Genomic DNA, 72,089 nt, shown 5'->3' with positions numbered 1-72,089 from the left:
TCCCAATTCTCTATGGGTAAACAGACCAAAGTCAAAACTAAAGTTCTCACAAAAAATATAATTTATTTTAGGTAAATAAATCTCACTATATTTTTGACAAAGTAACTACTCTCAGTGATGTATATATTTGACAAACCCCATGGTCCATATATATAGAGAAATATCACTAGAGTTCTACTAGGATAAGAAGAGACAAAACAATAATATTTTGATAAAATTCATTGAGTCTCTCTACGATTGCTTATAGTGGGTGGCACACACATTAGGAATACCTAGTGTGCCACCAACCCTTTATTCAAGTGGGCATTTTGCACCTTTCTTTTGTTGGGTAAAATTATGTGTTATTTAGTCTTTAAATAAACTAATATAATTTATTCAATTCAATAACACGTTTTTTGTTCCCAAAAAATTATTTATTTAATTAATTAAAATAAATTTAAATCCATTAAAATTATGATGACTTTACTGTACAAGAATTCATGAGTAAATTAATTTAATTGTCTCGTTCTATAAAACTGCGATGGCTAATTAATTTAAATTTCATTTTAAACCCAATTATAGAATTACAATAAATTTAAATAATAATTAAATTAAATTAATTTCAAGTCATCTCTTGTCCCTTGCGAGAAAATACATTTACTGCAGATAGTAATGTATGTAATCTATTTAACTTTTCATCGTTGTCATTCAAATCAATATATTAGTTCTAGTTGCAACCTATAAAGGGTTGTGTTGAGCTAAAAAAGGGATCAACTGAACATATATAATTAGGGCTAACATAATTTGTAATTAATTTTTGACTCTTCGTCTAGTAATTACAACATTATTTGATCATGGAGTCAATCCACTAAAAGTACCATGATTGAGCTTTCACTTGGTATATATCATTACAAAATCAACTTATAGTTTTGCTTGTTTAGTGACCTTATCATTATTATGTTACCCTTATAAGAAATCATTAATCTCTTTTTATGAATCAACACTAAACAATCAAATATAATGCAGTACCTACAAGTGTGACAGGTCCGTTGTAATATTTTTAGTGTCAATGGAACACCCGAGTATTCCAAGTATCAAACCCAATAAAGTCAACAATTTAATGATTCCTACTCAAAATTGTAAATCAGACAAAATTACAAAATTAACTAGTTAATAACAAAAAATGGTTGGTTGACATCCATGTTGCTAGTTAACCTTCGAATTTGGGAACTAAATCACTATTCCTAAAATGGCTCAATTTTACCTCTTGGTCACAATTTTACCTCTCCTCCACAATTTTACCAAATTAGACAAATTAGTTCAGTTAATCTCTTGACCTCACTCAACTAACCTTGGACTATCAAATTGGTGCCCAATAAGATATTCTCCCGGTCACTTTTATCTCGGTTTTCCATTAAAGGTGTCAATATTAAGTTTTGAAGTTTATTCGATTTAGTCTAATTTTTGCAATTTAGTCCCTAACCCAAAAATTAACTAGCTAACATTTCCATCAACCTATCACTTCAGATTTAGTTACCCATAACTAGATTCAAGCAAACAAAAACCCAATAATCACACAATGTATGCATGAATGGTAAACTCAATAAAAATAGGAAAAGCTTAAAAGCAATGAAAATGGCAATAAAGGAAATGTAAAAGAACACTTAAAAATAATATTTTTAATGATGAAACTAAAAGGAAATTGGGTTATATTAATATTAAGTAATAAACTAAAAATACAAGGATTTTAAGGTATTAAACAAGCAAATAAATCCTAACTACAATGATAACTAACTTAACTAACTACCATTAACACTCAGAAAAAACAGGAAAAGCTCTAACTAAAACCCTAAAATTATGGAGAAGGAAACAACTCTAAACCTAAGCTAAAAAGATGAAAGAAAACCTAAAACCTAAATCACCCCCTTTAGTTCTTAGCCAAAAGTGTCTTTTAATCTGAATACAACTTAATTTTTGTGACCAAAATGCCCCTCGGCATCTAAATTTGATTGGTGTTAAAGTTGGACAAGGACTACCCTTGTAGCCATTTTTTGTCTCCTCTCGTCAGGGGCATCATGATACCCATGGTTTGGTATTGTGATACTCACGTCAGTCTTGAAATGAGGGAGCCTTGGGAGGTTAGGTACCGCAATACCCATGGCTGGTATCGAGATACCACTGTAGATGGCCTCAATCCTTTTTGTTTCAGCACTGTTAGGGGTATCACGACTTCGATGCTTTGATATCGCGATACTCCCTTCTAGGTGATGTTTTCATTCACGTCTGGGCCATTGTCGACTCCCTACAACACTTAATTAACTATTAGGATCCCTATGGCGCATTTGGGCAATTTAGGTCTCAAAAGTAGCATAAACACACTAATTCACATATTAAAGCAAATAACTAAAACTAAGTAAAAACATGTAAAATACCTTCACATTGCTCGAGAATAAGCTCGTAAAGTGTAATGGAGAGCCTAATTTGATCTATCAAATTATGACAGATCAAACTCATCCACACTAATTCTTTGCTTATCGTTAAGCAAACACACAAAATGTAACACCCCTCACCCGTCTCCATAGCCAAAACCAGATTATAGGATACTATAGTAATTAACAGAACAGGAACATGTGAATTTAATTCAAAGATCCAATAGATCATACATCATATCTTAAATATTCAAACAAACATGATTATCATAAAAATTCAAACTTAAATCGAGCTTATGGAAGCTCTTAAATTGAACAAGGATCAAATAGGATCTTAATGTAAAATTAACAAAAAAAGTGGGGACAAATCATAAAACAGGGTAACACAGTCGTGTGACAGGCTGAGGCCATGTAGAGATGAACCACATAGTCGTGTATTCATACTATATCACAGACTGAAGCCATGCAAAACAAAGTTAGATGGTTGTGTAACAAATTGAGCCCATGTGGACCTAAATATAAAATCTTACAAACATTTATACAATCATGTAGCCATGCCATGTGAGAGAATGTGACACACAGTTGTGTCACGTGCCTGTGTGTGACACACGGCTATATGTTAGCCCGTCTGTGCCAAAATATGCCTTTTAAATCAATTCACATAATCAATTCTTACTTGTGTCAAAAACAAGCCTTTAACCATTTATTAGACATGTTCATAATGCATCAAAATAGACCCAAAATACAACTTATAAAACCACCCTAAGTGCCTAACTAGTATACCAAATTGGCACATCAATTCAACAATTCACAAGCAAACCATTCATCATCAAACATACCAAATATTCATACCTAACTACCACCACATAATCATCATTCCAAATTCAAAGATTTCATCAAGAAAAGTTCACCAAAATGACCATAAGCATAAGTACCAATTCATGCCACAACAAGTCATTACACATTAAGGCTTAACATTACACATAAATTCACATCAAAATGGCACAAAACATAATTTTCAACTTCATATTATATAACCATTTACACCTATTTACATGCCACTTATAACCGGGCCAAATTGAGAAAAAGTCTACCAAAAGAGTTGGTGGATAGTGTTAGCTCCGAAGACAGTCCAATCAACAACACATTTTTCGACAATCTACAAAGAAGAAAAACGAAACGAAACGTAAGCTTACTTAAAGATTAGTAAGTTCGTATGAAATTAAACACAACGTACCTAACAGTTCATATTTTAACTAATAAAAATAACATAGAGACATATTATTCCATTGTCACCTTACACATTTCATGACATAACAAAATTGGTTTGTATATCATTCCTTACATATAAATAACATAATATGCATAACAACCATATTCAATTCATAGCTAACATTTCCATTCAAATAAATCTTTTATCTCGACTCAATTTCATACTTAGTTTTGCCCGAGAAACTATAGTAAATTAACTTCAGATACTAGGGATAACTTTGCTCACATAAGCTGTAAATAGGGAAATTAACCATTACTCGATGCTGCTCACACGAGTTGTGGAGAACCTGTAACAAATGTTGGATTTCAACCATCAATATGGTATCCACCATTGGTACATAATACCTGATAAAATATAAACATCAGCACATAAGTCTGATACAACATGAACACTGGTACAAAGTACTTGATAATATAGTCACTGATACATAGTACCTAATATAATGAAATCACAAGTACAAATTACCTAATACATTAAACCCTAATGACATTTCATTTGTATCCTAATCATTCACTAAGTTCGTACGGGCCTTTAACTAATTTCCATATACTTTTTATATATACAACATCGTCTCATATAACAATATGGTCCAATTACCATTCCATATCATCTCTCTATTCATTCCAAACACATATAAATATCATATTGTCCAATTCAATCCTTCAATCTAAACATCAATATTTATTTCAAACCAATCATACAAATACATATATACATAATACAAACATGAATAGGTATTAATCAAAATGAACCTAATATGAATATCCAAAACAACAATGAATACAACATTGAGGGTTGTTCAACAATTTTTCTTTTTCCACATTTATTGACCGGAAGATCCGTTTCTTGATCTATATAATAATTTAATTCAGTTATCAATTCCAAGCACCTTATAATGTCTAAACATATGCATATGAGCTTTTAATAACATTTCACAACATTTCCTAAACTTTTACCTCTTATTCAATTTAGTCACAATTACCAAAACTATTATATCTTTCGCAATTAGACATCATTTTATGATTCAATTTCACACACTTCCTTCTAAGACTCTCTACGAATCATATTTATCAAAAATTCATGACATTTTCATCAAATTTTCATTTTAGTCCTTAAATGCAAAGTAACAAAAATAAATTTACAATATAGTTTTATTTCATGGTAAAGCTTCAACTTAACCATTTAACATAAAAAAACCATAAAAATCAACTATGGTAAATTTTCAAACTTTGAACTTATTAAAAATAGTCCTTGGGCTAGCTATGTTAAGCTAGAACGATATCAAAAACATAAAATTTATCAAAAATGACTTGAAAAACATACCATGCATGAAGAAAGAAGCTTGGTTGATTCTCTCCTACCTTAACAATGGTGTTTTCGGTTCAAGAAAGAAAAAAAGAAAAAGATGATGGCTTGGTTTCTTTTGTTTATGTTTATTATTTACTTAATTACTAAATTACCCTTTAATTTAACTTGAAATTTCATTAATATTCATCCCACGGTCGTCCACTATAAGCTAATATATCTTAATTTCCACTTAAAACCTTTCAATCATGATTTTTTACTCATTTAGCACATATAATTTAATAGAAATTAACTTTTGTAGTTTTATGATTTAGTCCTTATACCATAATTAGCTATTCAAACATCAAAATTTTTGGACCAAAATTTAATATGACACTCTAATGAACTCATAAATATTAAATAAATAATATTTACTAACTCACTTATCAAATTTTTTGTCTCGAAACCACTATTTCTGACACCACCAAAAAATGGATTATTACACAAAACATGAAAAATGTGACCCTTGAACTAAATCGATAAAAAAGGAAACATGGTATTTAATTATTAAATTTATACAATGACTATCTCACATGCAACCTAAGATTGATATTTAGCTAACTCAGATACTCCTAAAGCAAACGGGCTTAGTTCAACAAATTAAAATGCTAACAAATCTAAAGGATTCAAATGGATATATATACAATCGTGTTATCCATCGAAATAGACTATATAGATACATTATAGATACAAAAAAAATTGAACTGAAAGTGTTCATCAGAGCAAACATAAGCAAGTTAAGGGAATTAGGCAAGTGAAATGTTTGGGTCACTTAAGTTTTCTAAGCTTGTAACATTTAGAGGTTTAGGACAGGTTGGAGTTCAAACGAAAGGTAAATCAAAATAGTTTCAAGCACTAGAAACAGTGAAGTATATGACATTGTTCCCTATTCGCCCTCAAATTGATCATTAAGCTCACCTCCTTATTTCTCATTCTCTCGCATTCCTTATCTCTCCAAAATTTTAAAAGGTGTTGTTTGATATTGGTGCATACAAAAAGCTAGAAAGTACTAATACATTATGAATCGAAAGATTTGTTTCTAAGCTCAAATTTGATCTTTTTTTTAGCTCTTTTTCCTACATTTCTTATTCCTTCACTCATAATACATTTAACACTCGCCATGCTTTTAACTCTCACAATATTTTGATTTTCTCGATTTCTTTTTTTAAGTACACTTAGCAAGAGTCTATATACATTATATCAAACAATCTTTTTTATTCTCTCTCAAGAACACACTGAAGCCACCAAAATGTCTCTACCTACCCCCAATATCCATGGCTCAATGTCCATTTCATAGTGCATTCTAATATTAGGGACAAAGAGGGATTGAGTTTTTCAACTCGATTTAGGCTAAAGGCTTCGAAATTAAGGGTCATTAAGGAAGGGATACTTGAGGATCAAAGTATGAGAACTAAGGGCATATAACATATGGGTTAGGCATTTAGGCTCTAGGCTAAGGAAGTAAACAATGCCTTAGGTCCTTTCTAAAACATTTCACAATAAACAAATTCTATCATGCATACATTTATTCGAATGAACAACTATCAATTCAATATTTATTTATCTATAACCATCTATACAATTCATCTACCCTATGGCACAATTTATGCATTTTTCATAAAGAGTAACTGCCTTTAGTATATTGTGCAAATTAATTTGTTGAACTAACTAGTCTACTTTTAATAATAATAAATTATCTAATATAAATCGAAAATTACATGTTTCACAGTCCAGTATACTTACTAAATATTCACTACCAGTGGCCAATTGCGCAATTATTGTCCAAGCACCATGCAAAACACTAACAATAAAATGACATAAGAAAAATTTTTTTGAAATTTTTGTTAAAAATGACATAAAACAAAAAAAAAACTGCAAAGCACACGTAAAAAAAAAGCAAAATAAAATGTACAATCCCCCCACACTTAAACTACATATTGTCCCTAATGTGTAAGCCCAAAACAAGTAAAGAAGGTTACTAGACTTCCCTAATAGTGTGGTAGCTTATCGTGCTATGATCGGGTTGTCCACCTTCGCATTATCACTCAAAACTGTAGTATAATCTTCGGGTGAATGGCTGTATAGAAAAAAGCAAACACACGAAAAACAAATACAAATAATAAAATAAAATAAAAAGCAAATCCAAAAATCTATCCAAATTTTAGTAGTTATTTAGTTACATGCCACATAAAAATAAAATAAAATACAAATACATGCACTAGTAATCAGGATTGGAGTTGATCTCGGGCTTCACCACCATCTTTCATTTCCCTTTCTCTCGGCCCTCTTGTATTGTTGCATCGACGTTTGGCGATGCGACTCATGAAACAACTTATTTTTAGTCGAAACAGTGGTTTTGGGACCACAATTCTAATGTGTGTGCCCATAAATATTAATTATTTAATATTTACGAGTTCCTTAAGGTCGTATTAAAATTTTGGTTAGGCAATTTTAACGTTTAGATAGTTAATTAAAAAAAGGACTAATTCGTAATAGATGTAAAAACTTAATGGTTATTGAATTACTTGATTAAATGGATTATTAAACTAAGGTGGCAGGACTTATGAAGTAATTATACCATGTTCTTATATTAGAGGACGGTTAAAGCTTTCATTTATAGTTTTTATATGTTCTTTTAAAACTTAAATAATAAAGTAAATAAAATAAGTAAAAACATTAAAATAAAAAAAAGTATCATCTTCCTAAACTTGTTTCTACCGAAAAACAAAAGGGAAGCCATCGTTTTTTAGTTCTAAGGTTCATCCATAGCTTATTGCTTGCATGTAAGTGTTTTCCCTACCTGTTTCTTGTCATTTTTATGTTTTTGAGATCGGTACAATTAGCTCCAGCTAAGTAGTACCTCCATTTTTGAAACTGTTAAATATTTTAGAATGTGTCATGGATAAGTTTGAGGTGTTTTTGAAAGTTTGTGATAGATTACTAAGCTTGGTTTTTAAATATGACTATTTTGTAAAGTATTTTTTGTTGATTTTAATGTTAAAAGACTAAATTATTTAAACGATAAAATTTCATAGTATTGTTGTGAAATCATGTTAAATAGAGGGTTGTATAGAGACCCTAACTATTTGGCTGGTATGGGTTGTGCCCAAATAAGGTTTTTTTTTTTGATTTTAGGGGTTAAATTGAATAAAGTGTAAAAGTTTGGAGCAATTGTGAAAAATTGTAAATAGAAAGGAATATGTATCAACTAGAATTATACATGAAATTAAAGCTAATAAAGTGAAATAAACTATTTTATAGATCAAGAACAAGTAGATAAGCAAGGAAAAGGGAAAGTTGTTAAGTAGTCCCTAAACTTTTACAAATTCTGCAGTTTAGCCATGGTAAGTTAGTTCAATTTAGTTTAATATATTTTGAAATGTATTAAATGAGAAATTGGTTTTTGAAAGTTCAACTGATTGTTCAATGTTAAATTAGTGTGAATAAAATTGTTTGGAACATTGTCTAGCGATGATATCTCATGAGCCGGATAAACGTAGGTAGGATCAAGTACGATTAGCATGCCAATAGGTTGTAGTGCGCGCTGTACAGGATTGACTTGTGATGAGGCGATGATTCCTGATTTGTGTTTATACAGTGAGTATACTGAGGTTCAGCATTTGTTGTGAACTATCTTGTTATTTTACGATGATTCTGGCGTGTTACTGAGGGCAGATGTAAAGCCTTCAAGCTTGGCACTTAGTGCCCAGGCGTCTTTCGAAGGGATCTTAGCCTACTGGCTAGGTAGTTGGTGCCAAGGCGTGTTTTTGATTGGATTGGCTTGTTTAATTGTGTACTCATATTCGTATATCGTTCATCGGGCAATATCTCTAGTGTTAAATAAGTGGTTATTGACTTGTTTGAAGGTTCTTCATGAATTTCCTGATAGCATTGCGGTTTATTATTAAATGATCTCGTATGATTATATTAAAATGTAACTCATACATGATTGTGCATATACTCACCTGTTAATGATTGTCGTTGACAGGAAACACTATCCATTAGTCTTGTTACTATAATTGCTACGTTTACTTCGGTAAGCTTTATCATTTTAATCGTCAAACTTACTAAGATCTATAAAGGCTTACTCGTGTTATTTTCTTGTTTCCTTGTATATAGCGTTTTGTGGAATAGGGCAATTGGATCAACTTGAAGACCACATTATCCAGTCACATTTTGGTAGTTTTTGAAGTTAACTTTTGTGTTATATGGCATGTAATAGATGAAATTTGTAGATGTTTGATTGTAAATTATATAGTAATTATGAAAGTGATGAATGATGCCTATGTTTAGTATTAACTTGTATGCGTTTATGATCATGCCATGTTATTTGGTCATTTGTTATAAGTCTTATATAGGTATTTGAAATTATGGTATGATTGTATATGTTTGAATGAGAAAAGAAAGGGAAAGTTTTAGTACAAGATGATTTATGATTTGAGAGTTTGAATGAAAATTTGTTAATGTGATTAGTGTATGAATGTGATATGGAGTATAGCCTTGAATTTGGTTAGTTTTAGAATGAGAATTGAGGTACCAATTGATGGCATATTGGTTAGATATAGGTTGAGTGAATTTGACATGTTTTTTAGTGTGTTTAAATGTGGTTTAGTCATATGAATGCATATGGGATTGGGTTGGCTTGGTGTGTAAGTGAATAGGTTGAAAATGGCTTTTTTTAGGGATAATTTTGAAGCACACAGCTTGAGATACAGGCTGTCACATGGTCGTGTGTCATTATTATTTTAGGTGCAAGTTTCATATGGCCTGCAACACGACTATGTGACCATATTTCGAATATATATACGGGCTACGACATGGCCATATGGCCCTATTTTGTATACTCACATAGGCAGACACACAAGCTAGGACACGGCCATGTGTCCCATGCTTTGAATGCTCACACGATCTGGGCTATGTGTCACAGCCTAGCCGTTGTGTGACCCCTGTTTTAAAAAATTTTCAAGTTTTTTCAAACTTTTATGATTTGTTTTAAAATGATCCCAAAATGTTCCCAAACCATTTTTAGGGCCTTGTAAGCTCCATTTAAGGCCCGTAAGTGCATTTTTACTTTTGTTAAAATAAATTATTTAAACGATATCAATTAATTTGTTTAATTGTTTTTGTTTGAAATTAAATGTTCCAATTCGTATCGTAATGTTATGTAACCCTAATCTAGCGACCGAGACGGGTTAGAGGTGTTACAATTCATCCTCGCTAGGGTCATGGAAGACTACCTCCTTCGTGGAGGGACATTCGAAAGTGAACATCACCTCACATTCGTCCCAGTATGACTCGGGGTCATTATCTTCAATTTCTTCCTCCTCATCCTACTTTTCTTCTTCTCTTCCTTCTTTTTTTTTTGTTCTTCTCTGGCAGATACAGATCTTGGTTTCACCAGCCACTGTGAATCCAACAACCCGTGTTAAGTCGCGTAATGATCAATATACGGCTTCATTGTCTGAAACATGTGAGTGTTATAGCATAGTTGCTCAAGAAACTCTAGTTGCATCTGTGCACCTCCAATGGCCTTCTTTGGAGCAGCTTTATTCTTGAGTGTCGAAGGCATCTCCATTTTATGCTTGTGGCACTAGTTCCACTCCTGAGTCTATTTTCTCTACAGCTCTCAAAACTAAAGGAGCATGGAGTCTCCAATAATGCTTCGCGTGATGCGGTGGAATTGCTCAGTTGGATCCATCTTCAATCCCACCTTATGGCATAAATCTGTAATTAGCTGAGGGAGTAGATGTCGACCTTGCTCCCCCTACACACACTTGTAACGCCCCAATAATCTTAAGTTGGATTTGTTAAATTTTTTCATAGTTGAGTGCTTGGTTCGGTGGCTGGAGGAGTTGGGTGTAAGGTGTGGGTCGCAAGTTCGAGTTTTGGTGAAGGTCGTTGTGTAGTTTTTGTTAATTGTGGTTTCAGGTGTAATGTTTGAGTCAAACTCTAAGAGGTGGTTGGATAGATAGAGGAGTTAGGGGGTTAGTGGTTAGTTAGGATTATATTTTTATATTTTTATTTATTTATTTTATAATGACTTTTATTTGAAAAATAATAATAATCTGATATACCCAAAAATCCTTATCATTTTTCCTCACGTTCTTTTTGTTTCCTCACATTTTTTATTTTCTTTTTCTTATTCCATTCTACACGTGAAATCTTGGAAAGAAATTTCTTTTTTTCTTGGTCTTAAGTGCCTTATTTCTCTTGTTCTTGTTATTCAAATCGGTAGAGGGTTCAATTCTAATGATTGCTATTTGGTTGGTGTAAGTCTCGTTCTCCTCCTCTTGTAATATAGAATTTTGTTCATTGTTTTTCGATGGTGTTGAGGTGTGGTGCGTTTTGTATGAATGTTAATCAATTGGTTGCTTTTAGGTAAAGCTCACGAAGCAAATAATCTGCCAGTGAATCAGGAGTTGTGTGAGTGCTGTCCGCGATCAATGGTAATTGTTTCGTGTTTTTTGGGGGGATTGTTAATGATTGTCATTTGGATTTGTTGAGATTTTGGTTAATAACTCATGTGAATCGTCAATTTAGGTACCAGAATACTCGATTGTTGATTCTAAATCAGATTTTACCATGTGTGTAACGAGAAACCTAAGAAACAGTAAACGGTAAAAGTTGAAATTGGGACCTGTTGACACCATACGACCGTGTGCTAGGCCATGTGCGAGACACGGCTGTGTGACAACCCGTGTGTGACACACGGTCTAGGCCATTTTGGGCCGTGTGGGCCACACAAGCATGTGCACCCAAATTTTATAATTTTTCCCTAGGGTCGTACACGTTGTCCTGATTGACTGTGGGCCTTCCGTGGGGTCGGTATGTGTTTATATAAGCTATTAAGCATGAAATCTGTTAGTTTGATAGTGTGAATCTTGACGTAAATAACGTTTAACATGTATGATCTGTTATGTACAATGCATGTTCTACTTCTGTTATACGAGTATGTATGATATGTATATTCAAAAATCTATTATATTCTATTTATGTATGATTATGGGGTGGGATATGTATTATGTGGAGGAAGTGTTCTGTGTCAGGCGATATCTCACCATTATACCGGCAGCACATCTGTGATTATTCTGAAAAGTGTAGTATGGACACTAAGCGATGCGTAGGGATGGGTGGGTGTTTTATACCCCACGTGGTATGTTGGGATGGTCGAAGCTGGTGTAGAGGATGGGGGTAGGATTATATATGTATATGTATTATTCTGATATGATTCTTATTCTGTTTATGAAATAAGTCTATTTCTAATATGCCATGTAACTGGATTTGAGATTCTATTTCTTGCGAGTTACACATTGAGTTATAAAAACTCACTTTATGTTTGTCTGATAATTTCAGGTAACCCTCAGACTTAGGCGGGTCGGTGCGACAGGAGCTCGGCTACGTCCAATCTTCCGTAAACCACTTTTGCTTAAATTAAACTTATTTACAATTCTGGATTAAGAGTTTTGTAAATTATGGACTCTTTGGACTGTTGGGTTTCATTTTGAATTTGAATTTTAATTTCGATTTTCTAGCATGATGTTTGATAAAATGACTTCACGAAAACAACTATTTTATATAATCAACCATTTTCGAGAAAACAAACTCGATTTTCCAAAATATATCGTATTAAGAACTTCCACTACAAATTATTCGATTTGTTATGTAAACGCAAAAAATTGACGGATTTAAATAATAAGAATAACAACTCGTTTATCTAAACAAGTGGACTCTTTTAGTAACAAAGATCTACGATGATTTTAGAAAAAGAAAGTTCAAATTTATAACTCTTCTTCGTAACATTTCCAAATTCGGCTATAAAGTTTAGGCCAGGTTTGGGGTGTTAATATACTTCTCGATTAATCCATATCCTGAGATAAATTTGTTGACGCTGCAAAATCGAAAACAACAGTACAACTCGAAAGCGTTAACCGTGTTAGTGTTAAGCACAAGACTAACACGAGTGCAAATAAACTAAATCCACATCTTGGCAAGTGGGAACATTATAGGTTGATTAAAAGATAGAGGAAAATTTTTATATTGTTCCCGTTTTCATTCCTTCTCTTTTTAGTCAGATATGCGAGAATGATGTTCATATCAACATTATGATAAAATTGTAAATCCATTAGTTCAGTGTCGTCTATATCATAAAAATGCAACACCATAATATTCTCTAATAGCGTAAGGTAGATGTCTATCTCTTGTTTCTGAACTGTCACCCAGTTATCGTCGGTAAACTTTAAATTTGTGTAAAATTCTAAAACAATCGAGATAACTGCAGTGGATTTCGGGACAAGGCAAAAATCTTGTCACCTATGATAGCGAATTAAGTCCTAAATTTCTTCGCAAAGTGAAGAGGTTGGGTCAAAGTCACGTTCAAGTATGAACATTCACCCTTGAATCAATAAAAAGAAGTTTTCAGCCTTTTTATGTAAATATATTCGGAACAATCTCCAGCGGTGGAGGAGGTTCCGGTTGATAAGAGGTCGGCTCAAACTCACGTTAAAGGATGAGCGTCCTCCTAAAATTGATAACAAGAAGTTTTCAGCCTCTTTTGATGTAAATCTATTCGGAACAATCTCAAGTAGCGGAGGAGGTTTTGGTTGGGATCTAGTCCATTTTGATTGTCTAGGTGGCATTGAAATGAGAATTTTCTCTAGCTTTAATCAAGTAGGAAATCAAAGTACTAACCAACTAGTCTTAATTAATCAACAATTTCAACAACAAAAAATCAACACTAACTAAGTTCTTAACAACTCACACATACAACAACCAAACATGCAAAGTAACCAAAAAATAATTTAACAACAAGAGTAAGTTGGAACTTTTAACCTCAAAGGATTGTTGATAATGAAAACTAACCAGGTCGTTCCTTTTCCAAAGTAAGCAAAAAAAAATCTGGAAAAGAACAAAGAAAACACCAAAAACACAAAGCAACCACTAAAAGATTAAGAGATTAAGAAGAAACTTTAGAGAAAAATGAAAAGTAAATGGGTTTTGGGGATTTAGGATTTGAGAAATGAGGAAATTTGGGTGTGTTAAGGTGTTTGGGGAGCTTTAATATGAGAAACACGTGGGTCGCAATACCCAAACAAGGTATTTTGCAAAATCTGATAGGGGTATCGCGATATCTAGGGTAGGTATCGCGATATCCTTGAAATTTTTGGCCCCCAAATTTTGAAACTATCCCAGGGATCGCGATACCAAGGGTTTAGTATCACGATACCACTAGGAGTTTTGCTAAAATTTTAATTATTTTTAACTGCTTAGGATATCGCAATACCAAGGGTCGATGTCGTGATATCCAAAGGTTTTTTGGCATCCCCTTAAAATTTCTTGGGGTATCGCGATACCGCTATACATTTCTCAAAACTTCCCAAATTTTTTATCCTAACTCCCTCTAAACATAAAATCTAACCCCCTAAAGTCAAAAAATCCAAAATGCAACAAATTTAAACCTAAAACTAAGTAGGAAAATTAAATGGAGTCTATGCTTAAAAAGTTAATTATTTACAAAAGAAGTGCCAACTGCATAAAGGTAAATCTAAGGAATGGTTTTTTGGGCGATCCGTCACACCCTTGAAATGAAACTTTCGCGATGACCTAGAAACTTTGACTATTCATTTGTTTATCAACGAATTGATAAGGGCCTCTTTTCGCAAGTGAACATACCAATCTTGTCTCGACTTAGACCATTTTCATATGTACATTGGGAGCCACTTCTCACTAAAATCAAATCCACTCCATTGCACTTTCCAAGGAACCATCAATTTCGAAATCACAAACTCAATTTCATTTGAAAAATAAGGTACCCCAACCTCATCTTCCACTCTCATTTGAATATTCCTTTGTTAAGGCACATCCTCAGTTGGTTCATGGTGTGGGATTTCTTCTAAAATGTTCGTAAAGTATGACGGCTCTTCCACAATCGTGTTAATAGAATCAGATATTTCACCAATAATGCTTAACACTTCACTCAATTATTCGACTTCTATCTCTTGTTGACAATCAACCCTCAAGTCTTGTTGTTCAGATTTAGTTACCCATAACTAGATTCAAGCAAACAAAACCTAATAATCACACAATATATGTAAAATAAGGGATGTTAGAGAAAAATAAAAATAATAAGTATGTTGTAAAATATTAATTTGAGTTAGGGACTAAATCATAGAAATATGAAAAGTTGTGTGGTCTAAGTGTAAATATTTAACATGTGAGGGCTTAAAGTATAAATATGGAAAAGTTGAAAGGTCAATAGTGTAAATATTTTAAGGTTGAAAGGGTCTAGAAAATAAGGAAATGGATTAATAAAGGCCAAATTGAATAAGTGGAAGAAATAGGAGGACTAAATTGTAATTTTACCCAATTAAGTGATGATTCAAGGATGAAATTTTGAAAGATCATAAAGGGTAAAATGGTCAATTAGAAAAGAGATAATTCTAGAATGTAATGATTATGTTGGTGATATTTTGTGATTTTTTTAAATAAAAAATATTATATTAATATAATTTAATTAGATATTTATTAATATTTTAATTAAAAAAATTGATATAAAAGGGAGGAAAGATGAAGAAAACCTCTTTATCTTTCCAACCTGACGAAGAATGGAGGAAGAGATAAACTTTGATTTCTTTACAATTTAGTCCTTTGTTATGAAATCTATTTCACCCAAAATTCTTGGAAATTTCCATAGGCAACAAAGAAGAAAGATAAAGTAGAGATCCTAAAGAGTAAGTTCCATAATTTAGAAGCAAGAAACTAGTAAATTTAAGTGAAGAAAATTAAAAGAGAAGAGAAGGATAGTGATGAAGTTGAGAAAGAAATGGAAGAAAAGCATAAGAGAAGGCATTCTTGCCAAAAGAGGCAAGTTTTCATATTAACTTTACTTTTATTTTTATGAGTTGTGTTAAAATGTTATAACCAAAATGCATGATATGTGAAATTTTAATTGAAATGGTAGAGGTGGAAAGTAATTTATGAAGTATGATGTATAGGAACATCAAATTTCAAATGAAAGAGAAAAATATGATTTGTATTATGAGAAGCTTCAAGGTACGAAATGAATATGAAATTAATATATAAATATAAATGACTAAATTGAATAATAATCAAAACTATAATGACTATGTATGGTTAAATGAAAGTTAATGCAAAGAATAAATAAATAAATAACATTATCACTAAAACAAATAAAAGCAGGTTTATGGATAGAACAATGGTTCAATTTTAAAATTCACCAAAATTTGTAGAAATTGAATTATAAGTTGAATCAAATATGTAATTAAGGCTTATTGAGTCTAGTTTGGCATAGAAGAAACTGTGTAAACAATGGAATTTTATATTATGAGATATAATAACTTTTGTAAGACTAGGTCGAATGATTTGGGATCCCTAGTCTAACTTTGAAAAATCATAATAAATTTTCAAAAAATTTAGGTGATGAAATTTTATGAATAAAAGCTTAATGAGTCTATTTTCAAGGAAAACAAACTAAAATATATTATGAGACATTTACTAAAAGATAATTAATTTTTAGTGAAAAGGATCATTCTTTGCTAGAAGTAGAATAGAGGAAGATTTGAGGAATAAACTTAAATAGAGCTAACAAAAACTCGATTAGAGCTTGGAATGTAATTTATAAACTTAATACTAACTACAAATTTTTCTATTAACTTGATTAGCAAGAGTATTTGAACTGAATTTCTATAAAGTTGCTTTGGCAACGAATGTAACATTCCAGTGCTCGGTCCCGACGAGCGGATCAGGTGTAGACGTGTTGCAATATATGCATAGATGGTAAACTCAATAAAAATAAGAAAGCTTGGGCTTTTACTGGGAAAACTTAAAGTAATGAAAATGGCAGCAAAGGAAATGTAAAAGAACACTTAAAAATCATATTTTTAATGATGAAACTAAAATAAAACTTAGTTCTACTAATACTAAGGATTAAACTGAAAATACAATGAGTTTAAGGTACTAAACAAGCAAATAAATCCTAGCTACAGTGGTAACTAACTTAATTAACTACCATTAACACTAGGAAAAACCAGGAAAAACTCTAACTAAAACCCTAAAAATATGGTGAAGAAAACTACTTTAAACCTAAGCTAAAAATATGAAAGAAAACCTAAAAGCTAAAGCACCCCTTTTAGTTCTCAACCAAAAGTGGCTTTTAATCTTATTACAACCCAATTTTTGTGACCAAAATGCCCCTCAACGTCTAAATTTGATTGGTGTTAAAGTTGGACAAGGACTACCCTTGTAATCATTTTTTGTCTCCTCTCGTCAGGTATCGTTATACCCATGGTTTAGTATTGTGATACTCACATCAGTCTTGAAATGAGGGAGTCTTAGAAGGTTAGGTATCACGATACCTATAGCTGGTATCGCGATACCACTGTAGATGGCCTCAATCCTCTTCATTTCAGCACTATTTAGGGTATCACGACTTTCATGCTTCGATATCATGATACCCCCTTTTAAGTGATATTTTTGTTCATGTCCGAACCACTATTAACTCCCTACAACACTCAATCAACCATTAAGATCCTTATGGCGCATTTGGCCAATTCGGGTCTCAAAAGTAACATAAAACACACTAATTCACTTATTAAAGAAAGGAACTAAAACTAAGTAAAAACACGTAAAATACCTTCAAATTGCTCGAGAATAAGCTCATCAAGTGTAATGGAGAGCCTAATTTGACATATCAAATTACGGCAGATCAATATGATCCTATTTTATCTCATAGTAATCATTACATTTTTTACCATGAAAAAGTTTATTACTAACAAATAGTAATAAAATCATTTGTTTTAGAAAAATGACTCGTTGTCACATTTCTTTTTCATAAACCATGTAATGCCAATGAGATGATATTATTACCCTTTATCAGGCTATAAATTTCACCATTGTAAGTAAAGTTATGTCATACATAAGTCGTATATCAAACATACCAACTTTCAACTCTATTACCAATTTAACTCAAGCTTTTAATATATCAAAGTATACGAGTTACATAAACATAGTCAATTACTTACTCAAAATTGAGATAAGTCACACCATGAATGTCACAAGTGAATAAATCCGTAAACGGATTCAGGATGAACTCAATCTTTTAATATATATCAAAGTATATGAGTTATATAAACATAGTCAATTACTTATTCAAAATTGAGATAAGTCACATCATGAATGTCACAAGTGAATAGATCCATTGAGGATGAATTCAACTCGGGTCCTATCCAATGCATTGTCAATCTAGACAATCGCATATATGTCTCTATTTTTCTTGGAGTCATCCGCTTTGATACCCAAAATAAAGTATCTCCCGAATTGGACTTGATAGACAACATAATAGTCTCTTGAATCAATTTGCTCAGTTTTGATTCTTCATATTAAGGTTTATTTAGATTACCTACTAATATAAGTTGTCTTTTCAAATCATGATCTGGTCACACAATGTAACTTAATATTAATTAAGAGTTAGGTCTTCAATGAGTCAATATTTACTTATACATTTTGCTTTTCATACAAAAAAAATTATTAAGGAAAAATATACAAAAGATAATAATTTTAACTATGGGATTTTATTAATTAAACTGTTCAAAAAATTACAAGCATAATGACGAAACAACTATACTAAAGGCACCAAATTCCAACAAAAGACTAGTTCGACCTTGAAATAGACTCTAGGCATCCATCCCCCATTCTATATTTACCGCACATTATCCTTACTCACAGAGCATCTCCATTATTCAACAAGTTAAATCCCACTTTCAAAGGAAAAGAGGTGTTCTGATCACATAACCTTCTTAAGATGAATCCCCATCGATCAATTAGTTGGCAACATAACCTCCAATTAACAAGGGATATTTTCTATCCATACTTGTAGTACCCCATATGAACTGTTGAACTAACCTTTCAATCACCAGAAAAATATTTAAACAGATTTAAGCAGTTTGAATAAAATAATTTTGAATCAAAAGTAAATCTGCTCTCGCCAGAGTAACTCTCCTTACCATCGAAAGTAGCTTCACGTCCTAACTAGACCTGTCCATGGGCCGGGCGGCCCGGCCTGGCCCGACGGCCCGCCCGAAATATGGGAGGGTTTGGGTAAAAATATAAGCCCGAAATATGGGCTTGGGTAAAATTTTAGGCCCATTTAAAAATGGGCAGACCTCGCAAGATTTTTTTGGCAGACTACTGCCCGAAAAATTTTAAATATATATATTTTATTTTAAAATATAATAGTTTTTATTTTAAGTTTATTTACTTTCATTTCCTTGACTAGTGTTACAAAATAATAATAATAAAACATCAAGTTTGTTTTACTAATCAAATGTTAGATTTTGTTACAACAATTAATACAATTAATAATTTGATAAATTTACTAATCAAATGTTAGATTTTATTACAACAATTAATACAATTAATAATTTGATAAATTTACTAATCAAATGTTAGATTTTATTACAACAATTAATACAATTAACAATTAATAATTTGATAATTTTACTAACAATTAATTTTAATAACAATTAGTTTTAATTTTATTAAAAAAATAATTTTAATTTTAATTAAAAACGGGCCGGTAAGGTAGCTCTCAGCCCCATATTTTTCTTCGGGCGGGCTCAGGCAAAATCTCGTGCCCATATTTTGGGCGGGTAGGCCCGGGCCTAGTGAATGGGCTGAAATTTTTTTGTGGGCCCGGCCCGAACCCGGCCCGGCCCGGCCCATGGATAGGTCTAGTCCTAACCACTTAGATGCTCTCAAACCTTCTTTAGGATAAAATCAATAGTACTGTGCTTGACATGACTATGAAAGAGGGGAACTCTAAGATACTTAAAAAGATTGGGCACTATTTATAAACCAAGAGAATTACAAATTAAATCATATTTTAATTAAGGTTGTGTTTGCTTCACTGAAAACAACTTCCAAAAAATGATTTCTGAAAAAGAATTGATTTTCGGAAAACCGATATTTTCTAGTGTTTAGATGATTATGTGTAAGATATTTTCGTTGTTTGGTAAATTTTCTTGAAATCATATTTTTAAAGTTTTTTCATTGAAATAAACACAACATAAATGTAGTTGTTACAAAATATTTTAGTAGCATTTCCTTTTGACAATCAAAATTTATTTTATAATACATTAATATTCTATAATAATTAATATCATATATAAACTTAATAATAAACAATGCATAACTAAAACTTAATTTAAATTATATATATTACATAAATGAGAGTGAATTGTGACACATTTGAATTGGAAGGAAAAATAAAGTTAAGCATGATTTAAACAAATAACTATATTTATTTAATTAAAATATTCATATTTTATACTATAAACATTTATTATTAAAAAATTATAAACTGTAATATATATTTATTATTAAAATATTGATATAAATATTTTTTCAATAATGTATTAAGAATATTATTTAAAATATAATTTTTTATTTTCTAAAATTTATAATTAAAATAAAACTTTAATATTAAATAATTTATTAAAATAATTAATTTTATTAATAATAAATTATATTATTAAATATAAATAATTTAACATGTATTTTAAATAATATTGAATATTATAATATTTGATATTAATATTTTAATATTTTAAAAATCAAATAAAAATTATTACCAATATAAAAATATTAGACTTGATTCAATTTAATTTTATATAAAAATAAAATTACTCATAAAAGAGTTATTTTTGAAAAATGACTTACGTTTCTCAAAAGGGTAAGTAAATTTACAAGAAAAGAGACTTATTTTTATTGACTTCTAAATCATTTTCCTTTAAACAAGCTATTTTTCATGAAACAAACACAAAAATGCAAAAACATTTTTCAGTAAAACAAATGCACCCTAAATTAATATCAATTGATCATTCATCAAATTCAAAGGTGAATATGTTGGACCTACAATTCAGTTTTTCAGTATTATAACAATCGAATTATTTGTCAAACCCTAATTTTATAAACACAAATAAATAATAATATAAAATTTCATTTATGTTATGAATATCTTATTAAGTGGATGTCCATCATGATCAAGATAAAGTTTTAATGTACTTTAAATTCTAATAATTATTAGAATTAGATCTCTACTTCTTTTATACTTCTTATGCCTATAAATAGAGACTCTGATGAAGCATTGTAATCACCCCTTTTGATAAATAAAGTACATTCTCTATTGCTTTCATATTTTCTTTGTTCTTTATTCTCTCCATCTTTCTTTATTTTGTAACACGTCATTAGCACGATGATTCTCTATTTTTTTTTTCTTTTAAAATCTTTCGAAGTCATCCCCCAAATCCAATTCCTCTTTCATTTTAAACTTTCACCCTTACAACTTCATCTTCAGGATGTTGAAAGATTCAATCTCATAATGGATCATGGTGATGACGATGATGTTAAAGATCTTCAGATATATTTTATTTATTATATCATGTTTATTATAATTGGAGACTAATCATGACAATATGAATGGATAGATTCTGATTTAAAATCCACGTATGTTTACGATGGTGATTATGAAATAAAAAATCAATAGAGGTGTTTAGAAGTCTGCCCTACTAGATTTGTTACATTCCTTGAAGTGAATGCAAACATAAAAAAATAAAAGATATAATCATGGAGCACTAAAAGTGGGAACATAGTAATAAATAAGAGAACAATGAGAGTTCTCAAGATAACTCTTTAAAAGGTAAAGATAACTTATGTTATCAATGTGATATGAAAGATTATTGGTCATATATGTGGTGTTTGCCCAAATATTTTGTTTCTATTAATATTCTTTGAGGAAGGATATGAGAGTGTAGTAATGAATTCTATCATTACATATAGAAAATATTTATCTTATTTGGTATTAAAACAAATAAATATTATTCCAATAGTTGGTAGTACAAAATTAGGTAAAGCTCGGAAGAGCTAATATATTAATGTATTTTGATGATTAATCCATTGGTTTTAAAATATATTTATAATTGTTCTTATATTGAGATTGTGAATGAGGAAAATATTATATTTCATATGAATCACTATTGCTATAAATATCTATTTTGAAAGGATGAAAAGAGAGGATTGGGTTATTAATTTATATTTATTTTATAATATTTGTGATATGATTTTGTCATCATCCCCATTAAAGGGTTGGAAGCAAATTTTTTACTATGAAAGATCTATTTATGAGCAGTAAAATATGATAATTCTATCTAAAGTTTGTTATGGTTGGATGCACTGAAGTTGCAAAAAAATTACATATTTGAAGATTTTGGCGTATTCCACAGGCGAATATTGCATATAATTGTTTGGAAATTATATTTATTTTGTTGACTTAGTGAGATTATAATATCCACATTGATTTAGACATTTCTACTAGTAAATGTCATAATAGCACTTATATGTGGATACAAAGTAAAAGGAATGATAGTAAAATTATTAATTTATTACAATTTAGTACAATTGAAACACAAGTTAAAGTAAACCAGAAGTTTATTTATACAAATACATTTACTACTTGGCGTGATCAGTTAGACCATCTTGGATCATGTATGATGCTAAAATTAATTAAGAATTCATATGGACAATTATTAAAGAACTAGAAGATTCTTTAATTTAAAAGAATTCTCATATGTTGTTTGTTCTCAATGAAAATTGATTATTAGAAACTCACTAGCTAAAGTTGAGATTTAATGTCTCGCATTTCTGAAACGAATATGGGTCCATTCATCCACCATGTGGATGGTTTGATATTATATGATTTTGGTAGATACATCTACAAAATAATCACATTTGTATTATCAATTTGCAACCTGCCGTTTGCAAGATTGCTTGTTTAAATAATTAATTTCAGATCATGCAATTTAGACAGTTCATCTTGCTAATACTGATAAGTCTATATCTCAATCTTTTATTGATTGAGTTTGAAAAACTTTTGTAAAAGTTTGCGCATAATGGTTTAGAGAAATTATTGATTGAACGCCTCTGATAATGTCTAAACCATTACTTATGAGAACTAAACTTCCTATTTCAGCATGAGGTTATATTGATTTACGTGTTGTACGCATCGAGCCAATAAGTTATAAATACTCCCCATGACAATTGGTTTTTGATCAATAGTTAAATATTTCTTATCTTTGAATTTTTGTATGTGCGTATATGTTCCAATTGCTCCACCACAATGCACAAAGATGGGCGAATCCTCAAAGAAAGTTGGGAATATATACTAATTACAAGTTTCTTTATATTATTAGATGTTTTGAATGTATTCGAGATTCAATTATGGCATTATTTGTGATTATAATTTTGATTCTATAGTTTTCCCGATATTAGGGGGAGAGAAATAATAACTTGTAATGAGTTAGGGGGAGAATAATTTGAACCAGAAGTTCAGTAAGGATAACTCATTACAAGTTAACTGTTAGATGTATTTACAAACTTAATGAGAATAACCAAGTGTTATATATCATCTAATATTTTAATTTGAATCAAAGTCTCAGTAGGACAATCAGTTAGAATAAATAATAGATTGATTGGTTCCAAAGATAAAAATTCTTCTAGATGGTCATATAGTGGAGGCGGGTGCTCCAGAAAAGGCTCAAGACATAACTAATAAGTAAAACTTCAGAAGAGGTTCAGGTACCTGAAACTAAATTTTGAAATAATGAAAATAAGAGATCTCGATAAGTTATGCCAATTAGAGAAAATGTGGAACCGAATAATAAAAATGGTCTACAATGATTTTGCATGCAATATTATTATTGAAATAATGAAATAAAAGGAGGATCTTGAATAAATCTATTGAGAAATATAGATATGGAATAAATTGATCAAAATAGAAAGACACAACTCAAGTTAAATTCGTGGAGTTTTTGGACCAGTAGTCTAAATATCTAAAGGTATAAAGCCAATAAGGGTGCAATTGAAGTAGTTTTGCAAAAGCAAAATAAAAATATAAAATTTTTCGCTAAGTCCTGGCATTGATTATGAAAAGATATAATATTCTTTTGTGGTGGATGCAATAACCTTTAGATATATTATTAAATTGACAATTCATAAAAGATTTAACTTGCGTCTAATGGTTATTGTTACAACCTTTTATGAATTACTACATAATAAAGTTTATATTAAAATCCTTGAAGGATTTAGGATGCTAGAAGGATATTGAAATTCTTGAGAAATTGTTCATTTACATGAATTGAAATAATTTGAACATATGTGGTAAATTTGAGTAATTGAAGGAGGATTATAAAATGATCCAAAATACCTATTTGTGTTTTTATAGAAGGATCATGATTAAAGTTTGCTATGATTATTATTGAAACTCCTAAAGAGATCAAAATATATTTCCCCAAATTTCCCTCACTCATGACTTTTATAAGAATGGTAATATAAATGCTTATCGAATACATTAAAATAGTCATTTGAAAAACTAGTATTCAAGATTGAATACGTAGAATATAAGAAAATATGTGATGTTTTCATGAGAGGGAATAAATACGTGTTGCACTTTTTTTCTCTTAACTGAGGTTTTGTCCCATTGGTTTTCCTGGTAAGGTTTTTAATGAGGCAGCATATTTTGCGTATTATAGATTGTGTACTCTTTTTCTTTCATTAAGTTTTTATCCCACAAGGTTTTTCCTAATAAGGTTTTAACGATGCACGTTATTTACCAATGGACATCCAATGGGGAGTGTTATATCTTATTAAGTGGATGTCTATCATAATCAATATAAAGTTTTAATATACTTTAAATTCTAATAGTTATTAGAGTTAGATCTCTATTTCTTTTATACTTCTTATGCCTAAAATAGAGACTCTGATGAAGCATTGTAATCACCCATTTTGATTAATAAAGTATATTCTCTATTACTTTCATTTTTTCTTAGTTCTTTATTCTCCACTCTCTCCTTATTTTATAACAATTTAATAAATTTAAATATTTATTCTAACTTAAATCTGATTTTTATCAATTAATTTTTTTAATATCGATTAAATTCTCAAACTCATGTAATGATTCTGAAAAACATTTTTTTTTTCAAGTGGATTAAACTTGACTCAATCAAAGTAGCCTCTCGACTTTGCCAATGCGTGGTGTGTAATCACAAGCGAAGCAAGCGTCAAAGGGTTGACCGTGTCACCCAGCCCGGCCACGGGAACCAAAGTCAGGGTGTTTCCGTAAATAAAGAAAAGTACAGGGGTAAACTATTAAGGTGGGTGGATAATTATGCCACCGAGTTGTTCCAAACCCACGTCAGATACCAACCGAGGTCTTTGTGGGCTCTCTCCTCCATCTACTACTGTCTACGCGCCTTCTAATCCGTGAATAACACGCCCCAAAAAATCTTGAATAGTTTAATTTTGCCTTTATTATAAAACGCCTTATTGGTCATGCCCATTACCACTTACTAGCTAAATTCCAAAACAAAATCTTAAAATTGTGCCAAACATTTTAATGCACAATTAATTTTTTTTATGATAAGTGAGAATAAAGTGAATAAATAATCCACAATTATTTTTATTTAGAATTTTCGTGAAAAGTAATTAATGCTATAATTTATTTTGGTCAAGGGATTTTGATTAATGTACTCGTTTCCATCGATTTCGATTGTATCAATCGGTACGTATTATTTTAATAATAATTTGAAATAGATATTTTTTTGTATCGGTAAAAATTTTGGTCTATGCCGGTTTTACTTGTTTGTTATATTTAATTACGATTACACCAACTAAAATATTATATGCCAACTAATGCATGAATAATATTAAAATTATATAAAAATATTATTTTATCGATTTTATTTATTTTATTATACTAACTTTAAAATTTAAACTTCAACTAAAGTAAAGTAGAAAATTAATAAATAATAAAAGATTAAAGAATTTATCGAACAAACAAAATAAATAAATAAAATGAGAAATCTCTAAAAGTTTTGCTCAACGTTACATATATGTTTTAATTAAATGTCCATTTTATATATTAAGGGATGATCTTTCTGTAGATTTTTGAATTATATTGTAGATAATTTTGTTGTTTAATGTGTGAGATAATTTTTTCTTATTTAATTTATATTTATTGAATGAATAAATTTTATTGGTGAAGTTTATTGATAATTAATATAATTGATTAATATTTCTATATTTGAAATTATTTCATTTATTTCATTTTATATATTAAATATTTTTCCTAAATATTGATAAACTTGAAACGATATACCAAAACAGACCAGTACTTGTACAAAACAGTTCCAGTAGAAAAATGGCATGCCTACTAGTGCGGTACTAACTACCTTTTGATCTCTTGAAGCCGTCAAACTCTCTGAATAAGTAGGTATTGTTTTTGGAACAAATAGGGGTTTTGTCTCCAAACTCTATAGAGAGTCTAAGTGTCTTGAGAGATGATGAGTTCACAAAGACGGACACACCTCATCAAGATGGACCATACTTAGATCAAGTGGTACCATGCCTCCCACCCAACGACCTACATGTTATAGATTGAGGTGGCAAATTACAATCATCTTCTTGGTAGGTGATTGCAAATTCTAACAAGGTGCTCCAACTTAATCAACCCATCACCTCTCAAAACTCAAATTATATGCAAGTTAGAAAACAAAGCCTATACTCAATTTGACGATAATATAAACTTGTAGAGGAGTCTGGTAGCCCGAAGGATCAAAGTAACGAGTTTTTCAATTTAATTTTTTTCTTCAAAATAGAATTATGATATGATCACAAATAATACATATTTAAGCAACTATAATTATAATTAATTTTCTATAAAAAAACTATAATTAATTTAGTGTAGAGCACAAACCATATAGAAAATTGAAATATATCTCACCATAAACCAAAAAAAAAAAAAAAAAAAATCTAAGAAATAACTTACACATGACATGATATTTTCGCATTACGAGACTCAAACATGGACACTCAAGATTTCAGTACTTCAATTTTTGCGAACAATCTGATGCTCATTGGCTATATTTGTTGCATAAAGATTTGTATCCTAAAAGCAAAACTCTAAAAAATTTATATGATATGTAAACTTTAATTTTATACCATTATTTAATATGAAATTTTGGTTTTAGTTACATTTGGAAATATAAATGAATGGAGTTATTTTTATCTCGACTAAATTTAATTATTTGTGCATTGTATAATTAATAGTGTTAGCTATTTTGAAAATTTTAATTAAAATAAAATTTTAATATATAATATTGCATTAAAATCAAAATACATATATCACATTATGCATTTAAAACATAAATTATATATTTTAAGAATTAAAACACGAGCATTTTAATTAAAGAAATAATAAAATAAATATATACTAATGTATTAAGTTGAATAGTAAAAATTCAATACCTTTTGTTGAAATCTTATAAATTGCTCAGTTTTGAATTTAATTAGAGTTTCAAGAAGAAAAATTAATATATATTAAAAAACTATAAATCCTATTACACATATATGAATGTGGAAATTACATATTTAAAATATAGAAATGTGTTTGAAAATAACGTACAATAAATAATGAAATATATGGTTTGAAACTAATTAATCATAACAAAATATTAAATATTTACAATATTAAAATAGAAAAAATTAGATTAAATTGTGAGTAAATTAGATATACGACCGATGAAAGTAATAAATTGTGTATATTAAAATAAAAACATTAAAATGAATTTCGGTAGACCGATAATTTTAAGGTTTTACTAATCTTATTAGTGTGAGTTCAAACCTCAATGTAGGTGCATTTTATTATTTTTAATTACAAAAGATATTTCCATAATTTACCTAATAGTATAGTTACAAAGAGACAATCAATGTATGTGTTAAAAAATAGGCATAATGATCTATCTGCCTCCGATTTTACAAAAGGACATTTTAGCCATTAATTTAATTATTACCTCCGTTATCCCTTAAACTTATTTTATTTGTCAAATCACCCCAAATATAAATGAAAAAATTAATCATTAACTTTCTTGAAATGACATCTACGTTAGCACTTAATTAATTTTTAAAAATTAGAAAATATTTTTGCTACATTTTTATAATTTTATTTTTTGAAAATAAATTTTACATATTATTTTTGTTATAAAATAAATAGTGAGAGTAAAGAATAAAGAAAATGAGTGAGTAAAAGAGAGCATATTTTATTGATTAATCGGAATAATCTACAATGCTTCTCCAAAGTCTATATTTATAGACATAAAAAGTATAAATGAAATAGAACTCTACTCCTAATGACTATTAGAATTTAAAGTATATAAAGAACTTATCTATATCTTGGTGGATACAGTATCAGGAAATACTACTTGTGGAACCTCAATATCCTCAAGTTTATTCGTTAAATGGCAATTAGCATATACAATACACCCAGTTGCTTCTCATGGATTTTCATATCCTTGTTGCACAAAAATGGGATATGGATTTGAAAAGGAAGCCTCGTTTATTATATAGATCATGAGCAATACGTAAATGGATCAAGTAATCTCCTTTTTTATCCAAGAAAAATTATTTCTAATTTGCATGGTCTAATCATTGATCTCGAAATTTTCTAAAATAAAATTGGGTAGGTCAATAGTATAGTTCCCTAGCCACGATTGTGCTATTTACTTATACTGAAAACTGAAAAAAAAAGATTGAAACATAGAGTAAAAATTGTAATCTCCTGATAGATAAAAAGAGTAAAGTAAATACAACTTTGTATGCTTTACTTATCTTAAAAGTAAAAATTCATTTAATAAGATATTTACGACAATTTGAAAATTTTAAAGTAAAAATAATTAATGGTTGACATGATTGTCTTAACAAAATTAATAAATGATAAATTCTTATTATTTTACAGTGATTAAAGTTTTTAAAAAAAATAGGGTAATGATTAAAAGGGACTGAAATAATTGTTTTTAATAAAGTTGGAAGATTTTATAGATTATATTATTAAAAAAAAGTTGCAACACCGCCATGATGAGAGTGGCTTTTAAACCGCCATTAAAAGCAAATAATTTAATTTTAATTTTGCTTCTCCTATAAAAATCCCTCTTTCCTTCTAACCCTAATCGCATTACATGTTTCATTTCCTTTTATCTCATGAAATGCAAGATTTTCTCCTCTTATTGATAAATATTTAATTTCGCTTTATTTGAGTCTTCTTTCTTAAATTTCGTCTAAAAATCCTCTCCCAATTTCATTTCCAAAGCTTTTCAATTCTCTTGATTGTTCATATAATATAAATTTCTTCTTTTTCAGCTATGGGTGTTGCAGTTCTAAAACCAGACGATTGTTTAAAGCTACCAAATCCCATGAAACAACGAAATAGTCTTTGCCTTAACCCGAACCGATCGAATCGGTCACACCCAAACCGTAAAACTCGGTCTCCTACCACCTCCCCTCCTTCCCAGTCCGCCGGCCCCAAGGTACCGCCTAAAGATCTCGTGATGGGTCAAGTTAAGATCCTCAAACGCGGTGAGGTTCTAAAAAAACCGACGCCGGAGAAGTCCGTCAGGTTCGAAAAGGAAAACATTGACGTTGTAGATCTGGGTTCCACTAACCGTTTGGGTCCTGATCCCGGTTCCGTTCCGACCCAGATCCGACTGACCAAGTCAAACAACAATAAGAAGGTCGTCCCAGCCTCTTTTTATGCTGGGTCGGCCTTTATAACCTCGCCGCCTCCGAGTTCCGTCCCGATGCCGGTGTTTTGCACCAAGAAGATCAGCGTTACCGTAAAGAACGACGACGCCACGAGCGACTTAAGGAGGATATTAAGGCTCGATTTGTAGTCATACCCAGAAATTAATTCGTGTCAGTTTCTCGTTTTCATCGTTTGGGTTCTCTCTTATATTTCGATCATCCCTTATTTTTTCAAGGGGAAAGATCGAAACAGGAGTAGGTTTTAGCTTTTCAAATCATGTTCTTTATGCTGTATAGCGTAACTTGGGTCTTAGATTTGTTGATTTGCTTGGTTTAGAATGCAAAGGTGTGTCTGGGTTTTCGTCTATCAACTCTTTTCAGTTTTTTTTTTTAATTTCCTTATAGAAGAATGTAATTTCTAGTTTGGGAAAAAGGATATATTTGGTGGGTTATCATTTGAATTAGGGTTAGTCTAAATTTCGTTTGATTGATATATGTATCATCGGTTATTGATTTATTAGTGAAGTTGCGTTTGATTTCTGTGTTAATTATTGCTGTTGTTTCGGGGGAGTTTCGATACCCTAAGATTACTGCTTCGAGAGAGTATTTAGAGTGATCACAATTCGGAATTTTATACGATCTCTGGAAATGCTGAGGGAAGAAGTCTGAAAACCAAATCAAAAGATGATAGATTGATCCCCCATCAAAGCTACCCAAACTGTATTTTTGATCTTTTGTTCTTTGTTTCAATGGTACAGCAGGAGATGAAGCTTTGGAAGACTCTTGGTGCTTAATTGGTAGACAAGTCATTATAATGACCCTTAATTTGCAAGATTCTTAAATCCAGGTTCTATGACTATCCAACCTATTTCGATTTGGACCTACCTAATGATCCCTCTCCGAGTCATGTGGCAAAGAGATTGGCATACTACTTGCTGCTTTGTTCGATTTTAAATTTAAATATTTAACCTGGATTCACCAATTCCCTTTTAGTAGCTAAACAAATTAAGGGTGCAGGATACATCTTCAAAACTCATTTATGTGCTCTCATGAGGGTATTTCCCCTAAAAGCCTGACGTCAGCTCATTACCATTCGTGATGTGACCCTCACCAATAAGTCCATACAGTCAATACCCCATGGCTGTTTTTCACTATCTTTAGGCCTTTACCAACACTAGTTGCCCAAAAGAAATATCTTGTCCTTTTTTGTTGGATTTTAGCTATTTAACTTTAATTTAATAAAATAAATTTTCTAAAAAATAATTTAAAATAAATTTGAATAATTTATCATTATCATCATTTTCGATCTTGATATTTTTTAAGGATGAGTTTGGACGGACGGTGCGTTTACCTGCGGTTAATGTAAAAACAACGGTGGCGGTGAGATTAGATACTGTAACGATAGTGTAGCGTGAGACAAAAAGTAAACGCACCGCACCGCAACCAATCGTCCATCCAAACTTATCCTAAATCTATTATCCTCATTATCATTTTCAATAAACATTGGCTTGCTCAACTTTATCCTTCACAACTTAAATTTTAATTTTCTAAAATTCAAAATAAATGTTAAAAATTGAATAAAATTTATTTTAGAATATAAATATATAAAATTACTTCATCATTGTTTCAATTGATCTTCCGTCTCTTCAATATATAATTTTAAATTATAAATTGTAGTAAATAATATTAAATTTTGATTTTTAAGATGTTACATGAAAGTGTTGGATGGTAATGCATCGCTGAATTTAGTTTTAATTGGTATATAAGTATAAATTAATTAAAATAAAATCAAATTTATTACTAATAAAGAATGGCTCGCTATAAGAGTTGGAATTTGTTTTATTATTATTGTTTGATTAATATTATCATAAAATTACAAAATTAATATATTATGATTTCATTTAAAAGTTATTTTTAAATGTTAATGTTGTAATATAATAAATAATAAAATTTAATTTTGTTTGTTCAAAATTTCTTTAAATCCATGCTTTTATATAGATTATAAATAAAATGCTAAAACTATTTCTTTTCTTTTTTACTATCAACCTATTTACTAAATGGTATAAAGAAACATTTTGTATTTAGATGAAGAATTTTTAAATTTTTGAGATTTTTAAAATGTTAGCATTTGTATTTGCTTTATTTGGATAAATGTTTGTCTTGAGTATGGAGCAGTTTTAAAATTTGTGGCCAGCAACTATCCCTTAATAGGCTTACAAAATGTAGAGGATTAGTTATTGGACTCGTTCTGGTAGATATCTTGAAAAAAAAAGGAGTTATAAAAAAGAATAATTATATTAAAATAAAAAACTTAAAAATATTCAACGTGACATCATCATATTTGTAAAAAAATATGAATTATTAGAATTAAATAAAAATGAAATTTGAAGTTTAAGTTGTTTTATCTCATAGAGGTAATGTGTATTAAACCAAATAAAATTCTATGGAATTTTGAAAAGGAATTGAGCTATTGAAATCTCTTTTAAAATTACTTACAATGTTGGAAAATATCCAATATATTCACTTAAAATAAGTAAATTTATTTTTGGAAATTTAAAAACCTTGATACAAGTGAAATCCCTCCCAAACACGCCCTTAGTCTCTAAACTTGACAACTTTTCTCATTTTGATCCCTGAATTTTTTTTTAGCTCACATTAATCATATATCTTGACAATTTTTCTCAATTTTGATCCTTGTGATGATATGGCATTCTAAGGTTATGGCTTATCACCATCTATTTTTAATAAAAAATATTTTTAGGCCACGTCATTACATGGACTGAAATTGAAAAAAGTTGTCTAATTTCAAGATTAATGTGAAAAGAAAAAGTTCAAGGCCTAAGATGAGAAAAATTACAAGTTCATAAACTAAATGTTGAGAATATATTAATTCTCAACTTTGTCGTGAAGGATCAATTTTACTTATAATATCAAAATGGTTTTATAGATATCATTCTTAATTAAATTTGACATTAATTTAAATTTAGAATAGTAAAAAGCAGTTGAGAAAAAAAAGTAAAATCGATGAATCTTATTATAAGTTTTGATTAAATTTTTTCAAAATAATATTTAGAATTACCAGTAGTTCTTCTCACCTATAAATGAAAAGATAATGTATTTTAACACACTCAATTAAGACTAAATTGATATTTATATAGATGGTTTGTACAATATTTAGTTGAACATTTCAATTAATTAGTGACAGCGGGAAATTTAAAATGGAGGTAGATATTAATCATAGGCTGGTGATGTAATTAGGGATCATTGTCCTCCCCTTTATTTAATTATTTATTTAATTTGTATATTAAAATATATTCAGTTTTTAAAAAAATTATAGATACTTTCCCGGGTTTTTTACAAAAATATTATAAAAAAATAAAAATTTACCAAAATATTATAACTTTTTTTATTTACCAAAATATATTTTTTTATTTACCAAAATATATCAAAAAAACAAAAAAACCTGCAAAAAAAATATGACCGATGTGACGGTACCTTGGTCAAGGTGCCAAAACCATTGGCGGTACCAATGGTGCCAATGCCATTGGCGGCACCAATGGTGCCATATTGATTGGCGGCACTATTCGTATTATAAATCCGAGATCTGTCCAGCTGAAGGGAGAAAAATCAAAAAAAAAATAAGAATAAGAGTTGCTGCGGAAAAGAAGAGAAAAGGAGAGAAAAAGAAGGTATTTTTTTAAAATTTTTTTGATTATATTGTTGTTATTATTTTGTATATTTTGTAATATTTTTTGTTTTAGTTTAGTTATTAAGATTAATAAAACTCAAAATAATAGTATTAGTTAGCATAATGTATTAAGATGTAACTTAGTAATATTATTGTTAGCAAAAACTAGTATTATTATTATGGTTACTTATTATTTTTATTTACCAAATTAATAATTTTAGTGTGTATTATTTTTCGTATAAAATTATTAATATTATTAGTGTGTTAGTTATAAGGATTAGTGGTTAAACATTAACATTTTTTAAGTAATTTAGTTACCGTTCGAGAATTTTTATGAGATTTTATTTTTTTGACAGATTAAATATTGAAGATGGATGCTAAGTTTCTTGTATGCATTTATTTCGACGGAGTCATCTTGACAACAAGTGTTGGATGTGTATTTGAATGTCGGCAACAAATACCAATGAGATTTAATAGAAATGTATCGTTCGATGAAATGAAGGCAATGATTAATGCAAAAATTCATAGACGTTGTGGGAGAAGGGTATCAAAATTTTTTTACAAGTTTCTAGTTTCGACAAATCCGGTCAAATTCGTCGAAATGGAACTTGTAGACGACAAAGACGTGGAGACAATGGTCAGCTCTACTGTGGGAATGGGAGTGAGAAGAATGCACCGATTCACTTATTTGCTGAGTTAGTCGGTATGGAGCAAAATGAAGATGTTAATGCATCTGATGAAGAAAGAAATTTGAAGAACCGCGGATGGTGGCTCCAATATCATACGTTGATAGTGAATCAACTATGGGTAGGATGGGTATCGACCTGAATATTACACCCGATGTTGACATGGTTGGTGGTGAAGAAGAAGGTGCCAGCGAAGAAGAAGGTGGTGGCGATCATTGGGATGAAGAAGTCGATAGTGACGCTGATCCCGATGTGGACGACGTACCTGATGATATTGACGATGAAGATGTCAACAACGATGAAGGCATTAACGGTTCTTCGGTCGGGGAGTAGATGCGGCGTATTGTGATACACAATAATCCTAGGCCACACATGTCGCTCATAGACCCCGACGCAGTGTATATAGCTGAGTTTTCGGAGTACCCTGAAATAGTTCATTCTCACGGGCTGGCCGTAACATCTGATGATGATGAGTTATTCATAGGCCAGAGATTCAGCTGCAAAGAAGAGTTCGTATATGCCATTAAACGGTACAGCATGAAGATATCGGTGGATTATAAAGTCTCCGTGTCTACTCCGACAATATATGTTGGGGAGTGTTGGAAGGCAGCAGAAGGCTGCAATTGGCGTTTACGAGCTGCATTCATTAGAAGTTCTCAGATGTGAGAGATACGAAAATTTGTTGGTCCTCATACATGCACATCAACACGTATGACAGAAGATCATAGAAAACTTGATTCGAAAACTATTTGTACGTGTATCATGCCAATGGTGAAGGATATACCGACCATTAAAGTTTCGGTACTCATTGCGAAAATGCAAGCACGATTCCAGTATCGAGTCTTATATTGGAAGACATGGATAGCTAAACAGATGGCGATGGAGCAACTGTATGGGAATTACGATTCGTCGTATAACGAACTTCAAGGTTGGATAGCTGCTATGCAGGAGTACGTACCGGGGACTGTGATTGAGTTGCAGACAAGTCCATATTACGGCCCGGATGACCAGTTACAGCCGGCAAAAAAAATTTTCCATCGGATGTTCTGGACGTTCGATCCATGTGTGCGGGCATTTCCCCACTGCAAGCCACTTGTGCAGGTGGATGAGACATGGCTGTATGGAAAATATACACAGATACTGCTTCTTGCAGTTGCTCAAGACGGTAACAGAAACGTGCTCCCGATAGCATTTGCTATCGTAGATAAAGAGAACATGGAGTCTTGGGAATTCTTCCTCACAAATCTGTGGAGGTATGTTATTAGGAACGATAACATTTGCATCATCTCCGATAGAGGGAAGGGTTTAATTGCAGCTATTAGGTGTTTCGGTGTGCCGTGGAGATCCGTTTACTGCATTCGTCACATTGCGTCTAACTTCCATAAAGATTATAAGAATGCAGACTGGAAGAGACAAGTCGTGGCAATGGGTAAATGATAACCTTATCTTTTCAATATAAGTTGTAATGTTTGATGTTATCGACTTACTAGAACTTATTTTTTGTATGCAGCGTACGAGTTAGAGCCACATATTTTCCGGCAAAGAATGATCCGACTTGAGAGTGACATGGAGGGGCAGACAAACACATCTTTCTGACAATGGTTACGCACAATAGAGCCGTGGCAGTGGGCTCAAAGTTTTGACGGGGGCTCGTTATGGCCACATGACCACAAACTTAGTCGAGGGGATCAACGCTGTCTTGTTGAAAACACGTCATCTTCCGATTGCATCGGTATTTTCTGCTACTTTCTACAGGCTAGCTACTTTGATGCCAAGAATGGGTCAGCAGCAAGTCGACCAGATTCAGGCGGGACATGTGTTTGTCGAACATGTCCGGGATGCAATGGTCGTAAACCGTCAGTTGGTGAGGTCAATGAACGTTGAAATATATTCACGACGACTGGAAACATTTCGAGTTACTGAGAACATCATTCGTCGACCTAGGTCCTATGGAGTTGATTTCCGGAACAGACGGTGCGAGTGCAGGAAGTTCAAAACACTTCATTATCCCTGTGCGCATATTTGTGGCAGCGTGTGCTAAAGTCAACCTTGATGTTGAACAATATGTCGATGATGTGTACACGCTGGAGCGCACATTGCGTGTCTAGGAGAATGAGTTCCCCGTCCTGCCGGACCTATCTACGTGGGAGGTGCCGCTGATCACTTTCGAGCTTGTCCCAGACAGAGGGCTACGGAGGAATCCAATGGGTCGTCCGCAGTCAAGTAGAATCCGTAATGAGATGGATATTAGGGAGAAATCTGACAGAAAGCGTTGTGGAATATGCAGGTTAAGTGGTCATAGCCGGAATAAATGCCCTAACCGAAACTTTCATGTTGGGCAGTCGTCGGGATCGGGTCGAAATTGAGCTAATGCTGTAAAAATTTTATGTATATTGTTATAAAAGGTAATTTTATTAATAATAAATTTTTTATTCGGCTAATGCTTACGCTTAAATTGTATCCAAATTGTTTGCAGATTAAGTTATAAAATACCATGTGCGAATTTAGAATTATTAAGATTATATCGAAAATAGAGGCATTCATAATTCGATTGAGCTTTAATATAATGAAAAAATAGAATAATGGATATTTATACATAAAATTCAGAAGTAAGCAATAACTAAAATACAAATATTAAATTTATACAAAAAGTACCCTAAACCCCTAAAATTGATGGTTCGATGGTGTTGTCCGGGGGGTATACCTACGCGGAGGTCGACGCTCACGGCCTGGGCAACGACTAACATCCTCATCATCCGCACGTAAGGGCGTGGAAAACATAGAGGAAAGGTTCTGTTGCTCGTTCGCCGCCGACGAACTTGAACCATCATAAGTCCCATAATGCTGCGGATACGTGTTAGACGGGCCGGGCATGCCGTACTGCAGCCGGGGGATCCAAACAGTTCAAACTCGTAGGCGTATTCGCCCTCTGCAAAGCTCGGATAATATTCACCGCCCACCAAATCCAGACAATAGCCATGTGAATCCACATTTAACTGTGATTGTCCGGGATCTGGCTGGGGGTCCTGCTCGGGCTCTGCCTGTTGCGAAGAATAATATGCCATCGGATCCGGATCCAGCGCGCTTGCTGCGTCTAATCCCCAAACTTGCTGCACGTAGAGGGGATTACAGTGATTGCCCTCCAAGTAAATACGGCTTCCCGCAGCTATGATACCATTGTGTATACTCCAATGATGGTTGCAGGTCGGTAGCCATAACCATCTGAGGAATTCGGCGCAATCGATCGTTCCATAGTGCGACGTATTTCCGATGCTTAATTCCCCAGTCCAATTAAACTTTTCCTCTCTTTGTCAAGCCGTGATCATCCCCCAACTGGCACAGTGGATCCGAGATAGGTTGGATGCAGCCAAACTGCCGAAGCACCGATCACCGTGATACCACTCGACGACGTTGAAATTTATAATTGGTGTGTTAGTACACCATATGTGGGAATCAACGAGTGCAGACGAGGGTACAACATTTGTAATTTCTGGCCTCCGGTATGGCATCCATATAAATTGTATGAGTAATAACATTGTAACGAGTTCGACTGATAACATGTGAGTAAGATATAGAAATAGAATAGATGTCACAAATATTAGCATAATAGCTTACCCTTCCCGGGCATGCTGTTCAATCTTGAGGCGGTATATCGGGACATCACTCGACTTCCCGATGCCTGGACGGGTCGTCCACCTACAAAAAATAGTATAGGGTTTAGGGTTGGTAACATTACCATATATATTATGACTACAAATAATGACAATTTATATTTTATCACCTGAGTGGCAGTGGATACAGATAGGGTTGGTGACTAACGCGTGCCAAAAACGACATCCGATAAAGCGCCCATGACTGCAGCAGTATGAGGCATCCGCCGATGTCTTTAACTTGCGGCTCTGTCGCCCGACAAAGCTCCCGATGCGATTGCTAGAACGGTGAAGAAATATAGACCTAATAGTAGAAATCAGCTAGGGCAAGTACGACAAATGCACTGCGTCGCCATTTGCATCGTGCATGAGTATCGCCCTATCATATGCATGATGTACGCTCGAGCAGCGCACATCAACTCACTTTCAGTGGAGGTCGCTGATAATCCACATATTTTGGCTTTTAGCCATGTAAATTTTATGCCGGAAAAACATTTATCACCGTCCTCTGGTGACTCTCCTAGGAGTTGATAGCAAACTGCAGCCGGATCGGTGAATGAAAATACTCCCGTTACGGGACTCCCGTCAATTGGGAGCCCAAGCTGCACTGCAACATCCTCCAAGGTCACCGTGCACTCCCCGCACGGAAAATGGAAAGTATGGGTCTCCGGACGCCACCGCTCCACTAGCGCGGATAATAAATCAAACCGCAAGTCGGAGGACCGGATCAATGCTACTGACCCAAATCCGGCTAGCTCTAGGTACGGCATAAATCGTGCATCCGGAGCTATCTTTAAAACACTCACACGACCCCTTAATACTCGGAACGAGTCCTGATAGTGTAAAATTACAGAAAAAATATTACGATAACATAATTTATTTGTATATACTGCGTATATCGTTTTTAAATAAATAGAACTCTTGATTAACAAATAATAAATCATACCGCGTTATTAGCCGCATCAGATATGTGTCTAATATCGCTTCGTATCAATCGAGCCATTGCGATGCATGCAAGTTGAAAAAAAAGTTAGTAAAAAAATCTTACTTCGGCCATTTATTCGTATTTTTTTCTCCGCATTTTATTACTTTAAAAAATATCATAATTTCTAATTTTATAATTTTACATTATTTCAAAGGCATAATGTTTGAAATTTATTACTCTAGTGTGTTATTTAAATTAATTTGGTGTAAAAAAACCTTTACCCTTGCCATTTGCTCGTATTATTTTCTTGATTTTATTACTTTAAATAAAAATATATTATTCTCGTATTTTATTGTTTTATATTATTTCAAGACATTTTCTTTGAAATATTTTGTATTAATTATTTCTGAATTTTATAAAAGTTAGTAATACACTCTTACTTACGCCATTTGTTCGTATTTTTTCTCCGCATTTTATTACTTTAAAAATATCATAATTTCTAATTTTCTAATTTTCTAATTTTATATTATTTCAGTGCATAATGTTTGAAATTTATTACTCTAGTGTGTTATTTAAATTAATTTGGTGTAAAAAATAACCCTTACCCTTGCCCTTTGCTCAGTATTATTTTCTCAATTTTTATTACTTTAAATAAAAATATATTATTCTCGTATTTTATTGTTTTATATTATTTCAGTACATTTTCTTTGAAATATTTTGTAATTTCTGAATTTTATAAAAGTTAGTAATACACTCTTACTTCGCCATTTGTTCGTATTTTTTCTCCGCATTTTGTTACTTTAAAAATATCATAAACTTAGTCTTTTATAATTTTATATTATTTCAAAGTGCATCATGTTTAAAATTTATTAATTTAGTGTGTTAAGGGGAATAAAAGAAAATAATAAATAAGGAGGGATTAAAAGGTAATTAGCCACATATTTGTGCCGCCTTTTTTTTTCCCTCCATCACCCTTTTTTCCCTCTATTATTTTGGTAAATAAAGAAAAAGTTTATAATATTTTGGTATTTTTTTGTAATATTTTGCTAAAAACCATAATAAACCCTTTTCCCGCCTTTGGTCGTATTATTATTTTCCCGATTTTTATTACTTTCAATAAAACTATATTATTTATTAAGACATTTTGTTTCAATTATTTGTATAAATTATTTCGAAATTTTTAAAAATTTACTAATACACTCTTACTTGCTATTTGTTCGTATTTTTTATCCGCATTTTATTTTTTTTAAAATATCGTAATTTTTCATTTTATAACTTTACATTATTTCAATTTATTATGTTTGAAATCTATTACATGTGCATTTTTCACATTTTTTCGCATTTTATTATTTTCGATAAATATACAATTCCCATTTTTCTTTTCGTATTTTATGTTTTCTTAAACATACTTCTTTGTCATTTTACTTTTAATGCTATTTTCCTAAAATTTTAATTTCAAATTCCTAAGTAAATTTCATAAAAAATCCCTAATCAACATACAATGTACATACCATTATTTTTTCATTCTAAATATATTTCATAAAATATATATGCTAAATAAAATAATAAAATAACTATAATGTACATAACATAAATTTTAAATACACAAATATTACAAAAAATTAAATTTATAAATAAAATTACCTTTTTTTCTTTTTTTCCTTCCTTCCCTTCTTTTTTTTTTCTCCTTTCCTTTCTTTCCTTCTTTCTTTCTTTTTCTTCTCTTTTCCTTTTCTTCTTCTTTCTTTCTTTTTTTTTCTCTTCTCCTTTACTTTTCTTTCCTTCTTTACCTTTCTTTCCTCTCCTTTCTTTCTTTCTTTCCCTCTCCTCCCCCCCACCACCACCCCCCCTATTATTAATCGGTGGTGCCAATGGTATTGGCACCATTAGTGCCGCTTAATGCCATTGGTGACCAAGTGACCAGGTCCCGTCACATCGTTCGATTTTTTTTGCAGGTTTTTTTGTTTTTTATATATTTTGGTAAATAAAAAATTATATATATTTTGTAAATAAAAAAGTTATAATATTTTGGTAATTTTTATTTTTATATTATTTTGTAAAAACCCTACTTTCCCCATATGGAATTTAAGATTTCTAATTTTATTTTAGTGAATTTAGTCTCCGGTTTTTTTAGTTTTTTAATTTTAGGTTTATTATAATATTATTTTTTATTATATGATATTCTGATTTTTTTTTAACAAAATAAATAAATTAAATACTGCAACCCCATTTGTCGACCTGAATCGTACTTGGCCACTAAATTCAGGTGCCTCTTCGACTTGACCGATTCGTATGTTCCTAATCTGATACACCCACCACCACACTATCACCACTGCGCCTCTCCTCCCCTTCCGTCTGATCTGGCAATGGAACCCGACGTGAGCATTGAGACATCATGCATGATCCGGATCGCCGTCCTTCCAATCGGCAAAGTCCCCCCTCCTCTTCTGCGGGATTACCACTCCATGCTCCTTCCGCACCACACCATCCCTCTCTCAACCATCAGCTCCTTCTACACGGAGCACCAGAAATCGCCTTTCGCCCACCAGCCTTGGGACACAGGCTCGCTCCAGTTCAAATTCTTGTTGGGCGGGTCCCCGCCTAGCCCTTGGGAAGATTTCCAGCCTTATCGCAAGTTCCTCTCCGTGATTGGCATTTGCCACTGCCCTTCGTCACCAGATCTTGATCACGTCATCGATCAATTCAATGCTGCCTGCAAAATTTACACTTCGGCTCTAGTTCTACGCTGCTTCGCCTTTTGTCCTGGGGATTCGCAAGTTAGTTCTCAGAATTAAGGTTTCTATTTTACTTCTCATTGAATCACATGCTGATAACTGGTTATTGGTTTCGATTATTATAAATTGACTTGAATTCTAATTATTAGTAACCTGTCGAAGGAATGGTTATATTACCTAAATTCTAGTGTGTCGTGAATGCTTAGGTTTTTTGTATATATTTGAAGTATGATAACCCATATTGGGTGTAAGATACGAGCATTTTAGGGAATAAAGTCTGAATAACATAGTAGAATGATATGATTTGTGTTTTTCAAACCTTTTATTATGTTTACTATTTGTTTATCTTAATAAACTAAACAAAACCTAGCTTTTAATGGATTACGTGATCTAATTACTTTATTTTCTGCTGCAGTTGGATGATGGTAAGAAAAGGGAGAACTTGGTTTTGTTTCCTCCTGCAGACCGTACAATGCAGGAGTTTCACCTACATACAATGATGCAAGATATCGCTGCTTCATTACTGATGGAATTTGAGAAGTGGGTTCTTCAAGCAGAATCTTCAGGAACTCTTCTGAAGACACCTTTAGATTCTCAAGCTACTCTTAGCTCAGAGGAGGTTTATGTTTAGGTGTTTTATGCATTTTAATCTGTGAGCGCGTGGACGTGGGCATGCGCACACTTGTGCATGTGTGAGTGTGTGTGTGTGTGATGTGTTTGTTTTTATTAAATAACAATGCAGGTGATCAAGGCTAAAAAACGAAGACTTGCTCGTGCACAAAAGACAATAGGGGATTATTGTTTGTTAGCAGGATCGCCTGTTGATGCAAATGCTCACTATACTACTGCACTAGAGCTAGCCAGGTTGACTGCAGATTACTTTTGGTATGCTGGGGCATTGGAGGGTAGTGTTTGTGCTATACTGGTAATTGCAGGATGTTAATCAAGCTCATCTGCTATTTATGATATTTGTATGGACCCTTAAATGTCCTTGTTTAGATTTTATATATGTTCTTGAACAGAAACAAATGGATAAGGCTAGCAGCTCACTTTTTGAAATTTGAAACTAAGTTTTTTTAAGGAAATCTCTATTGGAAAAGTGTCTCATAAAAGTTTTACAACGAGACGCATGTTTAGTTATGTCCACTACCAAATTTAGTGCTATGTGTTAAATTCCAAGATTTATCACATTTGAATTCATGATGTTTTATATTCCTAATTGAGGATTTGTCCCATGTGTAAGGACCAAATTGTTCCTCCTTCTGTACTTCATATTATCTTTTTATTTTTCTATGGTAGGATTAATTTTTTGTAGGGGGAGGGGGTTGATGTTTTTTAGATTAGGCTATATTGACCTTTTGCATCATAACTGCAAGTGATAATATAGATAAAATATTTGCACATATGATATGAAATTTATTCATCTACTGTATAATTATTTATTTGTCTTATTATCAGGTTGATCAAATAGGCCAGAAGGATACAGGTGTAGAGGATGAGGTTAGATATCGGTACAATAATGTCATTACGCATTATAGGAAATCCTTCATTCAAGACAATGTTCAGAGGTATTTGGTGTCTTTCCATTGCACCTTCTTTGAGTTTCAACTACACATATTTGTAGATTTTTGCATCGACACTCTATTCCCCTACTTTTTAAGTTATATTTATGTTTGTGTTGTACCCATTTTCATTTGAATATTCTTTTAAGCAAATTGGATGAGGTCTTTATGATGCACCTTATTCTTGTCAGCCTAATCTTGTGTAGCATAATAAAAAGTGTTTGATTTATGCACATATTTTATTAATCAATGGAAATTTATCTAGCTTTAACTTTTTGAGAACTAACTCTTTTAATTTTTTTTTAAATGCAGAGTTTCACCCATTACCTTTGAACTTGAAGCTACCTTGAAATTGGCCAGGTTTTTATGTAGGTGTGTTTCAATTTTCAATGGAATTATAATTTTATTGAGTTAGTTGTGGACATGACATGCATAACTCCTTGGTATAGATAAATTATAGGGAAATTGCAAGTTGTATTAGATAAATTGGAAATGTATCTTGGCATATTGAAAATTTGGTTGTATCATTCAACCCCCTCTTCCTAACTCCCATTTATTTTTTACTGTTTTACGTTGTTAATGTGATAGTTGGTATTTATTCATTTTCTAAAGAATACGGTGGAGACACTTTTATGACAGACCTATATAAATTCCAAGATCTTGTACATAGTTTTATGTGTTAAGTCTTGTCAAAATGCATTCTTAAAATAACATTATTTTATATTCTTGTGGTAATTGTAGGAGAAAATTGATTAAGGAGGTTGTGGAGTTGTTAACTAATGCTGCTGATGGTGCTAAATCTTTGATTGATGCCAACGACAGACTCATATTATATGTTGAAATAGCTCGCTTATTTGGTACTCTTGGTTATCAACGAAAAGCTGCCTTCTTCTCAAGGCAGGTAGCTCAGTTATACCTACAACAAGAAAATAGATTTGCTGCTACCAGTGCCATGCAGGTCCTAGGAATGACCACCAAAGCATATCGTGTTCAGAGCAGAGCATCCATCGCAAAACATTCCATTTCTAATGTATGGAACTATGTAGCAAGTTTTGAATTGTCAACTTTATAAAGGCACTTCAATCTTATTGAAGTTGTTCTTTCTTTGTAAACTAGCATACTATAATAACCATCAATATATTCTTTCTTCTGTGGTAGGAAATTGAACCAGGGCATGCTGATAGTGGAAAATTGCATCATCTGTTAGTAGTTTCACTGTTTGAATCACAATGGAGCACCTTGCAGATGGTTGTGCTGCGAGAGATACTTCTATCTGCTGTTCGTGCAGGAGATCCTCTTGCTGCCTGGAGTGCAGCAGCAAGGCTACTAAGATCTTATTATCCTCTAATTACACCTGCTGGACAAAATGGCCTTGCTAGTGCCTTGAAAAGTGCAGCTGAAAGGTTGCCTTCGGGAACTCGATGTGCTGACCCAGCCTTACCTTTCATAAGGTTTGTCTTATTGCTTTTGAATTTATCTAGATTTGGGGATGGATAATTATATTTCCTCAATGTAATGGTTTTTGTGCTTTTGTTGTGCTCAAATGTAGAGAATTTTTGTGATAGTTGTTAAGACATTCTGTTTTCTCTTAGTTTTGTCATAAGCTTTTTGGTGTGGTTTAAGTGAAAAAAACAACAGCGATAAAAAGAATTAATGCTAAACAAACTTGAAAGAAAGATGGAACTCTAGAAAACTTAGGGTTATAGAAAACCTATAGTTTTTTATTAATTGAAATATAATAATCAGAAATATTGTTGATGTAAATTAGTTACAACATACATATAATAGACTTTCTTGCAAATAAAGTTTTATTATTAACCCTAAACTTAATCCTCAAGAAATAGTAATCCTAGTTGCCCAAGAAATATAAATAATACTTTAAACTAAATGTTATAAAATAAACTGAAATAAAACTAAAATAATAAAATTAATTATTATAAAATCATAATTAAGCTTCTGTGTCACTTTTTTTTGCATACTTTCTCCTTCAATCAAGTTCTTTTGCTGAGGTTCATATATTTTCTCATCGTCAATTGTGATAAACTATTGACTTCCACTATCAAGTTTATGTGCTTCTATTGCACTTAAATGTGGAGATTTTTAATAATAGTTAGTTGCTGAGACATTATGTTTTCTCTTAGTTTTTGCATAGGCTTTTTCAGCATGCTTTCCTTGTCTATCTATTATTTTACTTAGATATATGTATTTGCTTATTGTCAATCATGAAGAAACTGTTGACTCCCACTTCCTTAATACCCCAGTATGCAAAAAAGTTGATATTATTTTCTATGAATGTAGGGTATACTCTTTTCCTCTCCATCCCTCACAAATGGACATTGTAAAACGCAATCCAGCAAGAGAAGATTGGTGGGCAGGATCTGCTCCTTCAGGACCTTTTATCTACACACCATTTAGCAAGGGAGAGCCAACAAAAAATGGCAAGCAAGATTTGGTTTGGATTGTTGGGGAACCAGTTCAGGTCTTTGTGGAATTAGCTAACCCTTGTGGATTTGATTTAAAGGTCGACAACATCTATCTCTCAGTGCAATCAGGGAATTTTGATGCTTTTCCCCTTAGTGTAGATCTCCCAACTAATTCATCCGAGGTGATCATGTTATCTGGAATCCCAACATCTGTTGGACGGGTGGAGATTCCAGGATGCACTGTTCATTGTTTTGGTGTAATTACTGAGCACCTTTTTAGGGATGTTGATAATTTGCTTCTTGGAGCGGCACAAGGACTTGTGCTTTCTGACCCTTTTCGATGCTGTGGGTCGCCAAGGTTGAAAAATGTGTCTGTACCTAATATTTCTGTTATACCTCCATTGCCATTGCTAGTGTCGCATGTTGTAGGTGGTGATGGTGCCATTGTTTTATATGAAGGTGAAATTCGAGATGTTTGGATAAATCTAGCTAATGCTGGCACAATTGCAGTTGAGCAGGCACACATTTCACTATCTGGAAAAAACCAAGATTCTGTCATCTCGATTGGATACGAAAAACTAAAGTCTGCTCTTCCATTGAAACCTGGTGCAGAAGTGACCGTACCTTTGACCTTGAAAGCCTGGCAGCTTGGCTTGGGCGAGAGTGATACTGCAGCTAGTAAGGGTGCCTCCGGTAGTATGGGTAGAACTGTGAAGGACGGATGTTGCCCCTCATTGTTGGTCCATTACGCAGGTATTTTTGTGAAATTTATATGGTGAAATCAGACGCTGTGTCTCTCATAACACTGAACCACATTTTCCTTGTGCTGCCAATATCCCGTTGATCCATTTACTGTGATGTTGTGTTTCCAAGTTTCTTGGATATATTCTTTGCAAGATTCCTGTAGATTGGATGGAATGATCTACGGTTTCCCCTATAATGTAGCCTTGCAGTATTTATACTAGCAGCTATGATACATAGCAAAGCCCATTCTTTGCAGTTAACTATTCGTATGCTCGTAGTTTTGCATTAAGGTGGAAGTGTATCCATTATCAACCCTCTCAGTAATATTAGTAGGCTGGATTTTGTACCAAGTTTCTAATACATCTTCACTAGAGCATGTGCCACTTGTTTGGAAGCTTGACATAATCAAGTTCATTTGACTTGGATGATTAGCAACTTCTTTATATAGTTCCATCAGTCTTGAACTGCATGTTGGAACTTTTTGAATGAGATTATCCTTTCAGCCTTTTCCTAGTGTTGAAGTCTGTTCTTTTTCAGGGTCATTTGGAGATGCTAGGGATCTTGAAAAAAACAAAACATCTGTGCCCCCAGGAAGGCGTCTGATTGTTCCACTACAAATCTGTGTTTTGCAAGGTTTGTCTTTTGTTAAAGCTCGTTTGCTTTCCATGGAGATTCCTGCATATGTGGGCAAGGGTCCTTCCAATCCGGCTAATGTGGACGGTAACCCTTCGAATAAAGCTGTTGGCTATGGAAGTAAGATAGAGAGATTAGTGAAGATTGATCCCTTTAGAGGAAGCTGGGGATTACGTTTTCTTGAACTAGAGATGTCTAATCCAACTGATATGGTGTTCGAAGTAAGTGTTTCTGTCTTGGAAAAACCAAGCAATGAGGACAACGTTTCTGTTGACTATGCTGCTGAATATGGTTATCCCAAAACAAGAATTGACAGAGAATACTTCTCAAGGGTTTTAATACCACTTGAGCATTTTAAGTTACCTTTTCTTGATGATTCATTCTTTTCAAAAGATCTGCAGCTTGACGAGTCCACCAGTGGTAAAAATTCTAGTTTGTCAGAAAGAAATACAAAATCTGAACTAAATGCTTCCATTAAGAGCCTCGTTTCCAGAATAAAAGTCAGGTGGCAATCAGGGCAGAACAGCTGTGGAGAACTGAATATCACAGATGCTATACGAGTAGCCCTTCAATCATCCATCATGGATATACTATTGCCAGATCCTCTGACTTTTAGCTTTAGGCTTGCGAGAAATGTTTCTAAAAATGCTGCAAATCTTGATTCACCAAAAGAATCTAGTATTAATATTCAGCCTTCTATGTCAAACAGTTCTGTAATCGAACATGATATGACTCCAATGGAAGTTCTAGTTCGGAATAACACGAAAGAAACCATCAAAATGAATCTTAGTGTTACATGCAGAGATGTAGCAGGACAGAATTGTGTTGAGGGCACGAAGGCAACTGTCTTATGGGCCGGTTAGTTCCTTTTCACTTTATGGTATCATATTTTAGCCATTAACTTAAACCTATCTGATTTATCAATTTCTTTTTAGTTTGTTGGGCAATTCATAAAGAACTTTTGCTCTGTTTTTTTTAAGAACAGTCAAATTAGTGTTTTCGACTGAGAGGTCAACCATGTTTTTGTTAATCAGGTGTTCTAAGTGGAATCACCATAGAGGTTCCTCCACTTGAAGAAAGCAAACATAGTTTCTTTCTGTATTTCCTTGTCCCAGGTGAGTACACCATGGTTGCTGCTGCTGTAATCGACGACGCAAATGATGTTTTAAGAGCGAGAGCAAAATGTGAATCGCCTGACGAGCCTATTTTTTGTCGAGGACCTCCTTTCCATGTTCGTGTCATTGGGACTGCTTGACATTTTTCTTTTTTTCCATATGCTTTCATAAAGTGATCTTCCTAAACCACTGCTCTCTTCCCCTATACACCAAAATTGATCTTCTATCTCAGAAAACCTAATCCGCTTCTCAAAATCCAGTTACCCTACAAATTGAGTGCATGTTTTTGAGAAGATATGAAGATTACTTATCTATCCATTTTTGGATTTCTTTATTCATTATATATATATATATATATATAGATTTTGTGAAATATATTTGATATTTCCATTTATTTTAACTATTATCCTCATTTCTATTGTCACAATTCGAAGGATTTGGACCCAAAAAAAAAAAAAAAAAAGCAGTAATGCCCATATGACTGTGATTCGTGAATTACGTTTTTGTTGGACTAAAAATTTACTAGTCACTAAGAGTTAATAAACGTGAATTGTGTTGTTTGCATTGCCATCAAATTCCAAAAGTTATTCCTCTCTTGACAGTGTGAATTCAATTTCAAGCTTAAATTTATGATATGATTTGTTCTTGAAATGAAAATATTTCGTGTTCGGATGATTTCAAATTGTTTGACTTATTCCAAGTTTGATCATTTTATGTCCAGTTATCATTTAGTTTTTGTGAATTTCATGTAGGATTCTTTTAAGAAAAGTTTCTTTACTTAAAAAGAAGTTGTGGATTTCCTTGTATTAAACGAGGCAAAAGTACTACCTATGTAAAATCAAGATTTAAGTTTAATGTTTTCTCATATAAAATCAAGTTTTTGGAGTGCAAGAGAAATCAACCATTGCGAATATTTGATTCAATGAACTTAAACACCACATATGATTAACAAATCTGCTTTTATTAAATTAACTTGGCTTAGCCCTCTTTGATCTATGCCTTTTCCTCTTCCCTTACCAACCCAACATCAATTAATTTTTCTTCTTACCACTTGTTTGTTTCTCAATTACATTGCCAAATTCTATAATATACATTTATATGTTCACAATTCATTTTATACACATTTCTAAGAGGATTGTTGTTGCCTCTACCAGGATTATAGTTGGTAATTTGCAAAGTAAATGAAGTTGTCTGACAGTTTTAAGTCAATATTTTGATAGGGTATGAAGTTGATCCAAGATTATAATAGATAAAATTAAGTAACAGAGAAAGCTTGTCAAGATCTAATATTTTTAATTGATTCTATGATTTCTCGTTTGATGCCCACAAATCTATTAGTCGATTAGTGATTGGTTGATGCAACATCTCTTATTTGTTAAGGATGTTATCTGCACGTCTATTGAGTTGTTGAAAATTTCTCGAGTCATATTTAAGATCTTAATCTATTTTAGTAAGTGTTATATTTGCCAACAAAGTCTCCTCTCTTCAAATATAAGCTATAAAATATAATTAGTTTCACCAATATAATTTAATAAATTTTTGGTTGTATTCAATTGAATATATCTTGCCCTTGATGAAAAATCATAAAAATATTAATGATTTATTTTTTCCAAAATATACTTGTAGGTGATTAAGTAGATTAATTAATTCAAAGCTTGTTATTGCTAGTCAATCACTTTCCATGGCTTCCATGTGATAGATATTTTTGAGCATGTATGGGTTATGTCAACATCAGTTTTCATTAATAGTACCATTTAGGCCATAAGATTGTGAGTTTCCTCAAGCAAGAAAATGGTGTGACATCATATCTTCGTAATTTCATAAGAGAAAAGTGATACAAGAACAAATAAAATATTACCACCAAAAAACAAAAGAAAACACAACATCATCAAACCCATTCTTAATATGTGATATTTATTTTCCCTTGTGCATCTAGGACTCTGTTTAGTAACTTTTTTTTTTTTTGGTAAGCTAAGCAAAAAGTTTTTTAAAGTGAAAGTAGGAAGTGCACTTCATTCCCCCATTTTATTTTTATTCTTTTGCTCTTTGCATGCTTTCACCACAGCTTAAATCCTAAGTTCTTAGAGGTGGCAAATCGATGGAATTAGATTAGGCTCTTTTCAATTCAAATTATTGCGGATATAAATTCTAATTCGACTTTAATCATTTTGGATTATTATAAATTCATTTTTTTTTAGATTAAATAAGTTTTTAGCTCACTTTTTTTAAACTCGAATTTTTCATATTTTGACTTCTTTTTTAAATTTATCGAAAATTTTTGACCAGTATCAATAAGTCATTAGCCTTGATATTGTTAAATCATGGTTTTGTATTGATGGTGAAGTGAAGAGACCAAAGACAAGTTGCAAGTGGCTTAAAAGTGCCATTGTGGTCCATGAAGAAAACAAAGCCTAATTTTGAGGTTGAAAGAAAGGGGGTGAGGGAGGGGCAATTCAAAAGGAACATAAAGCTAGAAATGGGAAGTGGGGGACCAAAGCTACCATTGCTATAAATTCTCCAAGTTTTAGGCACATTCTCACCCTTTTTTTTTTTTTCTTCTTTTTTGAAAAGTTTTGATTTTCGATAATCATATTAAGTCATGATTATATTTTGAATCAAGTCATATTAGACCTTAAACAAAAGAATAAAATTCTGTCCATATTTTTTTAATCTAAAGACTCAAACCTAAGATTTTACTTAAAATATCGAATTTCTTTTACCTCTCAGATTAATAATACAAGTAATTCTCACTCTTTCAAAAGTTTATATCTTGTCAATTATTATTGTTTTATCAAATAACACATCCATCTCTACAACATTTGATTGAAAAGCCATGTAATAATAAAGGGGAAAAAAGGAAAAGAAAAGAAAGCATCTTCTTATTCAATGAAAGTAGGTTGCTTACCCCCTAATGATTCACATTTGAGCATTTCTCCAAAGAACCCAAAGCATTTTTTTTGCCCCAAAATTCCCTAATAATTGAACCAAATTAGATGCCCATTTTTACTCTCTCTCTCTTTTCCTTTTAACATTGCACGATTTGTTTGAAAAGAAATATACGTAGAGGAAAATTATTAAATACATTTGGTAACAACTTTCAAAAATAAGAATTATGGGAATTAAAATAATTTTAATTATTAAATCAAAGTAAATGGTTTTAAGTTTTAGATTTTATATTTAACTTGTTAAAATAAAATTAGAGCACACAAATTTTCTTTTTCCTTTTCCATTGTGCAATTTAAGTCTTAAAGATGAAAAAATTGTATAATCTTTATTTTTATATTTAATTTTGGCTTAAAATTGTAAAAAGTCTTCAACTTTGACAATTCAACTGTTAAAGTTAAAGGTTAAAGAGTATTTTTTTTATGCATTTTGACAATTTAAGTACCTAATTGAGTGCAAAAAGAAAGGGGGTTTAATTGCTTTTTTTGAAAAAATTAAGGGTCTTTTGATGCATTTTAAAAGTTCAAGTACCCAATCCAGCGCAAAAAAAAAAGGGGTTGAATTACTTTTTTGAAAAAATTAAGAGCCTTTTACACCATTAAACCTTAATTTTTTTTAAAATATTTTCTCACCTTGCATTTTACTATTATTTTATTTTATAAAAGAAATTGGTTCTTTTCATCATGCATTTAGTATTTTTTTTTTATCATGTTTCAATACAAGTTTTTTTGTAGTATTTTATAATTTGATGGTTATTCAATTATGAATATAATTAAGTGAAAATAGGATGAATGAGAAATTTTGACAGATTATTTATTTATATCACATAATCTTTTAAGATTGGGCGTTGTAATTTTTATTTGAATACAAAATTTAAAGTTTAGAATAATTTAATTTTGATTCTCATTCTCATTTAAAATATAATAAACACTAATTAAGTTGTAATAAAATGTTTAAAAGTGATTATGGATAAGGAAGTGAGATGGATTTGGTGTTGGTGGGCCTAACCAATCTCTAATTGGGGATATTTTCACAAGTTGTTGTGAAGAAAAGGCCATGGTTTAAGAAATGCGCAGTTTCCTTTTCATCCTAACTCTGCTCTTCCAATTAGTTTCTTCTTTTTCAAAATCCCAAACTGTGTTGTCTATTATCTCTTGTGAAAATCATTTAGATTTATTTTAATGGCCTTTTAATTTTTATATTTTAAATAAAACATTACACCGACTTTTTAAACAAATTCGGTAAACATACCACTAGGAGAGAGCAGTTGATTAGTTGAGATAATAAAATATTGACCTAACCAAACCAACTTAATATCGATTGATTAAGTTGATTCAATGTTTATAATATTCGATTTTGAGTATAAATATTGATATAATTGTAAATTGTAACTTCAAATATATATATATATATATATATATAAAAGGATGGTGCAAAGGGATAGGCTCCTCCCAAGAATAGTCCATTTTATTTTAGTTTCTTTAAAATTTAAAATTATAAATCAATATAATGATAAATTTACACTTTGATTCTCTTAAAATAATAATTTTAATCATCTACAAAATCGAATTAAGCATCATAATTAACTTGACTAAAAGCCATTTGTTAAGTCGGTTTAATCTAATTTTTACTCACCCCGCTCATATTTAATAGCAATTCCTTTTTAACAGAAAATACTAATAGTATCGATGAATGAACTAAATAATTTAAATAAAAATATAGTTTCTAACTTTTTTTTAATTTCAAATTTTCCTAAATATATATAGTAATTAAAGGATAAAATGCTAATTGACTTAAACTTCAACCCTTACCAACTTCATCTCTTTTCCTCTTTTAGATACTAACTCTTTTGACTAAAAACTTCTAACATATATTAGTATTACCATAAGGATAAACTATAAAAATAGTCACTTTTGTTTGCCTTAGATTACATTTTAGTCACTTATGCTTGAAATGTTACGTTTTAGTCACTTACGTTATCGTTTTATTACGAAGTGACCACTCTACTGTTAAACTCTGTCATCTCCCTAACGCAAACCTACGTGGTAGTCTAAATGGGTTTTAAATGCCAACTTAGATGTCTAGTTGTTGTGATGAAAATAGGTTTTTAATTTTGACTGCCATGTAAGACATCCAAGTTGGCATTTAAAACCCATTTGGACTGTCATGTAGGATCACCATTAGGGAGGTAACGAAGCTTAACGGTAAAGTGACCACTTCGTAACAAAACGATAACGTAAGTGACTAAAATGTAGCATTTTAAACATAAGTGACTAAAATGTAATATGAGGCAAACAAAAGTGACTGTTTTTATAGATTACCCATTACCAAAATTACACTAAATTTTCCAATTAAATTTTAGTTCGATTGGTATGGGTATTATTCTCAATACAGAAGGACGTAGATTCGAGTATACTAAAACGTTTTATCCTTCTATTTATGAGTTGGGATGGAGTTATGAGTAGTTCTAACCATTATGTAAAAGAAACAAATATATTCAGAACCTATAATATTATTGTTAAAGAAGAATTCCATTAAATTTGAGTTATTTACTTAACATGCATATATAAATAAATATATGTGGTTTCATAAAGGACAGTCTTCACCATTAACAGGTGCACAATGAGTAACTTTATCATTCATGATCCTAAATTAAAATGAAAAACATTATTATAATATTCAAAAGATTTGACGACAGAAGATAAGATAAGACAAAAGCAAAGACAAGCCTTACATTAGACTTTTCATACTATACCATAAATAACATCATTATTAATCTTCTCTTTAACATCAAATTAATAAATGTTGGACCCACGTTTTTTATATTATATAGTATATAGTAAAACAAGTCATCCACATAATAATAAAATGCACATTTTTTTAAAAATTAATTAATTAAGAAGATTGTATTAAAAGAAAATAAACTAGTTATTAAATTATGAGCAAGTTTTCGTTTGGTTATTTAATTAAAAGAAGTTATAATTAAATTATTTAGAAGTTTTCATTTAAGTCATTGAACCACTTAAAAGTTTCTATTTAAATCATTGGGTTGTTTTTTTTTTTAAGTTTTGTCATCTAGATCTAAGCGACGATTTGACGATTAATATGATAGATTAGTACCCATCAATGAGTAGAAGAACATACCTTAGATCCAAATCGATCTGATAGTCAGTGTCAGATATTAGGAAAAAAATGTTTGAATTTTGGTTCACAGATTTATGATATCCAAAATTGTTTCATGAAAAAAAAACCAAATTATAAAAGAGAGCTTTTGATTGATGTAAGCAGTGCGGATAGAGAAGTCATATAGCATTGATTTTAAAAGCCCGGTGACTTAAATAAAAACTTTGAATAGTTCAATGACAAAATTGTAACATTTTTTAGTTAAGTGACCAACACAAAAATTTGCCTATAATTTAATAACTAACAGTGTAGTTTACTCTAAAAAAAACACAGGTTTAATTTGAAGCCTATATCTGTTAATCCTTAAATTTAATGTCATAAGTCAACCCAATATTTAAATTTTCATAATTAGATTTTTAATATTGAATTTTTCTTTCACCAACATGATAACTTTTTGACATGCTATAGACAAATGACAAGATTTTACTATTTTTAATATGATGTGTTTACCTATGTAATTTCTTTTTACTCACAATTTAAACTAATTTTTCTTTTTTTAAAAACAAATTTCATACATGTAATATTATTAGTTCCGAACATATATTTTATTATTTGTTATATGTTATTTTTAAATATATACTTATATTATAAATGTGTGATTTCTCCATGCTAGTTTATGTTAAATATATCCTTAAATATATACGTGTACAATAGGTATACTAGTTTATGTTAAGTCCATGGTTGAATTGGTGTAATAAGTTAACTAGACATCAACTCAATTAATAAATTATTAAAATACCATTTATATAAGTTATATTATTATAAGGGTGTTTTTGTCTTTCTACTTTTTATATACATAAGCAATAAAAGTCAATCATAATAATAAAATTTGATCTCATGACATAATCTTGTACCTCCCATCAATGTCTTACACTTGAAATCTATCGATATTGTCTTGAAACTAGAAAAAAATAAAACTAATTAAAATTAATTATTAGGAAAGTTTGATAATATATATGGACTATTTATGATATTTGCCCATTTTTAATTCTAAACAATATTATTCTACCATTTTACTAATTAATCTACAACCTCAATTGTTTTGCTAATTAATCTTTTTATTTCATATATATATATATATATATATAGAAAAAAATCTCAGTTGTCTAGTGTATTTTTATTAAAATTTGTTTTTCTAATATAAGTTTTTTTTCCTTTTTCAAAGTTTAAACATAATGCAAGAACACAAAGAGGTTTTCTAATTATGTTGTTGTTTGTGGAGTTTAATATCTTAATTAAATTTAAATGGTATTCAATAAAAAATATTTTTCTAATAATTTTGTTATATACAATTTTATTGCAATCTATTTTAACATGAATTTAACTCAGTATAAAATTAAATTTAACCCAATTTAATTTTATTATAAAGAGTCAATAATTGAAACAATTTAATCTAAATCTAAAATTGATCAATCCCTCAAAAATAATTTGAACTCAAAATACTTAAAACTCAAATAATTTAAACAAAAACTAACGAAATCACAATGACCTAAACAAATAATTTAAAATGACTTAATCCCAAAGCGGTCAAAATTTAAGGTGTGTTTAGTATTACTTCTAAGAAGCATTTTTGAGATAAAAGCATTCTTAAACAAGTTACTTTTTAGAAAAAGAACTTCTCATAAATAAAAAATTAGTCTAAAAGCATTTTTTGAGAAATTAAAATTTTAGTTTCTCTTTAAAAGTATTTTTTTAAGAAACATTTTAAACTAAGCCTTACAAAACTCAAGCTTCAAATTCAAGGACCCAAACTTAAAACAACTATAAATTATTCGTTACCCAAATCTAAAATTAATCAAAATAAATTTAAAACCTAAATTTATTAGATCCAAAACATCTCAACTTACTCAATTAGATAAAATTCTCACTATTATTTATTGATTGTTTTTTTTTTGAACAAAATTTATTGATTGTTTTATTTCTGAAATAAATTTATTGTTTTTTAAATTTGTATATTTTTAGGAAGGATTTTATTTGATTATCGAAATTACTAGAACATCATTACCATAAAGCGTGTGGGTCCATGCAAGTGATTGACAATGGATAAGCGTGACGACTTCCTATTGGTTGATGTTGACTGCCACGTCATTTCTGCGTTAAGGATGCTCCACGATACCTAGGCCGGGTTGCACCTACTCTTTACGTTTCGACACGTGTTCGTTAATAAACCATTCACTAACTATTCGGACAGCTTGATGTTGTCCCGAAAGTTTCACTCCTCCAAAAGTTTTTTCTTGGGTTAATATGTTTTCTGGTACCTGTTTTTGGTTATAATGTTCAATTTGGTACACGAGTTTTTTCCCAATTTAGCACCCGAGTTTGGCTTAATGTTCAAATTGTTACTTGAGTTTTTCTTTGTCCCAATTAATCACCTGAGTTTCACTTCAATATTCAATTTTGATACCTGAGTTTTTTTTTGTCCTAATTAAGTACATATGATATTTTTACTGGAGCATACTATCAAATGTTAATTGGCTACATAATGATATTTGGTCTGGATATTAAATTGAGTATTGAAGCTAAACTTAGGTACCAAATAATATATTGAACCTTTTTTCTTTTGTCTTATACTTTTTCGTAATTATATTGGATCTCAGTTAAATTTGTACGTCAAATGCTAAAAGTGAGGCAAACCCTTTAAATTTTAAAACCCACAAGTTTCAAACCCTTATCACTTGGTCCAACAAGTATTGTTCAATGTCTTGTATAAACCATGTGCAATGCTTTCTTTTCAATGATAAAATAAGAAATAAAAACGATGTTAACAAAAGTTGAGATTTTAAGTGATTAGGTTTGAGTTTCCAAAGTTATTTTGATCCAATGTAAGTTATAGTTATGTTTGTGTTATACTTTGTAATATTTAATTCTACCTATAATGTATAAACTTTGTAGTTCATACCCTTATACAATTTGATGTAATCACCCTAGGAATTATAATTAACTACACTTGATGTTATAAATTTTAAAACTATACATTAACTTTAATTAAATGTATAATGATACACAAGTTTAGATTTTTGAAGTCCCTGACAACCAATGTGCACTGTTTTAAATATATTTATTGTATATATAAATAATTAAATTTAAAAAATTTAGATTTATATATATTATAAATTTGTATAATTGAATCACAATAAAACTTTCATACGTATAATTGAATAAAAAGAAGAGATTTATGCGTATCATTGACCTAAATTAATGTCCATATATGAACATTACACGTTAAATTAAAATTCATATATAATTTTAATATTTATTTCTATAATATATAAAAGTTGAAGTAGAAGGAAGAAGGGTTCTCAGGATGAGCTAAAATTATTAATAATTACCATAGTACCATCACAAATAATACATGTCCAAATAAATATAATTAGAATCAATTTAATATAAAATACAATCAAACTAAAAATTAGAATAAACCTATATAGAGACCATATATAATGGAATTGAAACCCAAAATAAATCTTAAAAATTTACGTATGACAAGATTCAAAACTAAACGCTCAAAGTACTAAACCCTTAACATTTATCAACACTATCTAGATATCATTCACTATGGTAACATGTATTTATAATGTCATTTTTTTTTCTTTTACTTTTAAAGATAGAGAACTAAAGCACCAAAAAGACGTCACAAATAATGTATACGTCGACAATATTCGTAACATCTAAAACAAAAACAGGTGATGAATTGTGGCAAAGGCATCACGGTGGAAGCAAAACACATGAGGGGAGTTTTTTTTTTTTTTTTATCATAAACAGAGCAACTGAAATTAGTTAGCAAAAGTGTCATGATACATCACTTCCGCCACAGCCTCGACATGCATAATAGGATTAAATAGTCTGGAGGTTGTTGAGAAACAACAAAATAAGAAGTAGACTAAGAGGAATTCGGCTGAGGAGGATTTGAAAATTTGCTTCCAAGTCCTGCAACTGCATTCGCACAACGGTTACCTTCCCTAAATGTGTGCTTAAGCTGGTGCTGATGGAATTGATCAAGTAAGGTCTTGCATTCAAGGATCAATGTAAATAGCAAAGGGTTAGAGATATTATGATTACAAATAAGGCTAATACCACTTGTAGCATCCGCCTCGACTACAAGATTTTCAATATTAGCATCCTTAACTAACTTTAGACCATCCGAGAGCGCCCAAAGTTCATCTTGAACACTCATAGTCGACGGAATATGTCTATAGGCCCAGTAATCTACTCCTCATGTAACGAGCTAATTTTAGCTAATGTTAAAAAATACAGTTTCGAAGCCAGATTTCATAGAACAAGTTCATTGGATTATTAATCAAGAAGTTATCATGTTAAGTATGAAATTATAATATTGATTTATTAATTGATTCAATCAAGAAAGTTGTTAATTATAGTACAAGAACTAAATTGCAAAGTGGTTGCACAAGTCATATGTGATTTAGGAAATGGATGAAGCCTTAAGTAGCAGTTGAACCATGGACCCTAATGGAATAAAACCATCACTAAGATATGGCTTGTGGCGGCCATTCATTTATACTAAATTATGTTATATTAGATCATAGCCATTGGATTAATCCTAATTAAAGGTTAATTAATTTTCTAATTATATATATAGAAAGTTAGTGGGGAGAAAACTAAGTCGTCGTCATCATCATCATCATTTGTTTTCGTCCATAGCTATGAAAGAAAAAGATTTTCTAAGTTTCCTATACATTGTTGATTATAATTAGCAAGGTGAATAAGCTTTTTTCCTTTAATATCTTTATAGATTTTTCATGTGGGAACCTTATTTTATTTAACCCATTGATTATTTATTGCTATTATGTGAGTTGGTTCAAGATGCCATTGTTGAATTCATGATGAAATGGAAGCTTGAATATCATGGATTGTTGAGAATTAAGTTAGTTTATGTTAAGTTCATGTTAGAAATGTAGTGGGAAGTGTTGATTTAAGCTTGAATTGAGTTTAAGTTATATAGCTAATTATGTGTTATTAGGGACCAATATGTAAAGAATAAAATTTGTTGGAAATAAATTTTATAAATTGATAGTTTGAAGTCCCTGGTGAATAAATACATAATCAGATTTAGATCCAATTAGGTAGATTATGAAATACGAGCATTTTAGACATTAGGGTTCAAAAGGGGACTTAATTATAAAGTTTGCATTCATGAAAGATTGTTGACTATGCTTTTGTTAATGTGAACTAATACCATTTTCGTAATTGAATTATAGATCATAGCTAAAAACGACGCTAGTGTTGGAAAAAAAATCCGGTTTGAAAATAAATTTCTTGCACAACGAAAAATAATTTTTTTGAAAAACAAGCCGATTTGTGATATTTATATCAATAAACTCTTTACTGAAATCGCACCTGTGTTTTTGGCTAGACAAATCATTGTCATTTTCGTCTTAAAATCTGGAGACACTACCTTTATGGTGAGAAGTGTACTATTTACACGGATCACAAAAGTCTCAAATATCTCACAAAAAGGAGCTTAACTTGAGGCAGTGCAGGTGGATTGAATTGTTAAAAGACTACAATTGCACGAATGAGTATCACCCTGGGAAAGCTAATGTAGTGGTCGATGCTTTGAGCAGAAGGGCAAGGACGAATTTGAGGGCAATGTTTGCTCGTTTAAGTTTGTCCGATGATGGGGGTATTTTGGCTGAGTTGCAAGTAAAGCCTATTTGGCTTTAGGAAAACAAAGATAAACAAGTTTGGATGAATCTTTAGCACTTTGATTTAAAACAAGTTGAGGATGGGTCGATTGAGGACTTTGGGATTAATTCCAATGGAATTTTGTGCTTTATAGGCAATTATTGTATACCGAACAATCAGATTTTGAGATGACCTATACTACAGGAAGCACATAGTAGCCCATATGCTATGCATTCTGGTAGTACTAAGATGTATCGTAACTTAAGAGAAGTGTACTGGTGGCCAAGTCTTAAACGGGAGCTAAGTCAGTTGGTGTTAAAATGTTTGACTTTCCAATAAGTTAAGGCTGAGCATCAGTTTCCATCGGGGTTATTACTGTTGATTCGTATTTCGGAATAGAAGTGGGAAAGAATGACAATGAATTTTGTTAGTGGGTTTCCCTTAATACCTACTAAGAAAGATTTAGTTTGGGTCATAGTGGATAAATTGACAAATTCCGCCCATTTTATTCCTGTCCGCACTGATTATTCTCTTCAGAAGCTAGCTAAGCTTTATATTTCGAAGATAGTGAGACTGCACAGTGTGCTAGTGTCAATTATTTCAGATCGAGATTCTCGTTTTATGTCTCGATTTTGGAAGAAATTGTACGAGGCTTTGGGTACTGGATTAGACTTCAGTACGACTTTTCATCCGCAGCCTGATAGTCAGTTAGAGAGATTCATTCAAATTCAGGAGGATATGTTGAAAAGGTGTGTGATTGACTTTTAGGGTAGTTGGGGGGAGCATCTACTGATGGTGGAGTTCGCCTATAATAATAACTTTCAATCAAGTATCCAAATGACACCTTACGAGGCTTTTTACGGTCGCAGATGTCATTCGCCTTTATGTTGGACTGAGTTGGATGAGAAGAAGTTATTGGGTCCAGAGCTAGTTTCGGAGATTGAGGATAAAATTTGGTTAATTCGAAATAGGTTGAAGGCAGCTTCTGACAGATAGAAGTCATATGCTGACTTAAAGTGTAAGAACACTAAATTCAATGTAGGTGATTGGGTTTTTATTAAAGTCTCCCCATGAAAGAAGGTTTTGAGATTCGATCGAAAGGGAAAGTTGAGCCTTAAGTTCATTAGTCCTTATTGGGTGCTTAAAAGAATTGTTCCTGTGGCATATCGGCTTTAATTGCCACCTGAGTTTGTAATACCCCTTACCCGTATTCGTCGCTGGAATAGGGTACGAGACATTACCAGATTTTACCAAATAAATTTATAATTATTACGAGTTAAATACTATTCATTTATCGAAACAAGTCATGACTTTCCTTGGATAGGCCTCCGAAGCACAAAACATACATCGGGACCAAACCGGTATTAAATCGAAACCATAAGAAATTTTTCGCAAAATCCCAAAGTTTTTTTTTGAACTCAATATAATCCCTTTATAAATATCTAATCTTCCCTGCAATTTTAAACCGAGACCAATCCAACACAACCAATCCATTTCAACATATTTTCAAGATAGATTTAACATATTCATAAGATAACCTCATCACATACCAAAACCAAAATTTGTTAGCCATACGAATGGCTAACCTTACATTCATTTCACATTAACATTTACTTTACTAGCTTATACATGCCATTGATTTCCAAAATAAAGTTTCTTTATATACTGAGATCTTGAGGTTGATAGTGTGATGCGTCTCCGACCAAATCCAACCTCCGAGCTCTTAACAGTACAACATAGGGGAAAAGGAAACAGGGTAAGCACTTTGTGCTTAGTAAGCTCATGTAACAAGAATTATACTTACCTAATATTTTCAATACAATGCAATAAACATTCATACATCCATTCAATGCATTATTCCCTTAACATGCACAAACTCATCATTCAAGTTAGTTCAATAATTTTCATGTACCAATAATATATATACCATGATTGATGAGCTCATCAATACCATGATTTCCATTCCCTTGTTATTTTTCCATATTTATCCCGTTGAATTTCTCAGAATTTCGATGGATTTTCAGAGGTACACTTTAGTGTACAAATCCAGGTCCGTCAATTCATATTCATGTGCACACATTTCCATTTCAGAGAGCACACTCCCACGAAACTCATCCTTATAGCGGGATTACCAGTCCAGGCTAAATCCCTTGTAATATAAACTCATAGAGTATTGTCGGGATTACCAGTCCAGGCTAAATCCCCTGTAATGACAATTACTCTAATGAGCTTGGATTTGAATTACCAGTCTAGGCTAATTTCAGACCCTAATTCGGATTACCCGTCTGGGCTAAATCCATTTTCCACATATTCTTTGAGAGGGCTATATTAGGATAGGATCACCCGTCCGGGCTAGATCCTTTTTACCGTCAATTCCTTTTTAGATATCCATCGAATTTTCCTTTCATTCAACCGGGATTTATTTTCTTTTTTCATCAAGAATATCAATACTTCATCAATTATCATACAATAAACATCCAAATCATATTCACATCAAGAAAAATATATTTCAAGCATTTAAGAATATAATTCAAGTTACATGAACTTACCTCGATACTTGTTCGTATGCAAAAATCTACTGACCCCGAACTTTTTCTTTTCCTCGATCTAGCTTCGTATTTGAATTTTCTTAATTTAAATAAATAAATTTAATCATTAATCTAATACATTTCATGTTCATATGTAACATTCTCTATAATTCCATTATTATTTATAGTGCATTCAAAGCTGTCTCACTGAGTCATAGTCACTAAATTATTTATATCTTGAGCTACGGAACTCCAAATTAAGATCCGGTAATTTTCCCCTAAACTAGACTCACATATATCTTACCATAAAATTTTCAGAATTTTTGGTTTAGCCAATAAGTAAAGTTTATTCTTTAAAGTTTCCCCTATTTCACTGTTCGATAGTTCCGACCCCTCTTCACTAAAAATTAATTATCTAATTGTAAAGAATTCGGATGATGTTTTTGTTTATTTCTTTTAAAAATAGACTCATTAATGATTTTAAACATATAAATTTAAGCCCCTAATTATTTTTCTCCAATTTTGGATGATTTTCCAAAGTCAGAAAAGGGGCACCCGAATTCATTCTGATCTTATCTCACAAAATCTATAATATCTCATGATTTACAATTCCATTGCTTACACTGTTTCTTTTATAAGAAACTAGGCTCAGTAAGCTTCAATTTCATATTTTATTCATTCTCTAATTCGATATCTACAATTTTTGGTGATTTTTCAAATTTAGACTACTGCTGCTGTCCAAAACTGTTTTAGTGCATGATGTTAATTACATTTTTCCCTAAGCTTTCAATAAATGATAATTTCATCCCTGCTCAATTAACCTCTCAATTGAGCTGATTTTTCTCAATTAACACTTTATTATATCACTTTAAACTACTTTATAACCTTTGAAATCAGAATTTTAGCACTAGACTTTAATTCCAAACTTTTTCACAATTAGGTCCTACAAATTAATTTCTATTGAAATTACCTAATAAAATCATCTCAAAAACAAATTAAAGCTTCAATTTCATGCTATTTCATCATAAAATTACAGAACTCAACCATAGTGACTTTCAATTTCATCCATGAAATCAAAAACTAATGAATTTAGTAATAGGACCTAGTTGTAAAAGTCTTAGAAACACAAAAATTACAAGAAAAAAGCGAGGATTAACTCACTTGGTGCAAAAATTTTGAAGTACCAGCTTGAATAAACCCTTAGGACATTTTTGGCTGTTGATAATGAAGAAAATATGAAGAGAATTCTAGATATTCCAATTTGGTCCCATTTTTATGTTAGTAAAATTTGTTATTTTCCCATTTTACCCTCATTTCACTAGTTCTCCTGATTTTTCTCAGCTTATGCCGCCCAAAATATCTCCTTTTGGCTTATTTACAATTTATGTCCCTCCTCATTTAACAATTGAACTATTAATCCTTTTAGTAACTTTTACACCTTTTTCAATTTAGTCCTTTTCACTTAATTAACTACCCAAACGTAGAAATTTTCTAACAAAATTTTACTACCATATTACTAACACTTCATAAATGTTTATAAAAATATTTTCGACTTGATTTTACGAGATCGAGGTCTCGATACCTTGTTTTTACCCAATTCTTCAATAATTTCTTTTTCTAACTAACCACTAAATCGGTAAAATTTTTCTATCGATATTTTCATACGATTTTCCTATCATATCAATATTCATGCAAAAATATTTAAAATGAATTTCTCTTTAAATCAGATTTGTGGTTACGAAATCACTATTCTGATAACCTTAAATTTAGGCCATTACAGAGTTGGACCACATTCACGATGTGTTTCATGTCTTGATGTTGAGATAGTATCGATCTGATCCCTTGCATGTAGTTCAAGTTAAAGAGATCGAAGTTAGTTTTGATTTTACATTTGAGGAAGAGCCTATTCGAATTTTAGATCGTGAGGTTAAAGTTTTGAGGAGGAAGAGAATTCCTTTAGTCAAGGTACTTTGGAGAAACCATGGCATCAAGGAGGCTACCTAGGAGTTGGAGGACTCAATTCGGCTTCAGTATCCTCACTTTTTTGAAATAGGTAAATTTTGAGGTTGAAATTTCTTGAAGGGGAAAAGATGTAAAATCCCAAATTTTAGATTAAAAGAATGTGAAATCATTTTAAAGATGAGTAACTGGCCTAGTGGTTAAAAAAAATAAGGAAGCAAGGTAATTAGGTCAAAGTCTTAAGTTCAAATCCCTTCCCTTGCAAAATATTTAAATTTTGCTAAAATTTTTCCTTCTCCTTATTTTTGTGCCGCCCATACCTATTAAAACGAGCTATAAATACCAATTTTATTTTCTATTCAACCTTTATTCATTACTCTTCAGCCTTAGTCACCTCTTCTCTTTCCTCTCATATTTTCCTCTTCAATTTTTCTCTTTTTATTCCCTAGTGTGTCATCTCCCAATCACTTAGCTCCATCGCCCTTTTCCCTTCATTAACGACGAATTTTTACACCATTCTCCTCTCTTTTCTTCTCTTTTCTCATATTTTTCCAGCATTAAATCTGATATTTTCAACACTCAAAATTTGTCTCTATTGTTTCCATGAAGATCCCCATTGCCGACTCCTTTATCTTGCTAGAGTAAGTGCCTTTATTTTTCATTTTATTATTGAATATTTTTATAAAATACCCAATTTTCCAATATGGAATTTTAAAGGTTTTTAAGTATTTAAATTCTGAATTTCTAGCCTTTAAACCCAATTTTATTAAGCCCCAAAACAACCCCAATTTTGGTCGCCAATGGTGGTGGTGCACCGCTCCTAAACCCTTCAATAGGGGATATTATTTTCATTATTCTTGTCTCTTATTTCCAACAATATTTGGCTCTCTTAAAACCCTTCCTAATCATCCTTTAATCATATGTTACTTAGGAAAATTTAGTCTTGATTGTTTGACAACTCAGATCTAACAAATCGGGAAGCATAAGCGGTTGGTTGTGGGATAATGCGTAGTTTTGACTTGACTATTGAGGATTGTGTTAATTGATTAGATTAAGGTTTTCATTGATTGTTTAGCTATTGATTTTTCAGTATTTTATCGTGTTAGGTGCTGACTTAAACGGCTTGAACCAACAATGAAGCCATTAGACGTTCGCGCATACCTTTTTGCGTTAAATCACTGTAAGTAGCCTAGTTGATTTGGATCTGAAAATTTTTATGGTAATACTGATTGATTAAACCCTTAATGAGGTGTTATAAGGTTGTTTTGAAGCGTCCTAACTCGATAAAACATTTTTTTAATTTAGGTTTGATTTAATATATTAAGGAGAAATCGTGGGTTTCGCAAATAATGCTGCAGTAGTGCGAAAATAAGGTGTGGGTCCTAACCTGTTAACTTGAATGCTTTAATAATATTTTTAATGTTATAAAAAATGATTAAGCTTGTTGGTCGGGCTTATTTAAATGAGTAAGTGAATGAATTTCAAGTGGTCGAATTAGGTACGTATCGAGCCTTAGTTAAATGGCATGATTGCAAATTTGCATGGTTGATTGGTTATTTGAATGATTGGTATTGGTATGACATGTGTGTTTTGGGTATGTAATGTATGTTGGTTGTATGTATAGCATGTATTAAATTTGAAATAAATATTGAATGCATGAAATCTTTGTTTAGGGTGAAATACTATGAAACGTACTAAATGCAAAACTGCTATACATGCACTGGAAAATTTCCTAAAATGATAATGAATAATGGTATGTTAGAATATCACTATGTTGACAATGAAATGAAATTCTTGATAAGTGAACGTTATAATGAGTGCATATAAATTATGCTACTGAAATGAAAACATATGAAATGTGCATTTGATTGAAATTCGTATGCCATATATTATGTGCATGGGGTGGGATTATGAGGTTGATGGAGGAGTTTCATAGAGTAATGGCGGCATATGAAGTCCGCATATATGTTGTCAGTGCATTGTACCTGGAGTAATGAGGAGAACAACGATTATATCTCATTTTATTTTAAATGACAGTATATCTACATTATGTAGAATAGTGGTTTAACCACATCGAGCTATGCTCGCAATGATTGGAGTTTGGCAGGCGAGTTCTAGTGAACTCGTGGTATGTAGCGATTGGTTTGGGTAGGAAATAATTATGTATTATGATATGTCCATGACATTTATGAATGATAATGTTTGTGTTATGTTTGTGTTGCAATGTTCTTAATGGTGAGTGATATCTACATAAATGTTTGAATGTACTTATGGTTTAGACTTACATGAGCTAGTTAGCTGACCCCATAGCTACAACCGTCTCAGGTAATGCTTGAGATTAGGATTGGACATGACATGTGGACATACGATAGACTTCGAACTTTTTTATCATTATTATTTTGCTTAAGTTATAATTAAATTTATTTAGTTTTGGGACTGTAAAGCTATTTGAACTACAGTTGGGTTTTTTTTTTCTGCTTTGGGATTTTCATGCATGAATACTTGACATATAGATTTAGTTTTTCTAGGAATATTTGAAATCGGACAAAACATGATATTTGACTTTAACGATTAATTTGTTAAATACCGAGTTTTCCGCTACAATAAAAGATGACAAATTTTTCGATAAGAAATGATGAATTAAGTGTTTTCTAAACCACGCTAATGTTAATAATGATACTTAAGAATGATTGGATTAATTAATAAGTTGTTTTCCCAAATTAACAAAGGTAAACTGTGGTTTTTCCTAAAAGAGAGAATTCTTAAGGTTTTCAACGAACGATAGAGTAACTTTGTCACATAGGTCACTAATGTGATCTCCACAATTCGACCATGATGTCTAGGCCAGGTTGGAGAGGTTACACTTTTCATCAACCATGTAATTCCAATGAGAAGATATCATTTACCCATATCTCGACCTATGAATTCCACCATTGTGAATGATGCTACATACTGTAGAATTTGTTTACCCAACACACCACCTTTCGGTTCCTTATCTATTTGAACTCAGGCTTTTACTTACATCAAAGTAAACAAGTCACGTATACATAGCCCTTCATCCACTTAGGATTAAGGTATTCCAAACTATGAATGTCACAAGTGAAAATAAAGATCATAAACGAATTTAGAATCTATTCTTCTTGGGTCCAGTCTGATGTACTGTCAATCTAGTAAGACACATTTGTGTCTCCATCTTCTCGAAGTTATCCGTTCCGATGCCCAATACAAGACATCTCCCCAATTGGACTTGATAGACGACATATTAGTCTTTCAATCACTTTACTCATTTTTGATTAGACTAAGGACATGTTTATATTCGTTTACTAATATAAATTGTCTTTCTGTATTACGATCCGACCCCGTAATACCGCTTAGTATTAGTTTAGACAACTAATGAGCCAATATTTTCTTCTATTTTGCTTTGTATACAAAAATCACATGAGGAAATTATACAAAGTATATTAATGTAATCCATGAATTATTTTATTAACGAATTTGTTTGAAAAAAAATTACAAGTTTACAAACGGATATACTACACTTAGGGCACTAGGTCCAACAGTCTCCCACTTGCCCTAGTAAAGTAGATGAGTCATATTCTGCATTCTCATGCTCTCTACGTGTTTCACAAAACTCCTAACTAGTAGAGTCTTGGTAAATGGGTCCGCAAGTTTGTCTTTGGATGTGACTTTGACTACATCCATGATTCCTTTTGCAACAACCTTCTTTATGATACGATACTTTTGATCAATATGTTTTGTCCTCTTATGGTTTATTGTTTCCTTGATATTAGCTATTACAACACTATTGTCACAATACAGTATGACAACTTTTTCCATACCAAGAATGACTTCAAGATCCGTAAGGAACTTTTAAAGCCATATTACTTCTTTTGTAGCCTTAGAAGTAGCAATTCAACTTTGCTTTACATTTCTCCACACAATGGACCCGCTGCCTAGGGCAAAAACAAAGCCCGATGTCAATATCCTCGGATCCTATCACGTTTGGAAGTCAAAATTAGTATATCCGATAAGAGTAGGATCTCCTCTGGAATACCAAAGCATATAATACTCTAATTCTCCATAAACACTTAAATATATGCTTAATTGCTTACCAATGTATTGGTCCTGGATTCGTTTGGTATCGACTTACGAATCTTATTATGAAATAGATATTTGGATGTGAAAAACGTAGAATACATGAGACTTCCGTTGTCTTTATCATGTTTTCTCTTTATCATATGGAATCTTTATCATGTTTTCTCTTTTATCCGTTGTCTTAGGATAGTACTCTAAAGAAATATGAAATCCTGATATTCTCTTATTCGAATCGGTTATTGCATAGCATTCTAATATCTTGTTTATGTATTAAACTTGCGATAGTGCTATCACTTTATTCTTTCGATCTTTTAAGATTTGAATTTCTAGAACAAAATTAACTTCTCCCAAGTCATTCATGCTAAGCTATTGGGTTAACCACAATTTAATCGATGAAAATGTCCCTACATCATTCCCAATGGGTAGAATGTCATCAACATATAGAACAAGAAAGACCACCTTTCCATTCTCAATATGTTTATAAACACAATGTTCATCTGCGTTTTTCTCAAACCTAAAAGTCTTGATCGTTTGATCAAATCTTTAATTCCATGAGCGAGATGCTTGCTTAATTCAATATATGGATCTAAGCAGTTTACAAACTTTATGCTCATATCTTTTAGCTACATATCTAATGGTTGCACCATATATATGCTTTTTTGAAGATAGTCATTCAAGAATGTTGTCTTGACATCCAGTTTTTGGAAAAAAATGGGTTTGGAAAATGCAGCGAAAAAATAAATTTAGGAAGAACAGAGTTTTAAAATTTTTTTCAAAACAAGATCTTGGTTGTGATATCTAAAATAATAAACACTTAATCAAAATTGTACCTTTTTGATTCGTCTAGGATGAGTGTTTCGATTGAGTAGTCTTCTCCGCTATCCTCAAGATCACGTCTACCGAGTGTGGGCTCGCTTCGAATCAAAAAATTTTAATAAAAATTACTAATAGGGTAATTTTTCAACTTCTCTAAACTTTTGAATCAAGTTGTAAATCAGAAAAATATCTCTAGAAATTTTCTGAAATAATCTCTTCAGAGTATTTTCTCTCTATAACTTTCTCTTGAATTCAAATGTGTGTAAAATAATGACCAATGCTCTTTTTATATAGGGAAAGTTTAGGGAGTTCAACTATAATTAAAATTAATCACTTTAATATTAAATTATTTATCCACAAGATGAGTATTAAATTAAATTTAATATTAAGATAATCACTTTAATATTAACTTAATAAAATACTGTTAAGGTTAGTATTAAATTAAATTTAATATTAAACTATTAAAATAATATTATTTTTGGAATAGTTAATCTAAAATCAAATTCTCTAGTAGAGTCCCAGAAGGAGTGTAACTCTTCCACTGCTCAACCGCCGAAGAACAACTACCATCGGCCACCAAGACATCGCCGTCGTAGCTGCCGGCACCGTCGTGTCCGATGGTGTAGGTGTGACACCTTTACAGCACCCCAGTCGGTTCGGTTACTGTCGGTTCGGTTCGGGTCAATGACGGCCCGACCGGTCTGGTCTAGCCACTGGTTGGACTGTTGGCTCCATTTCACATACTGGGTTCGGTACGACCAGTTTTTGGGTCTTGGTCTCGATCTTTGGGCTCCAGGCCCATTTACAATTTCAGGTTCAATTATCCATTGGGCCAATTGTTTGACTTGAAAATTAATTTCAAAAAATATCATATTAATTTTAATTAATTTGATTAATTTAATTTTACTTGATCAAAATTATTTTTTTTCAAAAATCACTTAGATTTTTCAAATTATTTTTTCGAGAAAATTCATTAATCAAATTCTCTAGTTGAACAATTCTTGCAACCATATAATTTAATTCCACATCGAATAAATCGACCCAATTAAATTATTTCTAAATTCGTACAATTTTCTTTTGATTCAAATGTAGTTTGATCGATCTTTTGTTGACCTAGCGGAAGGACCAAGCAGACATATACAATTAAGCTCTAGTGATTGCAATTATGTCCAGAAATATCGTTCCGATATTTCGAAATTACTTAATCATAGAGTCAGTCCACAAGAAGTACCATGACTGAAAAATCCTTATTGTATACTATTTACGAAAACAATTCATCCAACTGTTTTGTCCAATGACCTCGTCATGTGTGTATTACCCTCATATGATATCCTTCATTCCTTTAAGTTAAATCCGTTCATTCAATACAATTATATTTTATCTCATTGTTACCATTGTGTCTTCTTAATAATTAATATGATCACTACCAACAAATGATTGTGATAAATTGCTCGTTCGAGAACAAGCAACCCGTGGCCACGTTCCATATTTATCAATCCACACAATGCTAATGAAAGGATATCATCAACTCTTTAATTGAGCTATGAATTCCACTGTTTCTAGTAAAGGTTACATAATACCCATATCTAGAATCATCATGAATAAATGTTACATAATACTCGTAACCACCTTTTGCACTAACGTTTATCGGACCATATACATCAGTGTACACAAGTTCCAAGGGTTCCATGGCCCTCATTCCTTTTCCATTAAAAGATCGTTTAGTGATCTTACCTTTCAAGCAAGATTCATGTGGTGGAAAATCAACTTTTTTAAGTAAACTTAAAGTACCATTTTTCACAAGCTTAGTGAATTTTTCTTGGTTAATATAATCGAGTCTCAAATGCCAAAGGTACGATTCATTAGAGTGAGAAGTTTTAATTCTTTTATTCGAAATTTTAGTTTCAAGCAGTGTACATCTTTGGTTTGATAAAATAGAGATTATATGACATCCATCCTGTAACACCCCTAACCCATATCCGTCGTCAAAACAAGGTTACGGAGCATTACCAAACTTTACAGATCAATTACATACATTTCATCTCATTTAATATTCATATCAGAAACTAATCAAAGTCAAACATATTGTCCCTTATATGAGCCATCGAGGCCCAAAATACACATTAGAATCAAGTCGAGACTAAACCGGGTACTCAGAAAATTTTCCAAAAAATATCAAAATTTTTCCAAGGTAGTGTCTCAGGCCGTGTGGACATTCGAAATAGGGGCACACGGCCGTGTCCCAGTCCGTGTTCAAATTAGGGTGCTCTCTGACTTAGGTCACATGGCCAAGGCACATGCCCGTGTGCTAGGCCGTGTGAGCATACTGATTAGTATTAAATAGGTGCAGGGGTCATACGTCTAAGCTATACGTCCGTATGCTAGGCCGTCCGTATGCCCATGTGCTAGGCCGTGTGTCGTACACAGCTGAGACACACGTCCGTGTCTTTGCCCTTGTGGACGAAAATAGGCCATTTCCAAGGCCACATTTCTCACCCAAACTTTTCATAAACTTATCCAAACATTTTTGGACATCAATAGACCATAATAATACATTCAACCAAACCAAAATCAAGTTTTATGCATGTAATATCATTTCATAATCCAAATATCTAAACTTACCTATTTGATCAAAATCACATGTATGCTTATTTATATCATACATACTAGCTCAACCCAATGAAACGCAACAAACATGGTAAAGCCACACATATATACATATCAAAATATGTCCAACTCAAGCCATTCCAATGGCTATTTACAACAAAATACTTATAAGCCAATATTGGCCAAATTACCCTATACATGTCATTATAACCAAAATTAGTTTTCTATATATACCGAAATAAGTTGATGGATAGTGTGATGTAGCTCCGACCAGCTTCTAACCTTTACGAGCTTCCGAGTACTATAAGACAGGGAAAAATAAAACAGAGTGAGCTTTAATTCTTAGTAAGTTTGTAGAACAGGAAAGTAACTTACTATTATTTCATACATAAGGTAAGTATACAATAAATATCCAATCAATTTGGCCATAGCCTAAACACAGATCCATATCACATTAGCCAAATAATCACATATAATAAATCATAATCAG

General features: G+C 31.6%; 2 protein-coding genes across 3 annotated transcripts; both read left to right on the top strand.

Moving 5' to 3' along the window:
* The first annotated feature begins 29,088 nt into the window (after nt 1-29,088).
* Nucleotides 29,089-30,212, top strand: LOC105773819 (uncharacterized). Its single transcript, XM_012595960.2, has one exon. It carries the CDS (start codon nt 29,286-29,288, stop codon nt 29,811-29,813), a length of 528 nt encoding a protein of 175 aa, XP_012451414.1. The 5' UTR covers nt 29,089-29,285; the 3' UTR covers nt 29,814-30,212.
* A 10,629-nt stretch (nt 30,213-40,841) lies between these two features.
* On the top strand, nt 40,842-48,231 carry LOC105773303 (trafficking protein particle complex II-specific subunit 120 homolog). 2 transcript variants are annotated; one of them, XM_012595066.2, is made up of 10 exons: nt 40,842-41,390; nt 41,764-41,967; nt 42,091-42,273; nt 42,807-42,916; nt 43,223-43,282; nt 43,652-43,940; nt 44,069-44,361; nt 45,209-46,086; nt 46,615-47,568; nt 47,745-48,231. In XM_012595066.2, exons 1-10 carry the CDS (start codon nt 40,980-40,982, stop codon nt 47,963-47,965), a joined length of 3,603 nt encoding a protein of 1,200 aa, XP_012450520.1. In that variant the 5' UTR covers nt 40,842-40,979; the 3' UTR covers nt 47,966-48,231. The 2 variants fall into 2 exon arrangements, with proteins under 2 accessions (XP_012450520.1, XP_052488421.1); XM_052632461.1 differs by having other exon boundaries at nt 41,248-41,409.
* The last annotated feature ends 23,858 nt before the right edge of the window (nt 48,232-72,089 follow it).

Source organism: Gossypium raimondii, chromosome 6 (genome assembly GCF_025698545.1).
Source record: "Gossypium raimondii isolate GPD5lz chromosome 6, ASM2569854v1, whole genome shotgun sequence".
NCBI lineage: Eukaryota > Viridiplantae > Streptophyta > Magnoliopsida > Malvales > Malvaceae > Gossypium > Gossypium raimondii.
This window is presented reverse-complemented; position numbering and strand designations above follow the sequence as displayed.

Excerpts from the sequence above, each read along its gene's own strand:
- LOC105773819 (XM_012595960.2), top strand. The coding sequence starts at position 29,286 with ATGGGTGTTGCAGTTCTAAAACCAGACGATTGTTTAAAGCTACCAAAT.
- LOC105773303 (XM_012595066.2), top strand. The coding sequence starts at position 40,980 with ATGGAACCCGACGTGAGCATTGAGACATCATGCATGATCCGGATCGCC. Across the intron at positions 41,391-41,763 it reads TTTGTCCTGGGGATTCGCAA|TTGGATGATGGTAAGAAAAG; the intron begins GTTAGTTCTCAG and ends TTTCTGCTGCAG. Across the intron at positions 41,968-42,090 it reads CTACTCTTAGCTCAGAGGAG|GTGATCAAGGCTAAAAAACG; the intron begins GTTTATGTTTAG and ends ATAACAATGCAG.